Source organism: Pleurodeles waltl, chromosome 10 (genome assembly GCF_031143425.1).
Source record: "Pleurodeles waltl isolate 20211129_DDA chromosome 10, aPleWal1.hap1.20221129, whole genome shotgun sequence".
NCBI classification, from domain to species: domain Eukaryota; kingdom Metazoa; phylum Chordata; class Amphibia; order Caudata; family Salamandridae; genus Pleurodeles; species Pleurodeles waltl.
Window position 1 is genome coordinate 998,047,590 of NC_090449.1, and position 72,089 is coordinate 998,119,678.

The window sequence follows — 72,089 nt, forward strand, 5'->3', positions numbered from 1 at the left end:
ACGTCCCATTGTATCAGGCATCGGTTCAGTGCTAGAACCCCTGTCTGTTTTTTGCGACTTCTTTCCCCAACCTTTAGTGAAAGATTTGAGCACTTTCCTTAAGGACACGACACACGTCCTGAATCTTATTGAAAACATCAACTCTCATACCCAAGTTCAAGCCCTCATCACTTTGGATGTAGAGGCCTTATATACCAACATTCCTCAGGAGGCCACTTTACAAGTGGTGGAGTCAGCTCTCCTTGCTAGTTCATGGTCATCTCCTACTCAGGTCCACTTTGTGATGCAATGCGCGACTCTAGCTATGAAAAGGATTTTTTTTCAATTAGAAGATTCCCTGTTCCATCACATTCAAGGGACATCAATGGGCAGTACGTTTGCACCTAGTTTGGCCTGTTTGTATATGTTTAACTTTGAGAAGTTGTTCATATTACAACCATCCAATCCTTTTCACGACAACATCACACTGTGGCAGAGGTACATAGATGATATTCTGATTATCTGGAAAGGGTCATATGAAAATATAGACAACTTTAGTCACTGGGTCAACACCTTGGACCCATTCTTGAGATTTACTGCCCATTTTTCATCTACACAAATCTCCTTTCTGGACCTTGTGATTAAGATAGATAATGGCAAACTTATCACCAGCACCTTTCACAAAAGTACTGATCGTAACAGTTTACTTCTGTATGATAGCAATCACCCTAAGGCCCTGCGTGACAACTTACCTGTTGGCCAATTCCTTAGGCTACCTCGCAACTGCAGCTCCATCCAAGCTTTTGACATCCTATCCCTTGATCTTAAACAGAAACTCCTTGATCGACACTATCCTAAAAATATCATTAATCCTGCTTACAAAAGAGCTCGGAATAATCACAGAGATGCCCTACTGGCACCTGTACTTAGAGAGCTGGGTAATCATCTGACATGTGTTTCCACGTTCACCCCATTGTCCAACTCTATTTAGAAACTCATTAATAAACGTTGGAACATCCTACAAAGTGGCGGCATTCAGATCCCGAGGCCCCTGTTTGCTTTTAAAAGATCTCCCAATATACGAGATTTAGTTGTCCACACTCGGCCTCGCTTACATCCTGACTCAGTTAAACAAACTACTCTATGGAACTTACCTCCGGTCATTGGGCATTATCCGTGTGGCTCCTGTAATGTCTGTCCTCTCACTAAGCGCATTGACAGAGTGGACCTTGACCATTTCGGTACCTGGCATTTGAACAAACATGCCAACTGTAACACACGCCAATGTATTTACTTGATTTCTTGTCCTTGTGATTTTAAATACATTGGGATGACAACCCGCCCGATTAAACAACGTATCAATAAACACCGGAGCAACATCAGATGCTCCCGCATTCCAACGAAACTGAGCTCACACTTTCTAGAAGCTAAACATGGTCCTGATGACATGTGATGGATTGTGTTACAGGTGCCGAGAAACAATGGTAACGATCCCAACTTCTTATTTAAAATTGAACAACGATGGGTGTTCATACTCAAGACCTATAGTGAAGGTCTAAATGATGAGATTCCTTGGAATTCTTTAACACTCTAGAACTTGTCTACAGTTTTAAAAAACTTTTTTTGTTCACCATCCATTTTTGGCTCTTTGCTATCCTGGGTTCTCAGATGACACATGTTCATTTTTACGACTCAAGACTAAATACCTCAATATCCTCACTCAGTGGGGACAACTATTTTCTGTTTTTTTGTGTATCAGGACCTGGATATGAGCTTGATATCCATTTTTTTAAGTATACATGTACGCCACCCACTTGGTTGAGTGACTACATATGGATTTCATACAGTTGCATTCCAAGTTGATCCTGGCATTGCAGATTTTGTTCATTTTTTACTAAAAACTACCTTTGGTAAGATGGCCGCCATTTTAATACACTCGGTGCCCATGCATGATCCCAATGCCCGTTAACATTTGTTTATACATTTTGTATATATGTACTTGACAACTTTTATTCGCTCAGTTCTTAAATTAAAATTGATTCCAGTATGTCGAGTTTTTATGGGTGTTTGACACAATCCTTGTCATGTATGTGGACGTTTTAGGTCCTTTAAATATGGCGGACGGGCCAGAACAATGGTCCTTCTTTTATTTCTATGATCTGTAGCAACCGTCTGGTTGCTTTCGGATCGAGACGCGTGTAGAAGCATCTCCTCTATCACATAAAAAGAGCCTGAAGACGCCGCTCGAGCGTCTACAGGCACGCAGCACGGGGCAGGTGAACTGCGACCATGGAGATGGTAGAAGTAAGTTCTCTGGAGGCGTGGGGGCTCTGAAGCTCGCCCCCCCTCCCCTCTCTTTTCCATTGGGTTGCCATCTTTTTGCTTCCACTTTATATTAATGGATGAACGCGAGCTGTTTGCAGACTTTGCATACATGGGCTATTTATAGCCTTTTATTTAACCTCATCTTCTTGGCTTTTTCCACCTTGCTACTTTGTGAGTAAGTTCTCCTCTATGTACAGGGACCTTGCACCTGCATCTAATGTTGAAATTGAACCCATATAGGAATTACGTTTTTTTAAGCTATTAGTTCCTATTGACTGATGTTTGATTTCTTATCATTACTAATCTTGTTTCATGAATTTGGTGACCATTTCAATTTGATGTTTTTGGCGCTTCCTCTATGACCTGCTAAGTTTGTACATATTGACGTGCAGTTGTTTGTCACTATGCTGTTTTCATATGTAGTAATACCTCCTTGGTTGAGTCTAGCGCGGTCCTAGAGAGCTCTATCTCGAATATGGGATGGTAAGCCTTTTCGCTTATATTTATTTTTATATGTGGCACTTTGGGGGTGGTTGCTCTGTGATTGCACCATTCTATGTGCTTATTTGCACATTGGCACTAACTTGTACTTGTCTTCCACTTTCATGCAGGGCGACTGATTGACCAACTGACTTTGACAAATTGTCTTCAGTTTGTAAGTGACACTCCAGCACTTCATGATTATATATTTTTTTGAATGGGAGAAGTAGTTTTCTGGGTCCTGACGAAGCGTCACAGGATCATTTTTTGACCAAAAAAAGACGCAAAACATGTTGACCATAAATAGACAGGATTAGGCATACTACCCTTCCTTCTTTATAGAGTATAGCGGGACATTATTCCCGCTAAGACTCTGAATGATTTTAATCTTGGCCTGAACCTTTCCTCTGATTCATTAAAATGATGTTTTAGGCTCAGAGCCAATTTTATCTTATCCTCACTCTCCTTCACTCACACATCTTTCACTATCTTTTTAGTCAGTTTTCATTCCAGACCTCCACCTGGCAAATTGCCTTCGGTTAAGTACCATCCCAATCTGTGGGTGGTCCGCCAGACATTGCAGCACCGGTCTGACGAGGAGATAGCCCAATGATGAAACTTGTCACCCTAGTGGGTGCTTGAGGGCTCTCCTGATATCAATTGTATCTCTGACTCTCTTCGCCCTTGCTTTCCTATACATTAAATAGGTTTGTCGTCTTTTGGAACAGTGAACTTTTCTATATATTAAATATGAAACAGGCTTTGCTTGTGTTGCCCTTAACCCACCTCCTATACAAACTGCCAAAGGGTATATCCTCATGAAGGGGCATCTACTGGGGGGCATAGAGCAGGCATCTCAAGGGTCATTCTTGGGAAGGATGGGTTTTGATTTGACAGGGGTCAAGGCAAGGTAAGAAGTGAATTAAGGAGAAGGGCAATGGGTAGGAGGGGTGGGAGAGGTTTGTGTTTTGGAGGTAGAGGGATCTAGAGTAGGTGAAGTGCATGTGTCCATACATTTGGGTGGTGCATGTGGTTCTGGTGTATGATATATATGTTTGGATGTGTGTTTATTTGCAGGTGTGTTGTATTCCGGTGAGCGTTTGATTTTGGGTGGTGTTGTATTGCATGTAGGTGTTTTTTGTGTGAATGTGTTGGTTTAGATTAGTGTGCTGTTGAGGCAGTCGGTGTGGTTGTGCTGCGTGTGGGTGTGGTGGTAGTTGTGGTGCTTGTGGGTGTGCTGGTGGTTGTGGGTGTGATGGTGGTTTTGGGTGTGGTTCTGGTTGTGAGTGTGGTGGTGATGGTGGTTGTGGTGGTTGTGAGTGTGGTGGTAGTTGTGGGTATGGTGGTGGTTGTCGTGAATGTATGCCTGTGAATGTAGTGTCAATAGTGTGCGTAAGTTGTTTGTGTGTTTCTTTGTGTTTCATTGTGTGGTTGTGTTTATGTGTGTGTGTGTGTGTGTCAGTGTGCTGCATGTCTCTGTTGCAGTGTGTGACTGCATAGAAGTGAGTGTGCTTGGAATTGGGGTGGGAGTGTTGATTTGAGTTGAGAAAGGGACCGGAGTTCTGGTACAAGGTTGGGCTGGTTGGGGAGATGGGGTCATTGAGAAAGCTATTTTTTGCAAGTGATCTCTGCATTACCATAATTAAACTTGTAGTTTCTGAATACCAAAAAAATCGTAAAAATACAAAACTAAATTTACCAATGTGAATCAGGCCGAGATCAGCATATTGAAGACTTTGATACTCCCATTCATGGAGGGAAACCAATGCCTAACTAAACTTGAACTGTACTGTCTGGCAGCACAGATTCAGTGGGTTGCCAGATGGCTTGATGATAGGCCCTCTCACGAATCGGGCCGGGTGGGAGTGGACATAGCTAGGAAGAAATTGTTTGTGTGTCACCTGAAGCTCAAGTGGGGGGTTGTAAGTATCCAATACACTGGTAGCTGCTGCCTTGACATGCTAGGTGGGACAGACAGCAACCCAAACACTGATGCACCAACTATCCCATTGGTAGAATTTATAGATGGTAAGAATTATTGTACAACTAAGGCAGTGACTTGCTGGACTGACATTGGGATATTAACTGTGGAGAACTTATACCATGAGAGATAGCTCATCCCTCAAGCCCCAGCTTTCCAATTCTTGACTTATGGGGTGCTGCCTCACAGCATCACATTCATATTGGGTGCTCAGACTATTGAACCCAAAAGGATGATGGACAGAGTGCTGAAACTTTTTCCACCATTCATCCCCAGTCACAGATCTGGGTGTAATCCATTGATCTTTTGCTAACCATGTGACCCCAGTTTGGACCCAGCCCTATGCAAATCAGTCTTTACCCAGTTCCCAAGGAGAGCAGTCCAGCCTGAACTGCAAGTCCAGGTCCTTCCTGGATGGGAAACAAGCATCCTGGGATCGGGTTCAGGGTATCACCCTTCATCAGCCAGGCTAGCTTGAATCCAGTGGCACAGTGAGCATAGGCCCCACGACTGGACATACCCTTCCCACTTAGGGCAACTTTAGCAACACAAAAGTATGATAAATGGAGTGCTGAAACTTTTCAAACACTCATCCCAGTCACAGAGCTGGGTTTAATCTATTGTTCTTTTGCTCACCATGCCACCCCAGTTTGGACCCAACCATATGCAAATCAGTATGTATCCTGTTCCCCATAGGAACAGTCCAGCCCAAACATCGAGGCCTGGTCCTCCCTGAACCGGAAACAAGCATCCTGGGACCTGTTTCACGGTATCAAACTTCACCAGCCAGGCTAGCTTGAATCCAGTGTCACAAGGAGCACATCTGGGCAAATCCTTCCCACTTAGGGCAACTTTAGCAACACAAAAGGCTGATGGAGGGAATGCTGAAACGTTTCAAGCACTCACTCCCAGTCACAAATCTGGGCTTAATCCATTGTTCTTTTGCTCACTATGCCACCCCAGTTTAGATCCAGCCATAAGCAAATCAGTCTTGACCTTGTTCCCCATGGAAGCAGTGCATCCCGAACTGCCAGGCCAGGCCCTCCATGTATATATACACACACACTAGAAGATGAAGGATCACAAGAAAACAACAGCCAGGGCAAAAATTTCTGGATCCCAAAGGATACAAAAAGTCACAAGTAAATGAAATATCGATGAAAGATGTGACTCAAACAGATGAACTCACCAAGGAACAAAAATATATTTCCACTACAACAAACCGGAAGACTGTATACTTGAGAGTTCTAGCACAAAACCATTGGAATGGCTATGATACACTGATGACATATTTATAACATGGAATGCAGGAAGCACAACATTGGAACAATTTACAGCTTTTATCAACAGTATCCATCCTACCATCAAATTCACCAACAGCAATAATAAACAGTAGCATCTTCTCCCTTTTCTGGATGTGCTACTCACCATTCATGAACCAAAAATTATTACTGATCTGTACCATAAGCCTACAGATGCTCATTTGAATCTACACTGGGCTTCATGTCACCCACGCCACACTAAACTCAGCTTTATCTACAACAATTAAGACACCTGTTAAGGTCATCTGCAGGAGCTTGCTACATTATCTAAAACGTGAAGATATCCTCTACATATCACAGTGCAATAATTTGACAAGTCTTTACATGTTCCCAGCGAAGCACTTATTTGGAATACCAACAGAAAAAAAACAAAAGTGGCAGAATCCTGTTTATGGTTGATTATCACCCATCAGCTCCAAACTATGGAAATATAATGCAAACAATGTTTTCCGAACTATCCCCTTGTGAAAAATTGCCAAAGGTTTTTCCAAAACCGCCAGTCATTGCTTACCACAGAGCTCCCAATTTATGATCGCTTATTTTGAGAGCTGAACTTAGGAAAGCTGTCAGAAATGCAGGAGTTCATTAGTGTGATTCTAAAAGGTGCATCACATGTGAATAGGTTTTACAAACATCATCAGCAACTAGTTCTGTTACAAGAAGGACCTACGGATTAAGACAAGATCTTACATGTCGCTCAACATGCATTATTTAAGTGATTTAGTGCCAGTGCCAAAGAAGTAAAAAACAGGCCGGCGGTAAAAAATTTGGGGCTGTATTTATACTTTTTGGCACACAACTGCGCCAACGCAGTTGTGCGTCAAAAATTTTTACGACGGCTAACGCCATTCCAAAGCACCATGCGGGCGCCTTATTTATGGAATGACGTTAGCCGGCGGAGCTGCCTGGTGTGCGTCAAAAAAATGACTTACACCAGGCAGCGCCGGCGTAGGGGAAAATGGAGCTTGGGCGCCAAAAAATGGGGCAAGTCAGGCCTCAAATTTTCGCCTCAACCCGATTAGCGCCATTTATTTTGACTCCCAACCCCCATTGAAATGACTCCTGTCTTAGCAAAGACAGGAGTCATGCCCCCTTGCCCAATGGTCATGCCCAGGGGACTTGTGTCCCCTGGGCATGGTCATTGGGCATAGTGGCATGTAGGGGGGCACAAATCAGGCCCCCCTATGCCACAAAAAAAAAAAAATATATACTTACCTGAACTTACCTTAAGTTCCCTGGGATGGGTCCCTCCATCCTTGGGCGTCCTCCCGGGGTGGGCAAGGGTGGCAGGGTGTGTCCCTGGGGGCATGGGAGGGCACCTCTGGGCTCCTTCCGAGCCCACAGGTCCCTTAACGCCTGCCCTGACCAGACGTTAAAAAATGACGCTAAAGCGGCTGGACGTCATTTTTTTTTGACCCGCCCACTCCCGGTCGTCATTTTTGCCCGGGAGTGTAAATACGGCGCACATGCCTCTGAGTCATTTTTTAGACGGGAACGCCTACCTTGCATATCATTAACGCAAAGAAGGTGTCCACGCAAAAAAATTACGCAAACTCCAAGATCTTTGGTGATAGACGGGTCTAACGCCAAAGTATAAATATGGAGTTAGTTTTGCGTCGGATTTGCGTAAAAAAAAACGACGCAAATCCAGCGCAAACAGAGTATAAATATGCCCCTTGGAATTATGACCGTGGCGGAAACCGCCAACAAAGACAGACACTTTAACACTCCGACCGCCACGGCGGTACAGACAAACAGCGCAGCGGTCACCGCCAACAAACAGGCGTGAGACAAAGTACCGCCCACAGTATCACAACCTACCAATCCGCCACCTTTTCTGGGGCGGATTCACCGCGGATAGAAACACGGCGGAAACAGGAATTTCAAAGGGAAAACGCTCACCTCTACACACTCCACGAGGAACGACGACACCATGGAGCCGGAATGCCATATTCTTCCTGCACTAGTCTACCTGCTCCTATACGACGATCATCAACGCCGGCGGCGAAGACAACGGTGAGTACTGCACCTACGACATAGGGGAGGCAAAAGACAGGGACACACACACGCAACACCCCCACCCCCACCCCGACCCTCACCCACTACAACACACACACCAATGCAAATCCAAACATTACAGTAAGAACCCCCAACCCCCCCGGAAGAATGCAAAGACAAAAGGAAATGAGTGGAACCATTGTAATATCTCAAAATACAGTAAGAAAATATCTACATATATAAAATATACACCACGATTAGTAGTGCAGGTAATGCACCATTCATTGTCTGTGGACCACTGGGCCCAAAATGCATGGGCGAGGCCCACACTAGATACCTGATCAAAACGGAGAGAACACTGCTGGGGCATCAGATTGAAATACAACAGGCAACTCAGGGGGAAGGGGAGGGGGGCACCTCAGCCGGATGAGTGCACGACGCCAGATCCACGAGGGGCTCAATGCCCATTGATGTATCCTGGGGAGTGCAAAGCCACAGTCTCTCAAGTCTCTACAGTGAGTGGTTTGCCCACTGTACCATCCTGGGGAGTGCAAAGCCACAGTCTCTCAAGTCTCTACAGTGGGTGGGTTGCCCACTGTACCATCCTGGGGTGTGCAAAGCCACAGTCTCTCAAGTCTCTACAGTGGGTGGTTTGCCCACTGTACCATCCTGGGGAGTGCAAAGCCACAGTCTCTCAAGTCTCTACAGTGGGTGGGTTGCCCACTGTACCATCCTGGGGAGTACAAAGCCACAGTCTCTCAAGTGGATAACAGTCTCCACAGGTTCTGGAGGGGGACTGGTGCCCAGAGTGCTTCATCCTGTGAAGGACAGAGGTAGTGGATGCATGTCTCCACTGGTTCTGGAGGGAGACTGGTGCCCAGAGTGCTTCATCCTGTGAAGGACAGAGGTAGTGGATGCATGTCTCCACTGGTTCTGGAGGGGGACTGGTGCCCAGAGTGCATCACTCACCCCGTGACGGTCCCAGTTGCGTCACTGCCCCTGCCGCCCATGGGCTAGCAGGGCTTGAGTTGGCGGTCTTTGCCCTGTTCAGCGGAGCTTGCCATGGTGGTCTTTGCCCTGTTCAGCGGTGCTTGAGTTTGCAGTTCCTGACCTGTTCAGCGGTGCTTGCCCTGTTTAGCGGTGCTTGAGCTTGCAGTTACTGAACTGTTCAGCGGTGCTTGCCCTGTTCAGCGGTCATTGCCATGGTGGTCTTTGCCCTGTTCAGCGGTGCTTGAGTTTGCAGTTCCTGACCTGTTCAGCGGTGCTTGCCCTGTTCAGCGGTGCTTGAGTTTGCAGTTACTGACCTGTTCAGCGGTGCTTGCCCTGTTCAGCGGTCATTGCAATGGCGGTCTTTGCCCTGTTCAGCGGTGCTTGAGTTTGCAGTTCCTGACCTGTTCAGCGGTGCTTGCCCTGTTCAGCGGTGCTTGCCATGGCGGTCTTTGCCCTGTTCAGCGGTGCTTGAGTTTGCAGTTCCTGACCTGTTCAGCGGTGCTTGCCCTGTTAAGCGGTGCTTGCCATGGCGGTCTTTGCCCTGTTCAGCGGTGCTTGAGTTTGCAGTTTCTGACCTGTTCAGCAGTGCTTGCCCTGTTCAGCAGAGCTTGCCCTGTTCAGCGGAGCTTGCCATGGCGGTCCTTCATTGCCCAGCTGGGTTGGGGCTGGCGGTCATTCATTGGGCAGCTGGGCTGTGGCTGCCGGGGCCCTCCTGGGCAGCTGGGCTGTGGCTGGCGGTGGCCTCCTGGGCACTGACTCTGGCAGTGGCCTTCTGGTCATTGACGATCGGGCTGCCCTCCTGGGCACTGACTCTGGTGGTGGCCTCCTGGCCAGTGACGATCGGGCTGCCCTCCTGGGCACTGACTCTGGCGGTGGCCTCCTGGCCAGTGACGATTGGGCTGGCGGTGGCCTCCTGGGCAGCGGGGATGATGGCGGTCTTCTCCGCCGTGCTGCTCCTCCCAGACTTTGGCGATTTCTTCTGCCCCTTCCCCACCTTGGGAGGAGTCACAGCTGAGTCGACACTCCCCCCGGGACCCTTGTGAGCGGCTTTGCTGGCTGGAGTCTTCACCCTCTCCCGCCGGGCACTGTCCAACTTCTGGTGCTTCACAGGGCGGGGGACTGGCTGTGCTGTGGCTCCGTGTCACACTGGCTGCCCTGGTGCCCGGTGCACTCCACATACCTGTAAAAACAGGCACCACTGGTCCCGGAGTTTTTTGGCTGAGGTGCTAGTACAGGACCTATCAATTGGAGGGGGGTCAGTGGGAAAGAGGTCAAGCTTGGTCAGGAAAAGTTTGTTAGGAACACTGGGACGAGTAGCTGGAGGGGGTTTGGGAGTGGAGGAAGAGGTAGTGGTTGTAGGAGGTGTACGTTTGGTGACTTTGGGTGAAGGTGCATGCGCTGGAGCCTGTCGTGAGGTGGATGGCTGTTGGGTGGGTGTGTGCCTGCGTTTGTGTACTTTGGGAGGGGCCGTCACAGACACACTGGGAGAGGACACAGGGGACGTGTAAATGGTAGTGGGGGTGGTGAGTGCACATGAGCGGGTGTATTGGTGGGTGTGCTGGTGCGGGACGTAGAGGCTGTAGTGGTAGTGCATGCAGGTGAGAGTGTAGACGAGACTGGGAGGGAGGGAGGAGGGAGACGACGAGGAGGGGGACACAGTGGAGGCAGTGGATGTTGCTGTGTCTGTATGTGTGTGATGCTTGCGTGAGTGCCTGTGGGATATGTGGTGCTTATGTTTGCCTGAGCTTCCCTAGTGTGGTGAGGTGTGTGCATGCTGGTCTGATGGTGTGCTTGGGATAGGCTGGGGTACAGGGGATTGGGTCTGGGTGGAGGAAGTTGGAGGGGGGAGGCTAGACACAGGGACAATGGCTACCATCAGTGCTGAGGCCAGAGTTTGCAGGGTTCGATGAAGGGCAGCCTGACCAGAATGAATGCCCTCCAGGAATGCATTTGTGTGTTGCAATTCCCTTTCTACACCCTGGATGGCATTCAAATGGTAGACTGCCCAACAGTGAGTGACGTGAGGAGGTCAATGGCCTCCTCACTGAGGGCAGCAGAGGTGACACGGGCAGGGGCTGAGGTGCCTGGGGCGAAGGTGATGCCCACCCTCCTGGGTGAGCTGGCACGGGGCGAAGGCTGAGGGGCTGCTGGGAGGGCGGTGATGGTAGGGGGGGTGGCGGCTGTACCTGTAGAAGTGGGGGGCACAGATTTTGCCGCCACCACAAGGGAGCTCCCATCGGAGGACGAGTCCGTGTCGCTGGTTGCAGATCCTGTGACCACCGTGAAGCTCCCCACGCCCTCCGTCCCACAGGTGTATTCCGAGTCCGTGGTGTGGTCCTCCATGGCCATGTGTAATGCAGCTCCCTCGTGCTCCGGTGCCACTGTACCTCCGCCTGATGATGCTGATGCACACACGAACAGGGACAACACAAAAGGGGACGACGACAGAAGAAAGACAGGTTGAGTGCATGGCTTACCGCTTCAGGTGGCGGACAATACAGACACAGCAGCCCCCTGCACTACGCCGCGCTGTTGGGCTCTACAGATGCAATTCCTGGGACATGGCCTACATGGCTATGGTCGACATCTGTACACATAGATGACAGAGGGGCATGTATACCTGTACTTGTCACTCTACAGAGGTGGGGTGGGGTGCCACATGGCCTGCGTTATGGAGGGGCCTAGCCTACGGAACTCACCCTGGCCTAGGGAAACCCACAGCCCTCCTCCCCCACCCAGACACCTTCACTGCGCGAAAAATCAGGGTAGGCCACCGCCAGGATCCGGAACATCAGGGGGGTCATGGTTCGATGGGCACCCCTCCCACGTTGGGAGGCCATCCCCAGCTGAGCCTCTGCCGTCTTCTTGCTCCAGTGGTGAATGTCCTCCCATCTTTTATGGCAGTGGGTGCTCCGTCTGTGGTGGACCCCCAGGGTCCGGACGTCCTTGGCGATGGCACGCCAAATATCCTTCTTCTGGTGGGCGCTGACCTACATGAAATGTACAGGGGAAGAAGAGAAGTCATTAGCAACTGCACCGTTGAAGTGAGTGGCCCACATCCCTAGCCTTGCCATGTGGCACATGCATTCACAGTCCTTCATGCACGCAGAACTGTGCCCCCTTCCTTCTCACAACCAGCCCTCTCCACACAGGCATAGCCCATACAACGTGCTCCCTGTGTACTTACCTGTTGGTCTGGAGGACCGTAGAGTAGCGTGTACTGGGGGAGGACCCCGTCCATGAGCTTCTCCAACTCCTCTGCAGTGAAGGCAGGGGCCTTTTCCCCAGACGCACGAGCCATTGTCTCTTCCAGACCGAGGTCACAGCAGCACTTGCAGTGTAGGTCCTCTCCTGTTGAAAATCAGGTATCAAGTGATTGAACAGCTAGAAAATGGCAGTCACGTCCGCAGCGGTGCGTAGCATCACCGCCGGCGTACATCGTCATTGGCTCCTGGGAGCCATAAGGTCCAATGTTAACCAATGCAGCATTGCGCCGCGGTCTTCGACCGCCTACCGCCACGGTGTACAACGGCAGCGCAGTTACCTCACATCCCATTGTCCCACTTTAGAGGTCAGGCAGCTGCCATTTCAGGGGCCCACATGGCCTAATTACCAACTGCATCACACAGACCTAGGCCTTGTCGCACAACACAAATACAGGCCAGATTCTGTGTATGAATGGTGTTCTGTGTAGACTGTGGGTACATACCTCTGAGTTGTTTGAATCTGTGGTCGCTGTTGTCCTTCCTAGGCGCCGTCCACTGGGACATGTGAGGAGATGGCGGAATCCTCCGGTGTACCGACCGCTGGTGGACCTGTTGACAATGGAGGAGCGACATTTGATCATCACCTACAGGTTTGACTGTGCCACAATCCAGGAACTGTGTACCCAGTTGGAGCCAGACCTGATGTCAGCAATCCGCCATCCCACAGGGATCCCCCCTCAAGTGCAGGTGCTATCAGTGCTCCATTTCCTTGCAAGTTGGTCATTTCAAACAACAGTGGCCATGGCATCAGGGATGTCCCAGCCTATGTTTTCCAACGTGTTGTCCAGAGTGTTGTCTGCCCTGCTGAAACACATGCGGAGCTACATCGTTTTCCCTCAGGTGGGGGGTTTGCCTTCAGTGAAAGGTGACTTCTATGCCCTTGGACATATCCCCAACATCATAGGTGTCATTGATGGGACCCATGTAGCTCTGCCCCCCCCACAGGAGCGAACAGGTGTACAAGAACCGGAAGAGTTATCATTCCATGAATGTACAGATGGCATGTTTGGCAGACCAGTACATCTCCCAGGTAAATGCTATGTTCCCTGGTTCTGTGCATGACGCCTACATCCTGCGGAATAGCAGCATCCCTTATGTGATGGGTCAACTCCAGAGGCACCGGGTGTGGCTATTAGGGGACTCTGGTTACCCCAACCTGTCATGGCTACTGACCCCAGTGAGGAATCCCAGGACCAGGGCAGAGGAACGCTACAATGAGGCCCATGGGCGTAGTAGAAGGGTGATCGAAAGCACCTTTGGCCTCCTGAAGGCCAGGTTCAGGTGCCTCCATATGACAGGTGGTTCCCTATTCTACTCACCAAGGAAGGTGTGCCAGATCATCGTGGCCTGCAGTATGCTTCACAATTTGGCTTTCCGACGACAGGTGCCTTTTCTGCAGGAGGATGGTCCAGATGACGGTGTTGTGGCAGCTGTGGAGCCTGTGGACAGTGATGAGGAGGAAGCAGAGGAAGAAGACATTGACAACAGGGACTCAGTTATCCAGCAATATTTCCAGTGACACACAGGTGAGAATACATTCCTGCCTACTACAAGTACTTTCACACTTCTACCTCTATCCTGTCTGTCGATTTCAACCAGTATATGGTAACTGAGTTGTACGTTTCCATTACGGTTTCACAGGTGTGGTTTCCAACGTGTGTTATCTGCTTAGATTCCTCATGGACTTGAGATGTGTGACATAGGTATGTTGACATTACATTTGAGAACGCATTTTGTCACTGTCATTGCTAATACACATTTTCAAAATCACAGACTGACTCCAGATTGCTTTGTGCTTCAAGGGTGTTTATTGCAGTGCTAAATATTGGAGAGGGGTTGTAAAATGGTGAGGGGTGATGGTGGAGGAATGTCCATGGCAGAGTCCATTCTATTAGTCTCACAGGTGCATTGCCCATATGGGCATAGGAAGTGGAGCTGGGGCAGTTCAATATGGACAGGGTTACTAAGTGGGACAGTAGGATGACAATCAGGGTGGTCTCATTTCTTGGCGGGGTCATGGCATCGTGCTCTGTCTTGTTCCTGGATCTCAGGGACTGTTTGCGGGGTGGTTCTCTGTCTGCAGGGGGTGGGGTACTGGTGTGGTGGTCCTGTGGCGGTGCCTCCTGTCCACTAGTGTCGGCAGAGGTGGTGGGCAGTTCATCGTCCATGCTAGTGTCAGGGGCCCCTTGGAGTGCCACAGTGTTCCTCCTGGTGTTAAGTATCTCCTTCAGCACCCCTACAATGGTGCCCAGGGCGGTGCTGATGGTTCTGAGTTCCTCCCTGAAGCCCAAATACTGTTCCTCCTGCAGGCGCTGGGTCTCCTAAAACTTGGCCAGGACCGTTGCCATCATCTCCTGGGAGTGGTGGTATGCTCCCATGATGGAGGAGAGGGCCTCGTGGAGAGTGGGTTCCCTAGGCCTGTCCGCCCCCTGTCGCACAGCAGCCCTCCCAGTTCCCCTGTGTTCCTGTGCCTCCGTCCCCTGGACCGTGTGCCCACTACCACTGCCCCCAGGTCCCTGTTTTTGTTGGGGTGGTGGGTTATCCTGGGTTCCCTGTAGTGGTGGACACACAGCTGATTGACGTGTCCTGGGTACGGAGGTATGGGCCCGCTGGGTGAGTGCTGTGCTGGTGTTACCAGAGGGTGGAAGGTCAGTGGTGGCCTGTGACTGGGTGTGGGGAACTGACTGTCCCGAGGCCCACGATGGTCAGGGCTGGTCATCTGGATCCAGTTGGACAGAGCTCCTGTCATCACTGTGGGCCTCTTCTGTGGGTGGGGTGGAGATGTCTGGATCCTCCTGTCTGGTGACGTTGGGTAGTGGTCCTGCAGGGGTGTAAAGGCATGATTATTGCATCTGTGTGTGTCATGGTGTGCAATGGGTGGGTGAGCGTGTACCCCAGTGCTAGCATTCCTGTGTGGGGGTTTGTGTGATGATGGTTGAGGGGGGTGTTATGAGTATGTGCAGTGGGCATGCTTTAGTGATGGGTGTGCATGCTTTGTTGTGTAATGCAGGGCTTGGTGTTGGGATGGGTGGTTTGTGTTATTAGTACATTAGTGAGGAGTTGGAGTGATAGGGGAGGGGGCGAGGGTGGGGGTCTGTGATAGCATGCAGGTAGGGTGGGGGATATGATAGTTAAGATTTGACTTACCAGAGTCCATTCCTCCACCGACTCCTGCGAGGCCCTCAGGATGCAGAATAGTCAAGACCTGCTCCTCCCATGTTGTTAGTTGTGGGGGAGGAGGTGGGGGTCCGCCGCCAGTCCGATGTACCGCGATGTTGTGTCTGGAGACCACAGAACGCACCTTCCCCCGTAGGTCGTTCCACCTCTTCCTGATGTCGTCCCTATTTCTTGGGTGCTGTCCCACTGCGTTGACCCTGTCGACTATTCTTCGCCATAGCTCCATCTTCCTAGCTATGGAGGTGTGCTGCACCTGTGATTAAAATAGCTGTGGCTCTACCCGGCCGATTTCCTCCACCATGACCCTGAGCTCCTCCTCCGAGAACCTGGGGTGTCTTTGCCGTGCCATGGGGTGGTGTAGGTGATGTGTGGGGTGGTGTATGTGGTGATAAGTGTGGTGATATGTAGTGGTGTGTGGTGTTTTGTGAGTGGAAGTAGTGTGGGTGATGGTGTTGAGTGCCTGTGGCTGCTAGTTTGTGGATGGTGGTGTCTCTCTCTGGCCTTCTTTCAAATGTATTTGTCGTAGGGGTTTGTGGGTGATGTGGGTGTGTGTTTTATATAGTATTGAGTGTGTGGGAGTGGTGTGTGTATGTGTATCAGGTGTGTGTCTTTCTAATTGTCCAATGTGGTGGTGTTTTGGAGATGTGTGTGTCTTTTGAGCGCGGTGGTGTGTACCGCCAATAGAATACCGTGGTTGAAAGACCGCCGCGTGGATTCGTGGGTCGTGATAGCATGGGCGTATTTCTGTTGGCGTGACAGTGTCGGTTTTGTTTTCGCCAGTTTATCACTGACCTTTGGTGTGGCGGACTTGTGTGGGTGTCTGAATTTTGTCAGATTTCGGGATGTGGGTCAAAATAGCTGTGGCGGATTTCCACAGCCACGGCGGTGTGTTGGCCGTCTTCTGCACGGCGGTAAGCGGCTTTTACCGCCAATGTTATAATGACCCCCAATATGTAGGCCAAACAGTGAATGACCTCCGTACACGATTCAGGAATCATAAATCAGCAATAATTAACAAGAAACTTGATCAGCCTGTAGCCAATCATTCTAACCTTGTGGACTATTTATTAGCAGATTTGAAGATTTTCCCAGTCGAGCATGTCTTAAAGGACAAACTATCGAACATCAGAGAAAACTTCTTGATGTACCATTTAAAATCACTGCATCCAGATGGACTTAACCTTACTGACAATACCACTTGATTACTGCATATCTGAAGAGTTCTCAGGACTGCATATTTCAAAGGTTTTCTATGAGTGAATTCAGAATCTAACTATAATATTCCTGTAACCTTTGTTTTTTAGTGAATATTTATGTTTTTTTTTTTAAATCGGTTTCCTAACTATAACGTTCCTTGAACCTTTGTTTTTTTTCAGTGAATTTCAATGTTTTTTTTTAACGTAGTCATTTTAATTACTGTATATTAATCCTACCACAGCCTTGCACAACCTTCAACCTCTGCTTCCAGTGAGCAAGAGAACTTTGACAGCTCTAGTCAGTTGGGAGCAGAGCGTTTGTTCTGACTTGGCGGGAGCTGTCAAATCTCCCGCCAAGTCAGCGTAAACAACGATGTCCTGGTGGTGGGCACACCAGGACATAAAAGGAGCTGGCCCTACAGAGTGGCAGTTCACAGGTCCAGTATTGGCACCATGATGGGGGCAGCCCCCCTCCATCGTTTTTATTTAGCCATGGGAGGTGTTGGTCCCCGTGCCGGGAAGCCACAACAGACCCTCTTCATTGTCTTTTTTCATCCCTGGGGTGGAGGCGGTTCACAGGGCTGCAGGGAGACATGCGGGCCCCCCATTAAATTTCTGATTCAGCCTCAGGGAGGTGGTAGTCCCCAGGGCTATGGGGTGGCCATATGGGCCCACATAAATTTGACATTCTGGCCATACCGGCCTCCCCCATTATAACTCATGGTATTTCCCCAGGAAGGTGGCGGTCCCAAGGGTGTGGGGAGGCACATGACCCCCCTGCAAACCTGAATTTTATCACCCTGGGTAGGTGGCAGTCTTCGGGGCTAACACCAGCCCTAGGAGGGGGGCCCTATGTGCCCCATTCCTTCTTGAAGCCCCCAATGCCCCTGGGACATGGCCCACCCGGGGGTAAAATTAAAGAAATGGCGGGAGACTGCCCTTGTTTTAAAAATGCTTTTTAGCCCTGGTGGAATCTATGAGGGACCCCTAAACCAAGGCTAAGGGCTCAGGGTAACCTTACCTTGGCCCTTTTTCATTTTTTTAAAAATCTTTTTTGTGGAACTCGGCTGAAGCTGAGTCCCAAGATGGCTGCCAGCACTTGCTTGTTAAAGTGTTGGCAGGCAATCAGATATCAGCACGTGGACAGTTGGATCCAAGGTGGATCTGTGTCCCTCGATATCTATAATTATTAAACTTTAATCTCTTAAAAACTACTCAACAGATTTACATCATATTACAAAAACACACTTTCTGGGCCAACAGCTGGCTTTTTGACAAATTTGGTGCAATTCAATCCAGCTGTTCGGGCTGTAGCTGTGTTCAGGAAAATGCATGGTGAAAACGCATTTTGGAGCCCCACCTTCTGAGAAAGCCCTGCTGGGTGGATCACCCCAAAACTTTTAAGACAGAAGCTGAACTGACTGAAGCATAAGTTATGGAAATTTCATGAAGATTCGTCAAGTGGCGCTAAAGTTATTGTCAAAACAATAAACTTTCTTCCTATGGAAACTAGGTCCTAACTCTAACTATAACTACCTACTGTTAGGAAATTGTTTGTAGGCAGCACAAATCACCCAGAAGAAAGCAAGTGTTAGAACACATGCAGGCCATCAAGAACAGGGACAGACAATACCCTGTGCCACGTCACTTTGAGCTATTACATAATAGCAATAGGGACCTTATTAGGTTCTACACCATTGACAGGATTGCATGTCAACTAGGGTTGGAGATTGCACACGGAGTCTCAGACAACTTGGATCTAGGTATATTATGGAACTGAACACTGGGATCCTGGATGGACTCAACACAAATGAAAAGACATTCATTTGGGGAATTAGTTGTCTGATATGGTTGGGCCTCTTTATGACCTAATCTGAAGTAGTTATGTTTTGCTGAGTTGGGGTTGGATTTTTGTGTAATTGACTTTTATATAACTCTGCCTCTTCACCATAATGTTTATCATCAGAGTTTGTTTTTAACTACAATCAGCTATGGTTACGATTTATTTTTACATTTACACAAGGTTGAGCTCCCCGTTGGATATTAGTTTGGCCATTTGGACTTTTTGGTTGTGGGTCTCTGGGAGAGGTTCCTGCACAGCTTTTGAGCTCCATTGCATTATTTGTAATTCCTGTGTTATCCATTTGTTTTTTTTATGTGATTTCATGTATCATCATTTATGTATTTTGATAATTTGATCTGTTCAGTTTAATTTATTTTCTGACGTGTAATACAGTGACATTTTGTGACTTTGACACTGGTCCCTCTTTCGACTATAGGTAGTGCATCGCCCACTGGGGAGGAATTGTTTTTATACACAATAAGATTGTGCCTTATTACTCTGGCTTCTTTCCTATTATTTCATTCAGCCCGTTTGGACAAGGCATCATTATTTAACCTTGCTCTTTATCATACTGGATGGGTCGCTTTCCCCTGTCTTAAATAATTGAGACCGGTAGGTACCAGTCTTATGTATGGGGTCTGGCTGTTATATTATTTTACTCCAATTGATTTTGTGCACTAAACATTATGCATTGAGTTTCATTGTTTTGCATCATTGACCAAGTGTTCCTTACATTTAGCTGCCACTTCCTACTAAATTTTCACTGGCTCAATTGCAGGATGTGCATTGTTATTTTGACTATCCTAATCTATTATTGATGTGTGTGCTCGAGATATTTTGCTGCATTTTGCATATTTACACTGCTGTTCTTTTTAGCAATAGTCTGTTGGATTCGTAATTGTTTTGGTTATTTTGTCTATGATGTAAAGTTATAAAGGCATGGAATTTTACAATTATAACAATGCAAATCAGATTATACATGTAATTTGCAGTTAACTTGGTTTCTATGTATTAATTGAGGAACAATGATTCTATTAGTTTTGTCATTGCATTGTAAATGGCCTCACCCGCTACGCATCGTTACCGCCAGGGTTTTTATACATATATATGATTGATTGCTTTCTCCCATTGCCATAACCATGACTATTTTCTTCCAGTTTAGTTGGTAATCTGCATTCTGCACAAATTTAGTATGCTGAATGTGATGTAACATATATGACAGATAAATATGATTAATGTACCTGTTAAAATTTAACTAAGGCAAAAAGCTTTTTTTAATTTATATATCTACATGATCCTCCCAGTGTATTTTTCCGTTAATTCTCCTGTTGCTCAATCCATTTTCTATTCTTTAAAGACCTTTGTCCCACCACATTTACACCATAAACTTGCAAAGTTCACTGCACATGTGGCAGATAACACAGTCTGCACAGAAGATATGAAAAGCATAGATCTCTTTCTGGGCCTTCATAAATTGCATTAGAGAATATACACTGATTCTGTGATGAGGTCAATATGAGAGGATCAATAATCCTGATCAAATACATGACTATTTCATTGCTAGTCTTACAGTGCTCCATTACTATAGTGAGAAATTGGGTTGTTGGACACAATCTCTGTGAGGGTCAACCACTAAAGTCAATAAATTAACCTGTGCTAAAACCTCTGGTAGTTAGCAGAAAAGCAGTCAGACGTAACTTAGAGGCAATGTACAAAGTGTTAATGCAGCACTGAAGCAGTAATGGAGTGAAAACACAACATAAGAAAAAACCCAAACCAAGTTAGAAATATAGAGTAAAATTTAATTCATTATTTGACATGACAATAACAAGATTCCAATTAGTAGAACTGGAGCTAGAGAATCTTAATTGTTTTGTAGAAATCAAGCACTTAGAAGCCAAAAGTACCAACAGCAGTTATCTGTCCATGGTAGACCAGGTCCAAGTCCCAAGTTTAGACTGACAACGATGGAGTGCATGCCGGGTACAGGACTGAATTCAGTTTGCTGACAAAGTATATTGTGGCCTGGGTGTCAAGCTGTGAGGTCCTTCAGTCGACCTGTGCGGGCCTGAGTCAAGGATTCATGGACGAGGCGCTGCAATGCGAAGTCCGGCGTCAAGACACCAGGGGCCAGATGTAGGAAAGGATTTGCAACTCGCAAACGGCAAAAACTGCCGTTTGCGAGTTGCAAATCGCATTTTCCTATGCAGAAATGCATTCTGCGAGTCGGACCGACTCGCAAAATGCATTTCAGAATCGCAAATAGGAAGGGGTGTTCCCTTCCTATTTGCGATTCCTAGTGGTATGCAATACCATTTGCGACCGCATATGCGGTCGCAAATGGTGTTGCAGTTACCATCCACTTCAAGTGGATGGTAACCCACTCGCAAATTGGAAGGGGTCCCCATGGGACCCCTTCCAGTTTGTGACTGGACCCAAAAACATTTTTTCAGGGCAGGGAGTGGTCCAAGGGACCACTCCCTGCCCTGAAAAAATACCGAAACTAAAGGTTTCGTTTTTTTTTTTTAAGTGCAGCTCGTTTTCCTTTAAGGAAAACGGGCTACACTTAAAAAAAAAAAACTGCTTTATTTAAAGCAGTCACGAACACGGAGGTCTGCTGACTACAGCAGGCCTCCATGTTTGCGAGTGCCCATAGTCGGTATGGGGCCGCAATTTGCGACCCACCTCATTAATATTAATGAGGTGGGTCATTGCGACCCCATACCGACTCGCAGACGGTGTCTGAGACACCGTTCTGCATAACATTTTGCGAGTTGCAAATAGCGAGTCGCTACGACTCGCTATTTGCAACTCGCAAAATGCTTCTTTACTACATCTGGCCCCTAGTCATTTTACCCAGGATACAGGCACCAGATCATTGAGACAAAAAAAATGCCAACTTACTAAAAGTGCCATTTTCAGAATTACTTTAGCATGAAAGAGGGTTTTAATTTATGGTTCTGTTGATATTCCTACCTGCTACCATTTGAAAGTTATCACTTATTAAATGTAATAAGGTAATCCGATGTTATCCTATAGGAGGCGTAGCACTTGCAAGAGTGAAAAAAGAATGTAAGAGTTTTTCACTACCAGGGCATGTAAAACTAAAACAAAGATACACTGCACCCTACTCTCTGTGCTGTGTTGGACCTACCTTAGGGGCCACCTACTTGTATTAAAAATGAATGTTTAGGCATGGCAAAAGGTTTGTTTTGTTATGCATTAAATGGCAGTTTAAAACTGCACACACAGGCTGCAATGGCAGGCCTGAAACATGTTTAAAATATTACTTAAGTAGGTGGCACAGGGATTGCTGCAAGCCCACTAGTAGCATTTAATGTACATGGGCTGGGTACATGTGATACTGCTTTAATAGGGAATTTTACCATGTTTGAAGAAGAAAGCGCTAGAGCACAGAGTCCTAAGGCCAAAAAAAACAAGATCAGCAAAATGGGAGGTGAAGGCAAAAAGTTTGGGGAAAGACTACCTGAAGGCTGACAAGTCTAACAATATCATTATGTTGTGTTCAAATATCTTTAATAGTAGTGATTATATAACTACTGAAGTGTTGTCCTCTTTTAAACTAATAACAAAATATGTAAATTATCTATCTAAAACAGTGGTAGTGACCGAATGGCTGTATCATAGGAGTGCATTCATCATGCTCTTCTCTGCTGAGGTAAAGAGTGCCCCTCAGGTACCTACCAGGTACGGTGCCTATCAGAACCTGTGGGGTGGATGCCCATCAGAGTGGAGCACTGGTGCAGGGGCCAGAAAAGCCCTGAAGTGAAGCAAAACAGACCAGAGGGAACAGGCTTACAGCACTTGCATAATAGTGGAAGAAAGTGCAGTGGGTGAGAACAAGAGAGTCTCATCTTGACTCCTTCTGGATTCCCAGGCTACCAGTATCAGAGGAAGGAGGCCCAGTGCACATCACCCCACTGAAGGTGTGAGAAGAGGCCAGCACTAGGATGTTGAGATGGGTGTGCACCATTCTCACAATGGCAGCTGTGTTTGCTTAAAAATTAGAGTGGGACAGGCGGATCATTGGCCTAAAGCATGTAAAAATTATACCTTCAAGTGAATGACAAGCAAGTTACAGGGGCCCAAGAGGTGTTTACTGGAAGCCTGAGCAGCCTTGCATAGGGATGCACAGTGAAGTCTGGCACCTGCTTGCTGCTGAAGGTCAGTAATTGAGGACCATGACCCCCTAGACAGCATTGAACATTTGTGCCACATCGTAACCCTGAATGATATTGAGGAGAGGAGAGATAAAGGGTGGGAACTCCCACCCCCATCCCACCACACCCCGAGAACATGCTTTTGTGTGGGCCTGGTGCTATGCTGAGGTGGAATATACTGCCTGGGGGTTGTCAACTGCCTCTGGAGAGGCCCTGAGAGTGGTAGAAGATGGCTAACTGCATACTATGAACTAGATGTTGAATATAATGCAGCTCTCTTACTATTGGACTCTGCCTGACATAGCCTAGTAAAGTTTGAGTACCACAGTGTACAAAGGAGCATCTTGATTTTAGCTGGTGAGAGATTATACATGAGGAGGGGGACAAGCTTCACCAGATCCCCCAACTCCCTGTTGCACCCCTTGATGAACAGTGGGAACTAGAGTTTGGATGCAGCACTCTGCTTAGAAATCGGAGGCAACAGATGACAACTAAATCAGGACTGGCCTTGATCAGACCCTGGAAAGGGCATGAGAGAGCGCTCACTGGCAGCATAGTCGGCTTGCTTTATAGGAACCAGATGTTCTCCGAAATGGAGGTTGCACACCAATAAGACAAGAACTACAGTGCATCCCAGCTTAAGTAAAAGCTAGTTCTTCATATGTTGATGAGTGGAATTTGGGAGAGCCACTAACTGGAGCCTCCTCACACACGTACTCATGAATGGCCCTTCCTTTGATGCAGCACCTGCAACTTCAGTGGCAGGCTTCAAGTGTGGCACCATGAGTGCAATAAAGCCCTCTCTGTACTGCCCGCATATGTCTTTGAAAAACAAATACCCTACACTTAGGAAAATGATGTTTGAGTCAGCAGTCAAGAAGGTTGAACCCCCCATGAGGACATATGGAGAAGGGGGCATTGCAACAATTAATGACTGAAGACAGAAAGGCTCCTTTTATCCACTCTTTCATGTAGGGCCTTTTTTGACAAGCATAGAGGTAATCCTGAGGGGAGAATTGACAAATGAGGTCAGGGATGTGAAACACAATATAGCTGAGCTGGGTCAGGGAGTAACCACACTTGAAACATTCTGAGACACCAGAGAAGAGGAGCTAGAAGCACTTTGTTGAGAGGTGATCTTGCTCAAAGAAAAGAATATTGACCTCCAACAACACTTGGAAGACTTGGAAAACAGATCACAAAGATCCAGCATCTAAATACATAGGACCCAAGAAATGCTGTGAAAAGTAACTTTGAGTGATACGTGGAACATCTGTTCTGATAGATTTGAAATTTGCTTGGACAGAACACATCAGGTGGGCCTGGCATCTAAGGCACAGGGTGTGGACTCAGACATTCTAACATGTGTTCATTACTATTGACAGAAGGAGGACATCTTGACACTGGCATGAGAAACAGTTGTGGTGGCCAGGGGGGACAAACTAAGGCAAACTAAGGCTCTGCCAGTCATTTTCTTCTGACTCATCACCACCCTCATCCTGTGACTAGCAACCTGAGGGAGAAGGGAGTAAAATATAAATTGGACCATCTTTTCAACTCATTTTTACATGGGAGTGTGATATCCACTAATTCTGCTCTGCCGGTAAGCTGAGAGGCATTCTGGTGCTTGACGAGGCCCAAGAGGAAGAGGCTACAGAGTACACCAATCACTCTCCCACCAGTAGCTCTTCCACACAGGAAATGTGCACCAGGAACATGGACAGGAGCAGACTTGAATAAAAGGACTGAGACCCACAGTGGAGAACATTTAGGAGGAGATATGCAATGTTAACAGAACACTGCAGGTAGAAGTGATTAATCAAGAAGGGAGACACCCTTGCCAAGGAAGCCCACCAAAGAATTTGTGGCTGTGCTTTAACAAGGATTGCAGAACTGTGGGATAGCTGGGAGGTAGGAGGAAATGCACCCTAGTACTGGATTCATCAATGCTAGAGCAGAGTAGGCTATGAATGGCTGAACTATTGCTAATAGGAAGAATGACTTGTAGGAGCATTGGCCACAGCTATGGCCAATTGATAGTTTTACATTTTTCCCAGTTTGTGGGGGGGAGTTATACATTTTTAACACTTTTTGACTTTCAAGAGTCAAATTCTAAGAGAATAGAATGAAGAGCATTTGAAAAAACCTGCAGCATAGGAGAAATGAGGAACAATTAATCTAATGGGGAGAGGTAAAAATTAGAAAAATAAATATTAACCAGAACTAACTGGGACCAGCAGAGCCTTCTACCGCGGCCCTGATAGTGGAACTATCACCTGCTGCGTCCCTGGTGGTGGTACCCTCCTCAGTACTACCGTCTAATGCCCTCCTCTTGCCCTTCTGTGCTGATGTAAGAAATAAAGAAGAAAATAAACAAGATTAGAAGTGCAGTTAATCTCCTAGAAAATATTTTTACAGGCAAAGGTAAACACAGTAACATATTGACATTGTGCTTTTCTAAATCAGATCGCCTAATACCTACATGATCTATTCCCAATTTCCGACACCTTATCTAAGCCCTATTTCAAATTTCCTAAACAACATTTGGAAATACTAATGCAGTACTACTAATAATCTTTGCTTCACCAATCACATTCAGAACCCCCTTTGATGGGCCAATTCAGTCTGTCTCCCTTTTCAATGCATAGATGCGTGCATACATCACTGAAAGATTGCTTGTGACTGGGTGAGTTACATGAAAAGGAAGACAAAGAGAACACTTAATCACTGATATATTATACTTACTAATACTACCACAGTGCCACTATATTAGCAAGAGGAGGACAGAGGAGTCAGCATAACTTCTTAAATAATCAGCCCAAGTGTGCGGCCAGTGCAACAAGCAAAACTAAGTAGCACTGATCACCTGGTTTGCTCAAATTGTATCACATAATATTTGTTATGTTACATGGACTTAATTTACCTCTGAGTGTGAGCAGCATGCTGTTTGAAAAAGCATTATAGGACTCAAACAAAATTACTAATAATTAATTACTACTCACCAAGCACTACAACCTGGATGCCCAGCAGGTTAAGCAGGTCCCTCTCCCAGTCAAGGATAGCAGCCCAGTGGTGTATCAGCTGATGCTGAGTGAGCCAACCCCCACTGCATCAGCGGGTGCAATGACGCACCCACCCCCACAGCAACCAATGCTCCCACAGGCCATACCCACTCCCAGTCCTGCTGCCAGCATGGAGGGGAAGTGGCGCTGCACAAAATAATAAGTGCAACCACCTCCTCCTTGCTTAAAAGGGTGTTGGAGCTGATGCCCGCAGGGTCTGCTGTTCGCTGCTCCCCTGCACTGGTGCCACCTCGCCCCTCATGTCTTGCCATGGTGCTAGGTGGAAAAGTATGAAAAAAAGAGAGGGGAAAAAGAAAGAATGGAAAGGGAGAAATTAAGTTAGGAGAGGTTAAGGGAAAACCAATAAAGGGACAAAAAACTCACAATGTTTAAAAAAGAGGCAAACATGTATAATACACAGCACAAACACACACACTAAGGAAATGAATGTAAAACAGGGAGGAATAATTAAATAAAGTAAGGACGACTAAAATAAAGTAGGGTTTGAAAAGGAGTCCTCTCCACGTGCACAGAATTTGAAAATCAAAATGGCAGCATGTGAGGGTGGCCATGTGGTGCGATTTGCGCTCGCTTTGCAATGCAGAGCATGCAACTCACACCAATCAGCGAGAACCACTGGCCAAGCACAACTCCACCTGCTTCCGCAGAGTTAGGCAGAGTTTGCAGAGAATTTTCTTCACTCTGCTAAGTTCTGCATAGCGAAACTCCGAGAACTCTCTCAGGCCTAGCTTGAGCGTGATAACCAGTTATTACCCAACTTACTACTTTTTGGATGTGGGTGTACTAATTTTACAACAAATTTCAATACAAAGATTTGAAACTAAAAAGGCTGGGAGTAGTTTGTCTATGAAGGAAGTTCTTTAAACATAATTGCACAGGAATAAGTAATGGTCACCTTTAGATAGATGTCAAATTGTTTTCTAAAGAATAAGTTTATGGCATGATGCTGAAAGTAGGCTTTTTTTCCTACCCATCGCTTATTGCTGTTATTTTAAACCTAATATTGTTTTGCTGCATCAATTTGTGTATTTCATGTTTTGTTTTCAAATATACAAAGACAAGAATTCGGAGGGAGTAAAGTTTGAAATTCTCAAGCATTTTTCTAAGTTTGGGGTACAATTTAAAAGTAGAAATTTCATCCAGCTCCAATGTGCATTGCTGCCTTCATTATCAGCAACGGCCCCTCAATGGGAAGGCAGCATTGAGTCTACAGCTTTCTTTTCATTTTTCCGTAACTAATGATAGTTCTCTCTGTTGGTGGATAGTAAGCTTTCTTATCCAGGAAGGAAACCTATATCAAGGAGACCATCTGCTAGAGGCTCATCATCCCTTAAAATGTCAACCCAGACCGGGGTGAGAGAGGTAAATTAAGTAGCTGACATTAAATGAAGTCCTTTCTAGACTTTCAAGGTTGAATCATAAGCTGAGTGAGACGTCATCCTCAACAGGGACCTGCGGCAACCTTAGCTAACTAAAAACTACTCATAGGATTGTGTGTGCTATCTCTTGTGTATAAACATACAGATCTTGAGTTTAAACATCCCTTAAGTTTAAGTTTATACAACACTCTATGAAACAAGGATGTCCACCATAGCTTAGAAGGTTATCCAAGGGGTAGATGTGCCTAGCATTCTCCACCAGATGCTTGGATTCCTTATCAAGTAATATATTGACTTCCCAACAAAAGTGTTCTTCCTACCAAACAACAGATGTGAAGGATGAGGACAAGAACAGTCAGATCCCTTTAGGATTTCTACCAGTTAAGTTAGATTATGACTGGCTTCTTCCCCCCATGTCCAGTGACACAGCAAGAGACATAGGGAGCCTCAGAGGATCTTTATCCTACCAGCCCAGGTTTACACATGACACTCATAGGAGCCTCTTAAGTTATTCTACGAGGCATGATCTCTCTTTTTGTTTACAACTGGACTAGCTTTACATCTGCGGTCTGGGTCTTACACAGTCTATTTGGGGGTTGAAATTACACTTTTGTCAAATGCCAATTCTGATGATTCCCCTTTTTCATCTCATATGTGAGTTTGAAACAATGGCTTATTAGAGGAGGATACTCAATGTCTTCTGAGCAAAGGTGCTATTTTTCCAAGCTTCCTTCAGCCAAATGGATTTATCATCAATGGCTTTTTTGTCAAAACGAAAAACAATGACTTTTGCTTGTCAGTACATCAGAGGGATCACAATGTCTTCATTCTTCCCAGACATTTGAAGATGAAGGGTAGTCAACTGTGTTGGCATGTTCACAAGTTAGGAGATTGGATATTGCATCCACACTTGACAAATGCTGCCCTGATAAGTCCAATACTTCCACCTCATTGGAGGTTCCTGAAATTTCGTTAGCAGAATCACATTTACACATTTACATCCCATTTGGTCTTTCGTCAGGCCCTTGGTGGACCATGAAGGTAATGAGATCTTTGGTATGGTTTATTAAGATCCAAGGTTTATGATTCATGATCTACTTTGGGAAAATGATATTGCTGCTGCAAACTGCCAAGCGGCATCTTTTCATAACAATAGGTCTTCTTCAGAGCCTGGGATTAGTTATAAATGAACCTGCAAATTCTCCTGTTGTTGAGCCTGCAAACAGATTTCCTGAGGTTACAACTGCATTTTTATTGTACAATTTTATTATACAGATCATCTCTGTTGGTAAATGTTCTTGGAAGAAAAAACCTCAAGATCCCATCCCCAGTTTTCCCACATGGATGCTGGGAATGGCAGGGCGATATTGTGAATATCTCCAGATCGGGTTACAGAGACTGACACTGGCAGACTGGGAAGGGCGGCAATATGTGGAACCTTCTCAGTGGTGGTAAGCTTGATGAGCATGGAGCTGACAATGTGCATAAACTATAATTGCTGGCAGGTTCTTTCATAATCAAGTCTTTGGAGAAGGACAGAGCAAGTTTTTGTGTAGATGAACAATCTATTGCCAATATATTATATAACCAAACTGGGAGGTCATGTGTCCAAGACTCTAGAACATTTAATGTAGGAGTTCTGACATTTTTGGATCCAGAACAACTTTTCAGTGACAGTCAAACACTTGTCAAGTAAGGACAATCTAGTGGCATACTCAAATTCCATACATTTCAAGGATTTTACTGTGTGAAAGTTTAATCTGATGTACTATTGAGTGTTGATGGATGGCTGGGATCCTTATCTCAGTGATCTTTTTGCTTCTCACCTGACCAGTCAGCTTTCTCAGTTTTGCAGCTAGAGGCTGGATCTAAAAGCTATATTCATGCATGTGTGTATTCATGATTGTTCAGAGGGTCTCTCAGATGCCTTCCTTCCAATTGTAAGTAATCAAAGAGTGACAACACTGATGATCAAGTGGCAGTAATAAAAAACTGATTGAGAGGTATTTGAATTTCGGTGCCTCTCAAGCCCAAAAACTTCTGTTTAGTGCACAGCTGCTCAGAGAGATGGGTCTAAAATTCAGATTTGTCTCACAAGAGACTCTCTGGAAATGAGCCTGGCTACTCTGCCTTTTTTTATCCTGTCAAAGAATGTTGGATGTGGAGGCTTTAGATTTGCGCAGTAGGTTTACTATTCCAGAGGAAGTACCACTTGCCATTGCTAGGAGACCTAAAATTTCCAACAGGTTTAGATTGTAACCGGTATTCTTGGATAATCTTAAACACTGTGTAATTCACTGCATCAGTGAATATGCGGACAAAATTAGGACATTCAGGCCCAGGGAGTGTCTCAGCTTTTAATTTCCTTTGCCAAGCCATTTGTTGCAACATCGCTGACCCCATTAGCTTGTTGGGTGAAAAAGGTTATGGCCAAAGAACACATTGATGTAGATAGGTTTTCTGTCCATTCAATTCTAGATGGTATGATGATGACTAAGGGCCTGATTTAGAGTTTGGTGGCTGGGTTACTACATCACAAACATGATGGATATTCCGTCTGCTGTATTAGGATTTCCAGTGGATATAATGGAATAGTAATGTGGCAGACAAGATATCCGTCACGTTTGTGACAGAGTTACCCGTCTGCCAAACTCTAAATCAGGTCCTAAATCTTTATTTTCAGCTGTACGTTTGAAAGGCACTTTGACAGAATAGACCTTCAAGTAATAGTATTCTAAAAATATTCAATTGATGGTGTTACATATGATACCCAAGCTTCAAACAAGCATAATCCAAGATAGACTGGGGTCTGATGCAGAGTAGTGGGGTTGTCCATCATGTGAAGAGACATGTCCTCTTGTAATGAGGTTATTACTGTTCTTCCAGTCCTACCCTAGACTATGAAGTGGCCTAACTTTTGCACCTGAAAGTTTCAATTCTATTAAGGATACAAAGGCAAGGATTATTTCCACATTATATTGATAACAGCTGTGTCCATTAACTGATGTATTATATTGGCATACTGAGAGTTTGCTAGCATAATAATTTTGAAATCTCAGGTTACTTGCATTTCTTCTCCCCTCCCTACTCTTGTTTGATGTCAAATTTAGCTTGGTAAATCAGATCATCATGCTTTTATGGTAGGAACTGAAAGTATGCACAACCATCATGGAAATGTATCTGGATTCCTCACAAGAATTAGGTAAGGATGGTGGCTGCAGTTTTCTTTGTGGGACTATGTTTATTATGATTGGTCAGAAGTTAGCTCACTTTTTGCACTTTTACGATGCTAGTTGTAGGTTTTATGTGCAATGAAACTGCTGATTTGAATACAGCAGAATGTTAAAGTACAATCCTCACCTTCATGTCCTTAAGAGAACTGAAAGTTACAGTTTGGAAAGCTAGGGAATTTTACATTCCTTACTAGTGTATCCTAGATGAGCGTCAAGAGTCCTGTTGCATCACTATGACTAAAGCCTGCATTGCTGCACTTATGAAGATTTTGAGGGAAATTATGTATTTCAAAAGAGGAAAGAGGAAGAGAGCATACTAAGTGCTTAATTTGAGCCGGAGGTTGCTGGTGGGGGCCTCAGGTACTCATGTTTGGGACCTAGCACATACTTTTGGCATTAAACATTTACTGAAGAAAAGCACAGAAAGACGGAGGAAGAAAAATATGGCAAACAGTCACAAAGGAAAAAGGCAGGAACTTACAACAGTGAGATGCTGGGACAGGGAGTGTCTGGTAGTGAATTAAAGAAGCATGAGCTGGATTCAGGACTATGCAGCCTTTGTATTTAATGCAGTGACATTTAATTGCACCAGCCAGGGACTTTGAGCAGAGATTAGCACTTCTTGTCTTCCAAATTAGGCCCTGATACTCTGTGATCTGAATATTGCCACAGGTGGAGAATTCTGCTGGATGACAACCACCCTGATGTCCTGGGCAATAAGTACTGCCCTCTATTAAATGAGAGCTCATATCGGTGTGGTCTTGTTAACAACTTAACACTTATTTTTTGCCATCAGACATTTTCCAGAAGCAAAGGAGGGGAAACACACTAAGTGGAAAGAAGAAGGAAGAGAAAGGTAGAGAAACCTTACAGAGGAGGAAAGCAGGAACCTTCAAGAGTTAGATAAATGAGAAGGTGTAGTCTGGCAGTTGATGAAAAAGGCATGAGATGGACTGAACACTATGCAGCCTCAGTATTCGGCGTGCTGACTTTTAATAGCCACAGTCGCATGCATCTGAGAAGAGCTTTATCCACCAGCACTCATTCTTTTACAAATTACCAGTGGTACTAATGCAATCAAGGGTGGGGAAGGCACAGAAGATGAGACAGCCTAAGGTCAAAAGACCTCCGAAAGAGACTGAGACTGGTTGGTGGACTCCAGCCTCTGGGTCTTGCTAAAGAAACCTTTTTTGTGGTGCTTTCTGCAGTGAGCAGATTGGGAGTAAAGTGTGGCAGCACTGTTTTTTGCAAATGATTGGGCCCTAAAGCAGAGCAGTGGTGCAGTCTAGCAAGCAAAGATACATGGGGCCAGATGGAGCAAGTCGGCAATTTGCGACTTGCAAATTGCGAGTCCCTGTGACTCGCAATTTGCAAGTCGCAAATTGCTATGCAGTACGGTGTCTCAGACACCGACTGCGACGCGCAATGGGGTCACAATGACCCACCTCATGAATATTCATGAGGTGGGTCGCAAATTGCGGCCCCATTGCGAGTATAGGCACTCGCTAACATGGAGGCCTGCTGTCGTCGGCAGACCTCCATGTTCGCGACCTGCTTTTCAATAAAGCAGTTTTTTTTTTGAAGTGTAGCCCGTTTTCCTAACAGGAAAACGAGCTGCACTTCATAAAAACCGAAACCTTTAGTTTCGGTTTTTTTTCAGGGCAGGGAGTGGTCCCTTGGACCACTCCCTGCCCTGAAAAAATAATTTGGGGTCCAGTCACAAACTGGAAGGGGTCCCATGGGGACCCCTTCCAATTTGCGAGTGGGTTACCATCCACTTGAAGTGGATGGTAACTGCGAGTCCATTTGCAACCGCGTATGCGGTCGCAAATGGAATTGCATCCCACTGCGAGTCGCAAATAGGAAGGGAACACCCCTTCCTATTTGCGAGTCGGAAATGCATTTTGCGAGTTGGAGCCGACTCGCAAAATGCATTTCTGAATGGCAAAGTGCCTTTTGCGCCTCGCAAACGCCGATTTTCGCCGTTTGCGAGGCGCAAACACTTTGCTTCATCTGGCCCTTGGCCTCTTATGATAGAGACTGCTTGTGTTCATAATGCTTTGCAGAGTTCCATTTGTTTTGCAGAGCTCCCTTCCTTCTGCTGAAAAAACAACTCTTCCGGCTGTGTCTCGCTAGAAGTTTTGAATGGGATTAGACCTTCTGCTCATGAGACAGAAAGGTCCCCAGTAAACGAAGCTGTGAGATGCTTATTTTCCCACTTCGCACAACCCTAATATGAATAAGCAGTCATATATTTGCAATAGAAACGAATACATGTTATAACTAGTTTTAACGAAGAACAGTAAACACTCCAATGGTAGAGTGATTTTCTTGGTAGCTGCTGTTCCCACTTTATTAAAGTAATTCCCATAAAGCTTTTCACCATTAAAGTAGTTGGATGTCTCTAAATTCAATGACAAATCAGTTAAAAAATGTGCAAAAGAAAATGATCAAATGATCACTTTTCTCCTGGGGCCTCAAGGAAGAATGATTCATGGCAGCTCCTGCTCTGACAGATCCATTATTAAAAGTTCATTTAATTATCAATACCATGCTATGCTCGGTTGCAGTAGTCATATTTCATATCGCGCCCACTTGTGGATGAAAATATCAATGAAACACTAACATCTGTTCCGCTGTGCGGATTAAGCTGGTTGTTGATAAACCCAGATGAAGGAAATGCCTTTGACTTGTACAATGATACATTTCATTGCATAGCTCTTCTGCCAGTTTCTATGCGCTGTAAGTAATAGCCATTCCGTTTTCCCTATTTAATGGCTCTCAGCCCACCGACTTAGTAGGAGTGTCGAGATTCGGTAGTGCGATCTTAAGCTATCTCTTTGTGCCTGGTCAAGAGCGCAGCTCATCGAGTAATTTATCCAGCATTTAAAGTAACTAACTCCATTTGATAAAAGTAATTGGCTTGACAGCTTGCGGTACGTTGAATGCACCTTCTTTCCCAGATGGGGGCTCCATAGATGCAAGATAAAAAGACGCGTTAGTAATCATCGGATACATAAACGCCCCTGTCTATTTTGTGCTGGATATTAACTTGTCTCGCTGCTATTTTCATTATAAATGCCGCATGACAAGAAACACAATGATCCCTGAACAACAATAATACCCAAATGCATAAACTAATGTCATTTATTGCCTTATGTTAATGTAAGTTCTTTTCTGTTTGCCTAAGTACATTAACAGCATATTATGATATTATGCAAACACCAACATTAACATATTTTAATGTGCATTCCTTTGGTTTCATAACCCGCTGTACATTACAATTCATTATGAACAGCGATGTCTTTATCATGCGTGCATCCTAAATTGAATTCGATTCCACAATTGGTGGGAAATGTTTAAATAGAAAAAGACATCCAAACAGGCGAAATTGCATTTTTTTCCTGGTTAATGTTGTTCTGAAATGATTTCTTTTCACGTTCTCAATTGGACTAGATCTGTTTTTGTTTCTGCGAGGACCAGCCATTTGCAGTAATTGACTTAATAGTAAAAGTGACAGCTGGGGATGGAATCTTGAGGTTTTTCCCAGAACTATGTAACAACAGAGATGGGCTGTATAATAAAAATGCTATCTACAAACACGTTTTCTGTTCCTATATCTAGCAACCTGCCAAAAATTGTTTGACAATGAAACCTCTTTTTAATATAACTGTATTGGTTTTCCCTGCAGGGCTTCTGTCAAATTCTTAGTTTATAATTAGGAAAATACACCTCTTCTAATTATAAAGCATCCTCTGTAGTACAGCAGATTCTGATAAGAAGGATATCTAAAAGACACGTATAAATATGTAAAGTACTCGCTAGCTTGGTAGCATATAAATCACTCGCATAATACCGGCGAGACACGTTATCTTTTACCCAGGCCCTTCTTTCAAAATGAAGAGCTACTGAGATTTTCCATTTTATCGTACAAATTGAAGACAGCTTGTACAGTGTTAAGTTGTTAAACAGACCGCACTAATATGAGCACTTATTAAAGGGCAGAATTTATTGTCCAGTACATCAGGGTGCTTTTCATCCAGCAGAATACCCCAAAAGTGGCAACACTCAGATCACAGAGTACTTACTTTCTGTCCACACAGGGGGACCTCAATTGTATGGATCATCCAATGTGCTCCATGCAAATGAAATCCCCCCTTTCCGCCAGCTCAGTTTTATAATCTTTGGTATCACAAGCTCAGTGGTGGTGGGCAGAAGACAACATTGCTTGTGCTGGTTTTTCTGACTCCAGTCGCAGAATGTTGTAGCTGGGACTTTATGCACCCTATCATTAGGGACTTGGGTAGACAGAACCCGTGTACTAAAGACTGCCACAAATCAAACAAGGAAATTCCTTTATGTGCGCTATATTACAGATGCAGGCACATGGGTGTTGGAAAGTGTTTTTTTTGGTAAGGGCAGGTAGGTACCTACACTGAGTAACAAGGTCACAATCAGAAATAATGTCTAGTCAAGATCCAAATAAATGAACCCTTGCTGAATTCTTGGTAGCTTGGCCCATGGGCAGTTAGGCTTAACTTAGGAGACAAGTGTGTGAAGCATTTAAGTAAAACAAAAGTCACAGTAAAATTCGAACACTAATTTAAAAAAACAGTAACTATTTGTTTCTTGAAAATGACAACCAAAACAACAAACTACTAATGTAGGCAACAGGAGATAAGAATTTTTAAAGTATTATTAAAAAATAGCACTTTCTAGTGCTTAAAAGTGAAAAGTCCAAATAGCAGATATCTGGCTGCCCTTGTCTGAGTGAAAGTCAAAGTTTGAGGTCAACCCTGATGGAGTCTAAGTGGGATGCACTGAGCGGTAAGCCTAGGTTGAAATTTTATCTTCTGTCTAAGGGACTGATTTAGACTTTGGCGGACAGGGTTACTCAGTCACAAATGTGACAGATATCCTGTTTGCCGTATTATGATCCCAATATAGCCTATGGAGGCCTTTAGATACTGTTTTGGTTCTTTTTCTCTTGACTTCGAGCGAAGTTCCTCAGCAGGCCGGGTTGCTTTAGCGTGAAGCCTCTGTAAAATCCTGGAGGTCTTGATTCTCGTTCTCAATGGCAAAGAGCTCTGGAACATCAGTGGGACAAACCTGAAATTCAGGCTGGATTGTAATTCCAAGGGTGCCAGTTTGACGCTCCACGATGAGTCGGTCACCTTATAGAGCTTTTTTCCAAAAATACCCCAAATTTCTCCAAACTTCTGGATCTTCTTACAGAAGGTCTTTTTGGGGACTTGAAGGGTCCACCCACCAGCCAATGTTCCAGAAGCTGTGAGTCGCTTCTTGGAGAGTTAGGACTCCAATTCTCACAATCCACCTGGTCAAATCCTTAAAATTCCATTGGATGCTGGTCAGCTGGGCTCTCCTTGCAGGAGTTGATGCAGGGGACTCTTGGTAGCTCTTTTTTTACCTGTTGCTTACAGGAATTCCACTCCTGGGTCTTTTGAAGCAAAGCAAGTGTTTCTTTGTGGTGAAGCCCAGAGTGTTCAGCAGGTGCAGTCCTTCAGAGTGCAGTCCTTCTTGGTGCAAACCAGGGATGCAGCACAGCATTCATTTTTCTTCTGATTTCTTCCAGCAGCGATCTGAGTTGCTGGGCAGCTCTCCCACTTTTATCCAGGGTTCTGGCTGGCAAGCAATGGGGCACCTCTGACCAATGGGGAGTAGGGTGCCACCTTCTCAGAATAAGACTTCATTAAAAGTGTGGCACATTTTTCTCTCAGACAGCACTGTTTCTTAAAAATCCATATTGGAGGAAATCTCTCCTGGTGGTTCTGGTCTGGCTAGGTCCGCCCAGTAGGTGTGGCTAACTTTACCCTACACTCCCTCTCCAGCACATCTTCTAATTCAATTAAAGGGGCTTACTTCTGGCTGGGGTTGCAGGAAATGGGGGAGGTCCAGTTTCTGTCCCAACTGTCTTTCGCCTTTTGAAGACCAGTTTGGCTACTCGCCCCCCTTCCTCCTCTGGCATCTGCTGCTGCAGATCTCCTCGCACCAGATGTTTCCTTTGTCTCAGCCCAGGCCACTTCATATCTCATTAAGGCAGCTTAGCTCAACCTGTCAAAAGCTGGCCAATCAGGTAAGGCTACTGCAAAGCTGAGTTTAGGTATCTTTAGGAAAACAGTTATAAAGCTACTTTCATATAAAGGTTATAGTAAATCTAACTTTGACAAGTTGTTGGATTGATTGCAACTATTAATTTGACACATTGAATGACATTTTTAGTTCACTCCTATCAAAAGATAGATTTTATTAATGTTAAATAAAGTCCTCCCTTGTTGGCCTATGGCACTAATGTACTACAATGGGGGAAAATGCAATTGGCAGTTGGGGTGACTCAAATGTAAAAAAAGGTAGTTAAAGACTTTGGAATTACTTTTAATTCCAAAGTCAAATCTGAACACCGTTTTATTTTAAAAGCAGCCTGACATGCAGGGCTTACTTTTAAAATGACACCAGGCATCACAGCAGTACTTACTTAGCTACATTAAATCTACTGGGCCTGTAAATCCACATGCCCTGCCATATACTAGGGACTGATAGGTAGGTTGTCAGTACCAATTGGAATTATACCTAATTACCATATACCTTTTTGCACAGAACACTGGCCCTGGGCCTGGTTAACAGAGCCCAGAGCACAAACAGATTAAGAAAACACCAGTTTCAGTCACAAATGGGGGCAGAAAGTGAGGGGACACATGCGAATAGTTCAGTGTTCTCACAATGGGCAAATGAGGTCTTTGAATAGGCACCATCAATGACACCTAGAAATTGGGTTTCAGTTAGTGGGGCATACCTACTATGTGACCTATAGTGGGGGCATCAAAAGTCTTGGGGACAACTCGGGGATCTTCATACAGAGGGGTGGAGGCTTTACCTCTTGTGGGGATTCAGTCCCCATTCTGCCTGCAGCTAAAGAACAGTGGTTTTAACCAGCAATATGAGTGTTATTTAATACGGTTTTGGGGGTGCACTCACTTTTGACAAATGCCTGCTAGTGCAGTACAAAATTGTTCAGGTGCCCAAGTAAATAACCCTAATGTCTTTTATTGTAGTGCTCACTCCATCCCAAGCACTAATGTAAAGAGTATGGACACATGCTGGAGAGAGAGCCCTCAAGTAAATTATCGAATAGCTTATTTTGAATATCAGACAATTGCATGCTTGCCTTTATCATGCATGCCATTAACCTATGGACATTACAATGCTTTGTCAGATCACTTGACTTTCTTACACAATTGCAGGAGTATTGATATAGATAGATAGCCAGATAGACATAACATAGATAGATAGATAGATAGATAGATAGATAGATAGATAGATAGATAGATAGATAGATAGATAGATAGAGGGCAAGATCAAATTTGGTGAGGAACTAACCTACATTTAAAAGCCTAAAAAAGAAAGTAACATGAGTTATAAAATGTGCATGTTTGAAGTAGGAGGAACCATGTGGACACCTTTCATATTGTGCACCACATGTTCACATGAGAGTTTTACATTCCTATTAAATGAAAGTATTAAAATGAGTTAACGTTACAAATGCTTTATTACATGTAGATTAATGATTGAAGTGTTAAAATGAATATGAATGAATGACACTTATATTTGAATAAATGGGTTTCATTTATGCAAGTTACGAGTGTGCAAAAAAATAAATGCATATTTAAATTTGTTCTAACATATTATGAAAAAAGTTTGCAACTAAATCATTTGCTTTGCATATATGAATTGTAAGGTGCACAATATGTTTATTAATGTATTCAAAGTATTAATGTGTGTCAAGGCTTCTTAAATTGACTAGGCCTGAAAAGAAGGGAAAATCACTTGTTTATTTTGTCCCCTCTGACCTGAATTCTTTTCATAGGCTATTAATGTGAATGTTGAATGTCTTATTGTGTTGTAGGCAAGAAACATATTTTAAGAATGCCATTGTTGCTTCATTTGTTCTAGCTGTCGAACAGGGCAGGAAATGTGTAGTCCTCATGTGAAATTAATTAGTTTAGTTTATTGTGTGCCCTGGAAATCTCAAGAGCGAATAACTAGAGAATGGCATATCTTGTTAGAATCGTGAAATCACCAGATGACAACACACTTTTGCTGGGAAGATTTTGAAAAATTGCAAACTTGGTGGCACCACCGCTAGCCATTGGATGTTGAAACTGACTCCCAGAGGGTGCCCACCTGAAGGAACAATCAAAATGATTTTGGTTATTTTAATTAGTGAGAAGCTTTGAGTTTTCAGTCAGTCTTTGTCGATCTCGAAACTGTCCAGAACTTTGTCCTCTTCTGTTTTAAGTCTGCTGTCACATTCTCTTCTCTAAGTTTCCTGATGAGTTTTCTCATCATAGTCTTAACTGCTCTATTCTGATATGTGGTTCAGTACTAATAAGGCCAACTAATTCTGAACTGCTGATTCTGTTCTATATGCAGCTCGTGTCCTGCACTGTCCTGATGCTGCTGCCAACTGACGCTGAAAGAAAGTGACCAACCTGCCCTATGAATAGATCCTGTCTGCTGTCCCATGAGGAGAGGTATAACTAAATTAGTTTCTCTTGTTTTCTTTAGATAGTTACTTACACCAGCAAATGTTTTGTGAGTTATCTTAGTTTGATGCTTTTCCAAATTATTTTTTACTTCTTTTTATTTTTGCTTTGTCTGCATGTGTTAGTCTGTTCTCCCACATGCAAGTCCCAATTTGTGTTAGTGATAGGAATGGCCCAGCTCTGAAACCTGAAATCTGAAATTGAATGTGAATACTCTATTTTGATTTACTGATGTCACCATCATATCCTTTGAATGTTAACAATCATGTGTATATAGTGTTATCGCTTATCTATGTTATTCTTTTGAAGTGTCTTACTGTATTGATGTTTAGTGGATTGAATGATTCCGACTACTACACTCTTTGACAAGTCAAAAGTTTCAGTCGACTTCAGTAGGTGAGATTGGTGATGGTGTCTCACCTACACACCTGTGGTTGTTGAGCTGGAATCGGGGAGTAAATTCTTTAAGGACCGTTGCACGCCAACAATGGATAGATTATTTTTTGTTACTATAAGGGAGAAACTGCATTCATTACAAATACATCTATGCTACCCTTTGCATTTACAATTTTCTGCGCCGTAATCTTCTCCCTCCCCAAGCCTTAAAAATAAAAATAAAACCCATCCCTGAACCTTAAAATCCACTTACTACCCTGTTCCCTTACCCATCACCTAAAAACCCTTTTAAAGCCTTGCTATCCTGTACTACTAACCGCCACTGAACCCCAAAAACCCTTTGAAACCCTTACCACCCTGAACTCTTGCCCATCCCATAACCGTTAAATACCCCTTTTTTAAATGACATAATAATTATGTCATTTAAATGAAAATCTTACCTGCTTGGTAAAGTACCCCAAAAAAGGACTGTGTGGTACTTATCTTCATGGTAAAGGCATTTATGGTCATGTCCTACAGGATAAATTCCAAAGGGGAATGGCTGTATGCCATTTTTGTTATCATCAGCCTGGTCACAGTGGTATCTTCCAGCAGTTTTAAACACAGTGAATCGTTTTACACAATTCATTATTGTTGTAGACATTCAATGTTGCCTATATGCACACCTTGAGAGTTTCCTGATCATGGTGCAAAGCATAATGGAAGCCTTGTGGATGTGAGGATCAATATAAAATATTACATCTTAATGCAAACAGTTACTGACTTCATTATTGAAGTTACAGAGGTTAATCTAACTGTGCATTTTTGTACCAAAATGACTATTATGGGCTAATTACGTGAAGATTAAACTGGTTCTAAAAAAAGATCAAACCTGCGAATCTCCATTCTTGGTTCTTAAAAGGGATTGGAGGACTGTGCATATTAATATTCTTCCTTTACATTTTAGATTTATGGGATTTTACTCTGAGCAATAATATTGGGTATTAAGCATTTGATATGTATATTAACATTTTAAACATAGATAGATGTATTTTGTTTGGCAAAATTAATAACAATCATTGCCATAATCGGATTAAAACTTTAGCATGCATACACATAAGTAAAAGTTACATCATATGAACAAAAATCAGCGCTAATTGGGGGACACAGCAAGCAAAAGCAGCCCCCAAACATGGTTCAAATGTTCAAGAAATAGACATAAAATCGGCATTCATTTTATGGTCTATCTTTCCTACAGTGAGAACACAGTAAAACATTAAAAACTAATTACATGATTAAATATAAAATATGGTAAGATTAAAACGTATGCTTCTGCTGTGGCATTAACTACAGAATTTCTAATAATAAAATTAAGGGCCAATGCACACATAATTGACTGAAGGGTATCACAAGGGTTCTGAAAATCAAAATTTTAGAAACAATACTCCAGTAAGTTAACCCTAACTTCAACATTCATAAGGTTAATTATTATCCCCAAGGCTTGTACCTTCATTAAAATTGTTTAAAATCTTGCAATTAATTACGTAGATTCTCCCTTTAAACGAGGTCCCAATACCTCATCAAAAGAATGGATGTTAAGGATTCTAAACATTGGCCTTAGCCAAAATTTTCTATGCAGAGAAACCTTTCTAGAAATATACACAATATGAATTAGTGATTCTTTGGGATAATCTCATGAGTGACATGAAAAGTCCACATATCCTTTCAGTTTGTCATATCTGTAACCTTTTAACAGAATCAGGCCAAACTGCGGTCACATCAGTCACATCAACTAATTTTTCTGCTGCTTTGAGAGAGGTGAAGTTAAGTATGTATAGTTGCAATGGGTGGTAAAGTTTGCACACCCAGCTACCAAGGGTTCGTTTTGCTAGTTCATCTAAGTCAGCCACGACAGAAATAACTTTCAACTGGTTGGTTAGTTGGTATGCAAATCGGCCTTGACCCTGTTCCTTATGGGAATGGTCCAGCCCGAACTGCTAGGCCAGGTCCTCCCTGGACCATTAACAAGCATCCTGGGACCAGTTTCATGGTATGACCCCTCATCAGCCAAGCTAGCTTGAATCCGGTGACAGGATGCTTGTTTCCAGTCCAGGGAGAACCTGGCCTGGCAGCTTGGGCTAGACTGTTCCCATGCACAGCAGGGTCAAGACTGATTTGCTTATGGCTGAGTCCAAACTGGGGTGACGTGGTGGGCAAAAAAATACTGATGGATTAAACCCAGATCTGTGAGTGGGGGTGGATGTTTGATTTGTTCCACATTCTCTCCTTCATATTTTCTTTTTGCTTTTGTCACCCTAAGTGGGAAGGGTATGCCCAGACATGAGTCCCATGCTCACTGTGCCACTGGATTCAAGCTAGCCTGGCTGATGAGGGGTGATACCCCAAAACGAGTCCCAGGATGCTTGTTTACGGTCCAGGGAGGACTTGGCCTGGCAGTTTGGGCTGGATTTGTACCATGGGAGAAGGGTCACAACTGATTTGCAGATGGCTAGGTCCACACTCGGGTGGGGTGGTGAGCAAAAAAACTGAAGGATTAAACCCAGATCTCTGAGTGGTGGTGAATGGTTGTAGTTTTCAACACCCAATCCATCATCTCTTCATTTTGCAATTATATTGGGGCAGGCCAAGTGTTTGTATCATTTTTGAAAACTATGTTGAGTGCTCGAAAGACATGGTAGTGTTAATTTTTTTTTAAAGTATCATATTTCTGGAACGAGGCACAGAACTACATAGATTGCCCCACTTTAACTTTCAGTTGGCATTTCCAGAGGCTGCACACTGAAAAGTATCAAGAACAGAAGGTAGGTAGATTGTTCTCTTATTTAGGGCCTGACACTTGGGAATTTCAGAAAATAATTGAAAACGTGATTGTTTTAACCTAGCCAGAAGCATTTCTTCTTATATCAGCTCTCCTTAAAGAGCACCAGAAGTTGTATGACAAAATATCGAGAACAATATCTACTGGCATAACTATTGTATACCAAAATATTATGTTTCTATATTGATGATGTAAATAACAAAAATCCTATTTCAAAAATGTTGGGGAAAAGAATTTAGTCCAAAAGAAAGATAAGATTTTTTTTTTTACTAAATGAAGGGCCTGATTCACAAAGGTAAAGTTACAATTTAGTGTACATGTAGGATGTTTTGCTAGTCACAAGTAAATTTAAATAATAGCATCTTTATGACTGAAGAGTCTCCACAAGCCTGGGGGGAACTGCACATAAACATATAGGCCAATCCTAAGTAAAGAACATAACTCTCTTTCCGTGACCACAGCAAATTCAGGAGTTCAGTACACCTCGATATTTAAAAGGTCCTCTGTATATCTGAATTGATCAATCCTATTTGACTTGAATTGAGAGTTCTTTCAAAGACATACACACTGCCATTTCCTCTATATGATGACTACTGTCAGCGTGATTTGCATTACCACCTAAAGGTGATCTTTATTTTTCTAATTTCCAAAGTAATTAAGACAGATTTAGAAAAAATGTATACAAAAGCAGAGGTGAATGATGACCATGGTCACCAAATTCTCAGCATCAGCATACAGAAAAAACGCGCACAGAGTCATTCCAGCAAAATGCATGAGTCCTAATCCTGATTTCTTTAGGAATGTCAACAGTTAGAACCAACTAGGTACTGACACAACAACTTGAGTGATATCTTCCTGGCGGTTTTACTTGCTGATTCTGAATTCGGTAAATCGAAAGGATTACCTGCTGTTTCAATTTTACCACTTGGTAAAATGGCATGTTTTCCCTCTCTCAGTTGTGCAAAATTCAGAATAAGGGCCTTTTTAACATCCAGGCTAAAAACGAGCATCAGAGTGAAATTAATGCCTGATTTAAAATCGGAAACAGGTGCAACAACCAATTGCGTCCAATTTAAGATTCCCAGTGCAAACTGGAATGAGCGTCATACTGCCTACATATATACAGATTAAAGAGGAAAGATAGTTGTAGGAAAGTGGATTATTAGAAGGTGGGGGTATTCACCTTCAGCTAGTAATTATGCCACAATCACTAATAGGTCCAGTCAACTTTGAGTGAATGAATCCTTTCTCAACACTTGGTAGCTAGAAAAATGAGCAGTCAAGCTTAAACTAGGAGACAGGTATGTGTAAAGCAGTTAGGCCCATATTTATGGGACAATGACAGAGTGCGACGCTGTGCCAAAATTGGCAGGGCAGCACTCTATCATTTTCACAATGCAGGGATGCGACGTGGTGCTAAATTGAGCTGCCAATGCAGGCATCCTTGCACCATCATGCAAGGATGTCTGCGTTAAGGGGTGTGATTGTTTATGTGCGGGAAGTTGTTCCTCCCTGCACATAAACAATTACTAAAGGCGATTTGAACCATCTGTGTGTGCTGCAGAATGCACACACAGAAGTGCTGAAGCATCATTTTCAAATGATTGTTTCTGTGCAGGAAGGGACACCTTCCCGCACGTAAGCAATCGTTTCTGGCATTTTGGTCTTTCTATGAGTGCTACAGAATGCAGCACACATAGAAAACACAAAACATGGGGAGGAATGAAACTATTCCTTCATGTTGCACCTTGCTAATGCCACCCCTGAGGTGGTGTTAGATGTTGGCGCAGCCTCAGGTTTACTAAAACTCGTAAATCTGAGGCAGCGCCAAAATGCAGTGGGTATTGCTGTGTCATGCCCAAAGCAACACCTATTGCACGCCCCTTTCACGCGAAGGGCTGTGTATGAAGGGGTTGTATTTACACAGTACAAAAAGTAGCTTAACGCCAACTTGTGAATACAACGCAGGGCATAGTGCCACCGGAGCGTCACGAAAAGTGACACTCCGAGGCGCTAGGGGCTCATAAATATGCCCCTTAATATCTCCAGAACAACACAATAAATATCCAACAGTAATTAATACAAATAAATTATATCTTTATCTTTGAAATGACTCCAAAAGAACAAAAATCCAATGTAGGGAACAGAAGATATGAATTTTTAAAGACTAACCCTTTGCTGCCAAGCCTTTTCCCCCTCAGGTACTAGGCCTTTTTTTGGCTATTTAGGGTAGTTTGTGCTTGGGTCCTCATAAATGTTTGTGCAAATAAGCTACCCAAGCCAAATTGCGTCTTTTTTTCCCAACATCGTAGGGACTTTAGAGGTACCCAGATTTTGTGGGTTCCACTGGAGGAGGCCAAGAAATTACCCAAAATACAGCTAAAGTTTTTTTTTTTTTTTTTTTTAAGTGGGAAAAAAGCGCTACAGAAGAAAGCATGTGTTTTTTTCCCTGGAAATGGCATCAACAAAGGATTGGTGGTGCTAAAATTACCATCTTCCGAGCTTTCAGGAACAGACAGACTTGAATCACAAAACCACATTTTTCAACACAATTTTAGCATTTTACTGGGACGTACCCGATTTTTACTATTTTTTTGTGCTTTCGGCCTCCTTCCAGTTAGTGACAGAAATGAGTGTAAAACCAATGCTGGATCCTGGACAGCCAAACATTTCTAAAATGAAGACAAAATTCTGAATTCAGCAAGGGATCATTTGTGTAGATCCTTTAAGGTTTTCCTACAGGAAGTAACAGATAAAATAAAAAATATTTAAATTGAGGTAAAAAAAGAGCCATTTCTGTCCACGTTTTCTTCTATAACTTTTTCCAACTATGATAGAGAAAGCAAAATACTGTTACATCTGCTGGACTCTTCTGGTTGTGGGGATATATAGGGCTTGTAGGTTCATCAAGATCCCTAGGTACCCAGAGCCAATAAATGAGCTGCACCTTGCAACGGGCTTTCATTGTATAGCTGGGATACAGTAATTCATTTGGTGAAATATAAAGAGTGGAAAATAGGTATCAAGGAAACCTTTCTATTTCCAAAATGAGCACAATATAAGGTGTTGAGAAACAGTGATATTTGCACATCTCTGAATTCCGTGGGTCCCCATAAAAGCACCTGAATTACAGGGCATTTCTCAAATAGACTTCTTTTTTACACAATGTCTTGCAGTTGGAATGAAAAAATGTAGAGAAATGCAAAGGGCAATAGCACTTGTTCTACTATTCTGTATTCCCCCAAGTCTCCTGGAAAAATGGCACCTCTGTTGTGTTGGTGGGTCTAGTGCCCGCGAAAGGAAACACAACATGGACACATCAAATTTTTACATTGAAATCTGACGAGTTTTTAGCAAAGAGCCTAGCTGTGGATTTTGGTCTCTAGCTCAGCCAGTACAAAGGGAAACCTACCAAACCTGTGCAGTTTTGAAAACTAGACACATAGGGGAATTCAGAATAGGGTAACCTGTGATACTTTCACCAGGTTCTGTTACCCAGAATCCTTTGCAAACCTCAAAATGTGGCAAAAAAACACTTTTTCCTCACATTTCGGTGATAGTAAGTTCTGAAATCTGAGAGGAACCACAAATTTCCTTCCACCCAGCATTTCCCCAAGTCTCCAGATAAAAACGGTACCTCACTTGTGTGGGTAGGCCTAGTGCCTTTGACTGGAAATGCTCCAAAACACAACGTGGAAAGATTAAATTTTCCTTATGAAAACTGACCTGTTTTTGTCAAAGTGCCTAGCTGTGGATTTTGGCCTCTATCTCATCCGGCTCCTAGGAGAACTTAGCAAACCTGGACATTTCTGAAAACTAGATACCTAGGGGAACCCAGGATGGAGTAACTTGTGGCGTTCTCAACAGATACTCTTACACAGAATCATTAGCAAACCTCAAAATTTGGCAAAAAAAACACTTTTTCCTCATATTGTGGTGCAGCAAAGTACTGGAATCTGAGGGGAGCATCAAACTAGCTTCCACCCAGCATCCCCCCACATCTCCCGATAAAAATGGTACCTCACTTGCGTCGGTAGGCCTGGTACCCGCAACAGGAATTGCCCCAAAACACTACGTGGACACATCAACATTATCAATTACAAACTTCCTATTTTTGCAAGGGGGACACCTGCATTTTTGGTCCTGGGTTCATCAGCCATCTAGGGAAACCTACCAAACCCAGACATTTCTGAAAACTAGACACCTAAGGGAGGCCAGGGAGGTGTGACTTGCGTGGATCCCCCATTGTTTCCTTATCCAGAATCGTCAGCAAACCTCAAATTTAGCTAAAATATCACTGCCCCAGCACAAATTTCCTACCACCCAACGTTCCCCTCAGTCCCCCTATAAAAATGATACCTCACTTCTGTAGGTGGGCCAAGTGCCTGTGACAGGGGAGAACCAAAAACATGTTGAAATTGAGGAGGAACCAAAGTGGGTCCAAAAGGGCAATTTTTAGGTTGACAAGTGGGGGAAATGTTTATCTGTATAGATACGACAATACTTGGTGGTAAGACTTTTGTGGATTCCTGCAGATTTCGGGAGGTCCCATCACTAAAATGTGGGGAAAATGTGTGATTTCAAGCAAAGTTGAAGGTTTGCAAGGCACTGTGGCTAAGAAAATAATACGGGCTGCATGTGAAGCACACCACCCTAGACTCACCCAGCTTTTTAGGCCCATATTTATACCTTTTTAGTGCCGCATTTATGCTGCTTTTTTATGCAAAAGTGGCGCAAACTTACAAAATACAATTGTATTTTGTAAGTTTGTGCTTCTTTTTCCTCCAAAAATGACGCAAATGCAATGCTAAATAAGTATAAATATGGGCCTTCGTTTTCAGATGTATCTAGGTCTCATAGATTTTTCTACATGGCAGCGTTCCAAAGTCCAAAAATTGCAGCTGTCACCATTTCAAGTGGGACAATTTTGAGAGTTAGCCAAGCTCTTATGGCCCAAATGTAAAACCAAAACCCAAAATAAAAAATGTCCTCTTGCTTGCCATTAAGATAAGATCTTTTAGTGTGAGGGGGAGAGCTGAAATACTGTTACCCCCTTTAGTTGGAGTGTGGGCATAACAATGCTCATACAGGTTGGAAGGCACCACCCCATTGTTTGTTTATCCTGTAGTGGATCAGGCATAATTGCCCCATGGGAGCAAATGGGCCTTACAAAAATAGGCAGAATTGCCCCCAAGTGGGGCAGAAATGGCCAACAGTAATGTGCCCCCATGGGAAGTGACCCTTGCTCAAGGCGCTGCCCCAGAACAAAACACATACACACCAATCCCTTGTGTCTAAGTGATTTCTGCCCCCATGAGCCTAATAGAAATAGGCCGATCAAATGGCCTAAAATAAATTTGCCCCCAGTGGAGCGACCCTTGCTTAAGGGGTCGCTCCCCATCTGTAAAAAATCAAATAAAAATAAATACCTGGTGTCTAGTGGTTTCTTGGCCTAATAAAAGTATAATTGCCCCCAGGGCAGAGGCCCTTGCCTAAGGGGTTGCTTCCCATCTGTAAAAAGTAAAATAAACAATTCCTGGTGCCAAGAGGTTTCTGGTTTCTTGGGGGCAGATCAGCCTAATTAAAATAGGCTGATCTGCTCCCAGGGGGGCAAAAATGGCCTAAAATAAATTTGCCCCCAGCTCCCCACCTGTAAAACAAAAAGAAAAAAGTAAACAGTCCCTGCCATCTAGAGGTTTCTGCCCCCCTTGGGGGCATGTGGGTCTAAATAATATAGGCAAATTTGCTGCCAAGGGGGGCATAAATGGCCTTATAAAAAAATTGCCTTCTTGGGTGGCGACCCTTGCCCAAGGGGCCGCTCCCATTATACATAAATATAAAAAAAATTAACTCTCTGGTGTCTAGTTGGCATTTCTGCAGCACGATCGCCATGCTATTGTGCTGCTGAAATGCTCAGAGAGACATGAAAGGAAAGGAAATGCCTTTCCTTTCCTTTCATGCCTCTCGGATCTCCCCCAACCCCTGATCAGAAGAATGCAAGCATTTCTCTTCTGATCGCGCTGGAAGCTGAGTTTCCGGCGTGATGGGGGTGATCTCTGGTGAGGTCAAGGCACGATCACGCGCTGACATCATCAGACATCACTGGGGGAGACAGGGTGGAAGGGAAAGCGATTCCCTTTCCACACCTACCCAGGGGAGGGGGTGGGAGGCCCACGGGGGAGTGCTAGCATTACCACCGTGGGCCGGGTCCACGACATAATGGTTACATCCTTGGCACTCGAGCGATGCAGCCGAGGACGTAACCATTACGACCTCTGCACACAAGGAGTTAAACAATAAAATGTGCATTCTAGCACCAAAAGCATAAAGTGCCACTCACAGCTATCTGGTCACAGTGGACCGGGACAAAGTGAAAGTTTTAGGCTGACTGCAGTAGTGTGTGATTTTGATAGGTAGAGTGCTAGGTCCCGGTCAAAAGTTTGCTTTCGGACATAGGGCCTGATTTAGATCCTGGCAGATGAGTTACTCTGTCATAACGGTGATGGATACCCATTCCACCAAAATATAAATCCCATTATATCCTTTGGGATTTATATTTCGGTGGATGGTATATCGGATGTCATGGGCAGTGCAGGGGACATCTTGTCAGCACCCTCGGAATGCACACTGTCTGCCATGGTAGACAGTGCATTCTGAGGGTGCTGTGTGCAACAGCATTGGCTCCCACAGGGAGCCAAGGCTAATGCCCTCACACTTTCCACCGGTAGGCCCAGCAGAAACACCATATTGTAGTTTGGGCGGTCAGACCGCCAAAGTCATAATCAGGCCCTTAGTCTTTGTTGTGGAGTTTTTCTTTTGATGTCAAGCTGTATTCGACAGCAGTGGCCTGCTCCAGCACAGTGCTCTGTGAGCCTATGGAAGTCTTTTTCCTCTGTACCAAAGGCAAGAAGCTCTGGAGCTTCTTTCAGCAATGCAAACCAGTGTGGTCAGGAAAATGTGCGGTTCATCGTCGGTGGCTTGACTCTCGACGTCTAGCTGGTCTCCTCCTGGAGCTTTTTAGCAAAGTTTCCAAACTTTCAGAATTTGTTCCTTGTGGTGTCCTTTGGGGCAAAAAGTGTCCAGTAACACCATCAAGGGGTTCAGAGACTATGAGGGCTAAGAATCGATCTTCCACAATATACCTGCACAGTCCAGGAAAAATCAAGTTGCAACTTGTCAGCTGGGGTGATCCTCTCACTGATAGATGACATCTTCCAGCTCTGTTGTACTAGTAGCTGATCAGGGAGGCCACTCCTCTTCCTGTGAGTCATGCACAAGCCGTTCCTTGTGCAGCCTTGAAAGGACAGCAGGTGCAGTCCTTTTGAGTGTAAGCCTTCTGTGGTGCAGTCTGGGATCATGCAGGGCAGTCCTTCTTATTTTGTCCCAGGCAGTGTTCTGAGGATCACCTCTAGCTCTCCCATATTTATTCTATATTCTGGGCTGGCAAAAGAGGGGGTCACCCCAAACCATGAGTTAAAGTTGCCTCCCTCTGCTATGACCACTTCCTGCAAAGTCTGGCATACCTTTCACCCACAATGCACTTCCTTGACAAAAATAAAAAAAAGAGACATTATCTCCTTGGAGTGTGTGTCTGTTTAAACCAACCCAGAGGTGTGGCTAACATCTAATCTAATAATTAGGGGGACTCCCATCTGGCTGGCGATCAAGGAAGTGGGGGTTGGCCTGCGTCCTGTGACATCTGGACTCCTGCATTTGAAGTCCAGCTTATCTCCCTAGCCTGCTTCCACTCCCTGGCTTCTCCAAGAAGCAACTTTCCTCTCACCAAATGGCTGCATTGACTTAGCCCCAGGCCTCTTCAAACCTACTCAGGGAGCAGTTTGGCTTAGGCTATAAAACACTGACCTATGAGAAGAGTCTGCTAAATGGTTGCTATAGGTAGTTGCAGTATAGTAGGTTCTAAAACTACTTTCCTATAATAATAAATCTGGCCACAGCAGGTTGTTGGATTGATTTTAAACATAATATTGATAATTTGATCGTTATTGCTAGCTAGTTCTCAAGTGAAGATAGACTTTAATTATTTAGATATTAATATGTAGCTATATTTAATATTATATATATAATAATATTTACAATATAATATACATATATGTATTAAACATTATATAGATATGCATATTTAATATTATATTTAATATGCAATATATAGATATATTTCATATGTAGTTATCAAAGTTTAATAAAGCCTTCCCATGTTAGTCTATCGGGTTAGCAGCACTACAATAGGGAAAAATGACTTTGGATGTTTTTTTTTTACCAGGGCATATAAACAGATTTCGTATAGTACCTGCGGGTAGACTGTACGGGTAACTTCTAAGTTATAAAAAGGTGGTTTTTGAATTTGAAAGTACTTTTAATCCCAAAGTTGAATTTGGTCATAGTTTTATCTTAAAACCAGCCTGCAATGTAGCCCTAACTTTGAAATGACACCAGACACCACCGAAGTACACACTTAAGTGCATTAAATCCACAGGGCTCTCTAAACCTCCATGCCCCACCATATACTAGGGACTTACAAGTAGGTTCTCTTAGCCAATTAGAGTTTTACCAACTACCATACATCTTTAGAGGATAGAGCACTGGCCCTGAGCCTTGTTAGCAGAGCCCAGGGCACTTTCAGAGTTGGTAATTACCACCATCAAAAAATGGGGGTCATCAGGACAAAAATGATGACTTTCTTACACAGAACCCTAACTTATACCTTGGTAGTCCTCATCATCTAAGTGGAAAAACCTGGAAAGGCCATCTGCATTAACATGGACAGTCCCAGATCTGTGTTCAACTGTGAAGTCCATCCGCTCTAGCAAAATGGACTACCTCAACAATTTTGGTTCTGTGCCCCCCATCTGCATGAGCCTTGGTCAGTTTTAACATGGAAGTGAGTACCAGACAGGTATTGCCTCAGTTTCTTCAAGGTTCAGGACCCTGACAATGGCTTCTCTCTTACTGGCACTTCATTTTTGCTTTCTGGGGAACTGGGGAGTAGTCATCCACTGATGAAGGCAACTGGTTGATCTTAGCCCTCTTGATTTGCATGTGCCAGTACTGCCCCAATCCCTAGTTCCAAAACATCTGTCTGGGCCACAGACACCTTATTGTAGTCAGGGGCCAGTAGCACTGGTGCTGAACACATAGCCTCCTTCAGAGTGTCAAAGACCTTCTGACACTCTGGGGTGCAAATCACCTTTTTCTGCTGCTTCTTTCCAGTATGTTCTGTCAGAGAATCCACAATTGTCAAACAGTTCTTCACAAACCTCCTGAAGTACCCAGTGAGGCCAAGAAAGTCCCTGACGTGGGCCTGGGTTTTAGGAGCTTCCCAATCCAGAATGGTCTGGATCTTGCGTTGGAAAGATTGTACATGTCCTCTACCCACAAGGTGGTCAAAGTACACTACTGAACCTTGCCCTATCTGGCATTTGCTTGCCTTGATAGTCAGGTCCAAAAGTTGCAGGTCCTGAAGCACTTCCTTCAAGTGGATCAGGTGTTCCTTCCAGGTGGAACTGAATACAGATATGTCATCCAGATAAGCTGCACTGTAAGTTTTCATCACAGATAGGACTCTGTTCACCAACCCTTTGAAGGTGGCAGGAGCATTCCTCAAGGCAAAAGGCATCACCCTAAAGTGAAAGTGGCCCTCTAGGGGGGAAAATTGTTAGAAAGTGAATTATTGGTAAGGGCATGTAAGTCCCTACACTTAGCAATAGGCCAATAATCCCCACTTGTTCCAGTTAGATCTTAATAAACAAATCCCAGCTCAACCTTTGGTAGCTTGGCAATGAGCAACAAGGCTTAACTTAGGAGTCAGGCGCGTAAAGCATTTTAAAATCACAAAACAGTAAGTAAGTAAAACACAAAACACATTAAAAATCCAACATCAATTTATAAAAATAGATTATGTTTTTATCTTTAAAATTATACCAAAATGACTAAGATTGGATAAGGGGAACCTGAGAAATGAATTTTAAAGAATTAATGAGTTCTAGCGCATAGAAACTAAAAGCCCCAATCTGGTCATCTGGTTGCACTAGACCGGGGCAAAGTCAAAGTTTAAGGCCAACGGCCATGGAGCCCTGCTTGGCTACTGCAAGCGGGAGATCTTGGTCAAAAGTTTACCTTTGGAATTAGTCTTTTACTTGAAAGTGAAGAATTCTACCTACGGATTTAGATGATTTTTCAGGATGGAAATCTTCATCCAGGCCACAGCTCAATCTTGATCCAACATCCCTGGAGCCCTCCTTGGATACGCTGTGCAGGAAGTCGGGGTCAACTTTTTACGTTCGGACTTTGTCATTTTTTTCTAGCTTTTTCCTTCTGATGGCGGTTGACCCTCAACAGCAAGTTGATTTCAATGTGAGGTCGTCAGATCACCTTTCCAGGAGCCCCCGGTGAAATCCTAGAAGTCTGGGGCTTTGGAGCTTTCTAGTGGGATGCAACTGCAAGTAAGGCCAGGTCACTGTTGAGGTAAGCCCTCTTTACTCACCAGGGCGGGTCGGTGCCTTTATGGAGCTTTTTTCAAAAAGTTCTCCAAACTTCTGGATCTTCTTCCAGAAGGTCTTAGAACCTCATTTAGGAGTCCACAACTCACCCCAAGGTTCCAGAAGCTCTGAGTTGCTCCTTGAAGGTTAGGACTACAACTCCTAGAATGTACCTAGTTCAAATCCAAAAACTGACCACTAGCCACTGGTCAGCTGGTCAGTTCCTTCAAGTTTTGATGCAGGGGATGGTGGTTAGCTATTTTTCACCTAAAGCAAGCAGGAAGTCCCTTCTTGAAACACTTGAAGACAGGCAAAGTCCTTTTAGTGGTGAAGCCCAAGTGTGCAGTCCTTCAGAGTGCAGTGTCCAGGTGCAGGTGAGGGGTCCAGGAGGGCATTCCTTTTTCTTCTGTCATTGTTCCTTGTAGGGATCTCAGGTGTGGGTGCAGCTCTGCTAAATTTATCCTTGCTCCTGGGGTGAAAAGCGGGGGGGTCAACTGTCCAATCACAGGCAGGCCACCACCCTCTTGAATGAACACTTCCTGGGAAGTGTAGCAAAAATTAATCTCAGGGAGCAACATTCTTTAAAAATCTAAAATGGCGAAAACTGCACTTTGGAGGTTAGGTCTGGCTGAGTCCACTCACTGGTGTGACTAAAAATCCTTAACAGACCACTTTCCTGCCCTCTCCTAATATGGTTGTCTGGGTTTACAGGAAATGGGGGTGGTCCTGAGCTGCTCCAAATATCCTTGACTCCTATGGAGACTAGTTTGGCTGCTCTCTCCCCATCCTGTTTTCCCCATCTCCTGAGACAGATCTCTTCCCCCAGGCACATTCTTTGTCTTCAGCCCAGGCATCTGTCTCTTCTTCACTGCCACCTTCTTTTTCTTTACCAAGCCCTGTGGTTCCCCTTTCCTCACATGCCCACTTTTTCTAGACCAAGGCCAACTCCTCTGCTTCTAGGGTTATGTATGCCAACTGTGCCTCAAGCGGCCTTTCCCTAATGGACAGTTATGGCTCTCCTTTGGTGAATCCTCTTGCCCCTCTAGTCCTAGACATGATCCTGGTCACTGTGTGTGTGGCAAAGTGTTCATCTTTCTCACTCTGAAGCTTAAGGGGTCTTCCTCCTCCTGTTCATCCATCTCTGGAACCTCATCTGTCTCAGTGGTATGATCTTCTAGCTGGGCCCTGCCCAGGCAGTAAGGACCTTTATCAGTACTGCCTCACTGGAATTGGAGGGTGCTGATATTTCCCTATCCCTACAGATGTTCCTAAACTCTGCTACTTGGAGTATGGGCAGATAAGCTAGATCAACCACCATGGTATCCCTTAGTTTTGGGTCACAAAAATGTCTGAAACAATTGGGGTCAGAGTAATTTAGAAGAAATAAAAAATGAATCAATTATTATTAGTCCAAATTAAAAATGAAACACAATTTTTGTACTAGGTCAATATAGAGGACTTTTATTTGTCCAACTTAAACATTAAATGGTGTTGTCAGACACAAGTTCTTTATCCCACCACCATGCCCCAAATGCATGAAAGTGGATTATTAGTAGCCGGGAGTATTTACGTTCAGCTAGTAATATTGCCACAATCACTAATAGTGCCAGTCAAATCTCAATACATTAATCGTTGCTAAACCCTTGATAGCTTGGGAAATGAGCAGTCATGCTTAACCTAGGAGACAGGCATGTGTAAAGCATTTACTATCACTAAAACAGCAAATAAATAAAAGACACAGCACAATAATAATCCATCACCAATTTATAAGAATAGGCAATTTAAAATGGCACCAAAACAACAACAATCCAATGTAGGGGACTAGAGATTTGAATTTTTAAAGATCAAATAAAAAATCTATAATCTAGCCACAAAAAAACATAAAGCACCTCTCACAGCTATCTGGTCGTGAGGTACCAGGACATGTTTTTAGGATGACTGCAATGGAACGTGGGTTGAGTAGGTTGACTACTAGGTCCGTTCCAAAGTTTACCTTCGGACTCAGTGCCTGATTTAGATCTTGGCAGAGGGGGTTACTCCATCACAAATGTGACAGATATCCCTTCTGCTGTAGTATAATTCCATCTTAGCCTATGGAACTTGTAACATGGTAGACAAGATATCCATCACATTTGTAATGCAGTAACCCCTCTGCCAAGATCTATATCAGACCCTTGGGGGTATATTTATGAAAAGTGGTGCTGCACCTAGTGCAGCGTCACTTTTCTATTGCGTTTCTCTAGCACCCTTAGTGACCCCCTAATGCCACCACACATGCGTCATATTTCTTATATGTTGCAAAATGGCGGTAGTTAGAAAACTAGCATCATAATTTTTTTACGCTAGTTTGGCGCTTTGTAGGATTGGCGTAGAAAATGTTGACGCTAATCCGGCAAAGCCCATTGTAAACAATGGTGTGCCTCCTTTTAATACCTGCTCTGAGCAGACGTTAAAAGAGCTGAAAAAAATGACGTAAATAAATCTCAGAGATTTCTTTGCAACATTTTTTTGCCCCCCAACGAGCGAACACCCCCTTTGCATACAATATGCCTGGTGCAGCCATAAGGTAGACCAAAATGGTTACAAAGTGGTGCAATGCATGCATTACGCCACTTTGTAAATGTGGCTCAGCAATTTTGGGCTTGTTGGGCCACAGTAGTGTAAAGAAAGATTACACTAATGTGGCGCAAGAGGCGTCAGGTGCTCTTAAATCTGACCCTTAGTCTTTTTCTTGTAGCCTTTCTCTATATGTTGAGTCCTTGGGGTCCTCGGATCAGAGTTTGAGTCAACGATGGAGGACTGCTGCTGAGTGATTCCTCAGTTAGTTTCTGCAAGACTTTGACCTCGGCATCAATGGAAAAGAGCTTCAGAGCTTTTAGCAGGACAAGCTAGTACGGTCAGGCTGATTCACAGGTCGAAGTCAGAGGCTTGAATCTCAGTGACGAGCCAACCTTTTCCTGGAGCTTTATAGCAAAACTTTGTAGAAACTTTCCAAACTTTCAGAACTTGTTCTTTCTGATTTCCTTTGTGGAGAAGAAGTGTCCAGTAACTACAGCTCAGGGTTCAGAGACTCTGGATTTAGCAGAGTAACCAGAAATCAGCTTAAAACTGCATTTCCAAGCTCATTTCGGTATGTTTTTCAGTGTGAGTTGCATCCTGCACAATTATTCATAATTTCCCTACCCAACAATTACTCGACCTATGCCCACCCCTAACAAAGTATCGCTATCTTGGCTTGCCAATTCAAAAAAATACATGCAAATTATTAGAACCGTGAGTCTTCTCACATACAGCTGGAAAAGAGTATTTTTTAAACACTACTATTTGGCATAATAAACTTATTAAAAATAAATAAATAAATCATTTTTCTAGCATGCTTGAAAGGAGAGAGGATTAGTAGGGTTTTATCAACTTATAAAACTGATGTTTAAGTTACCTTCTTGCAGTCGCAACATTTATTCAAATTTCCTACATCTTTTGGGAGAAAATTCAATACCCTAACTAAAAGATTTTGTTGAGTGAAGTAAGCTTCCTATTTACAACAAAGAATGCTCACAGGACACACGCTGTTTGCATATCCTCAGCTTTGAAAGTGTTCTTCATTAGAAACCAAATATATTATCAATCATTAATAAGAAAAGAAAGGTATTGAACTACAAGGGGAGAAGAATCTAAATGATAATTGGTCAATCAATTTACAGATTTGTAGAATAAAATATGGATTTAAGATTGAAAATCCTCCTAACCTGTGAACATTATCCAATCATTCCTGAGAACTCCTTTGCCTTTGAAGAAAACAAATTCTAACAACCACTTCATTATTTCATGTCTACATGTGGAAAGCGCAGGACAGTACAAAGTCCAATGCTGGTAGGGTGGAATGGCATTGTTAGTGACGTCTGTGCTTACAGTCACCTACAGAACAATGAAAGGATTTCATCAAAGATTATCTTTCAGAACGTTCTCCTCCAATTCAGACAGGTAATAAATGCTTCCACATTAAATTATAGCACACAAGTACCATTTTAGGGCAGAATTGCATTTCCAATATTTTTATTACGTTTCTAATAAAACATTATCAAAGAATGGTATGTAATAGCACTAAAGATAACTGGGTGAGTGCAAGAGGAAAGAACCATCTTCAAACTTTTAGTATCTCAAAATAAATTCCTTAGACAAAGCTAAGGATGTGCAGTGACAAAAAGATGACAAACAATGTCATGTTAAAGGCCAGGAATTAACAAGAAACCAAGTCCATGTGTGCAAAATATTATATAGACCAAAGAATGCTAAATGTCAAGGAAAACCTGGAGTAGCAACAAGCAAAAAAGTGCCCAGTTCTAACTAGAATGAAAACATGACACACAGACTCACTTTGAATCTTAACCAGAGCAAAAGCCAACACTGAATCATCTGTTGCTTTTATGATGTCCATCTATTATCAATTATTGGTCAAAATTACTTCTTGTTTAATATCAGAGTAACTCTTGAACCCAGGATGTTAGGAACATGCAATAATTATCTATACTACAATGCAAACGTCATAATCAAAGTAAATAGTGTAGAGAAATAAATGTAATCTTGTTCTATTTATTATGAAGTTGAGACAGTTTTCAGGTCCAGCTACACATTTAGGGCCTCATTCCGACCCTGGCCGGCGGCGGTAGCCGCTGGCCTGGCGGGGCCTGCCAGAATACCGCTGCGCGGTCACAAGACCGCCGCGGTTATTCTGGGTTTCCCGCTGGGCTGGCGGGCGACCGCCAGAAGGCCGCCCGCCAGCCCAGCGGGAAACACCCTTCCATGAGGATGCCGGCTCCGAATGGAGCCGGCGGAGTGGAAGGGGTGCGACGGGTGCAGTTGCACCCGTCGCGATTTTCAGTGTCTGCATGGCAGACACTGAAAATCTTGGTGGGGCCCTGTTACGGGGGCCCCTGCAGTGCCCATGCAGGGCCCCCTCGAAACTCCATACCGCCATTCTCTTCCTGGTGGCCAAAACCGCCAGGAACAGGATGGCGGTATGGGGCTCGGAATCCCCATGGCGGCGCAGCAAGCTGCGCCGCCATGGAGGATTCCCCAGGGCAGCGGGAAACCGGCGGTGCACCGCCGGTTTTCCGTTTCTGACCGCGGCTGTACCGCCGCGGTCAGAATGCCCATGGGAGTACCGCCAGCCTGTTGGCGGTGCTCCCGCGGTCGTTGGCCCTGGCGGTTTTTACCGCCAGGGTCAGAATGACCCCCTTAATATTCAATCCCTTCTCACCACAATAAAGATACACCCCCAGGTAGTGTCTCCAGCCCTTTTACAATCATAAAGGGCTGTCCAATACTTCCTTAATGTATTGACTCTTCTTTAGGTGGGAGGACATCTATAAAATTATAGAACATTTATGTTAAGTCGCAATTAATGAAACAGCTTTGTCTGTGAGAGTACCATTTCAATTGTAGCTGTTTGCATTTTTTTATTTTCATAAACATTTCAAAAACAGGGCCTATTTGTTTCATGGTAGTTAATTTCCTCACCTTTCAAAATAGTCTTTGCCTCATTTTTTGCAATTCAATTTGTCTTGTTTGTGAGTGATTCATATATGATGCATTAGTTTGAAAAATAATGAAAACATTCCTGCAATATTGCACCATAATGTATTTCAGTATTACAATAACTTTCCATAACGAATTCTAAAAGTCGGAAAGTGACAAAAGGTTGGATGTGTTAGATATCAGAAAGAAAGTTTTATAGGAGACAAAATAAAATGATTATTAATGAAAATAAATCACATACGTTTAAGTTATCTACTGATACCTACCTTTATATCTGTATAGATCTTCTCGGAATTGACTAATAGATTTGTTGAAAATTACATACAGGATACAGCAACCCTTACATAAATTCTAAAGGAAGAGCAAGTCATGGAGAGTTCTGTGACCAGGCAGAGAAATAAGTCCGAAGATTAGGGAGCTCTAAATATAATACATGGTTACACCATCACTTGTCCCACAAACAATTTAAATCTTTGGTGTCTTGTTTTTTTATATGAATGAGATAGCATAGTTGCATACATAAAGAATAAAGGAAGGCTCTTTAACCTGAAGCAGCCAAAAGACATTTGCTAATTGTTTAAAATGTATATTGGTATGAGTTTAATGCAAGGACGTTTAAAAATATGCTTTAGCTCAGAATAGGTTCAATGGCACAATATCAATGCACACAATATTGATATAGAAAAATATCAGAAATTAGCAAAAATATCACCTTCCTATTCTCAACTAACAGAACCACAAATATGAGAACACAAATATCACTGTTAAAAATATCGATCTTTACTAATATCGAAAACAAAGATATCAGAACCAAAAGTATTGTTACCCTTAAATAAAGGTATAAATAGTCAAAAATATCACCTCACACAGTATTGACTACATTATTATTGGCAAAATATTTTTCATTATTATTAATAAACATAAAAATAACTGGTCTTAACTTTCACAACTGATCAACATCCTTTGGATCTTTAGCGTGAAGTATCTTTTCCTTCAGAGGTTCACATCTCCTCTGGATCCTTCGCACAGCATCTGAAACTATATCTTCAAATAATTAGATGGGATTTCTTTCCTCTAATATCTGTTGACTCCTCAGGGACATGACTTCTTTATGTATCCTGGTTATATAGCTAGAACAACAAAAGATTCAATTGGTTATTGGTTATAATAGCTGCTCTCGTGCTCAATCCGAGTTTGCCAGTAACCGAACCGCCACGCCGATGCCGGTCTTGTGACCGCCGGCAGAGTGGCGGTGCAGACCACCAAATAACGAGTAAGGCAGTGAACCCAAGGCAATACAGACAACTCACCACCAGCCCCGCCACCGCCATCGACAGCATCCGCCAGCGGAAGACAAGTTCAGACAGGAGGCAGCCAAGGTCCCGCCCTTCATATCCTGAATAACCACTCCGCCAGGATATCCGGTGGGGCCTTACCACCATGAAAAACCTGGCAGAAACAGAAAGTATAAATCGAAACACCGACCTCCAGGCACAGAGACGCCGCCTTGGTCGTCATGGCAAATGAACTGCTAGTCTTGCCAGCGTTGTATCTCGCCATACACCTTTAGGACCACAGGTGACATTCATAAGTATACCTAGCACAGAGGGGAGGGAAATGGCAGTGATACACTCCCACACAGAACACACATACCGCACACCCAGAGGGAAGGCCACACACATGCACACACAACATATGTCAATGCCAGATACCCAATACACACACCAAGCCATGCAGATACGTGCCAAGCATACAGCACAATGTACAACACCACCAACACACCCCATAACCACACAACAACAACTACCCCACAAACACCTCAACAATGGCATAGATGGGCTCGTTGTGCAACTCCACACATACACACACACCATGAACTCCATGTAGCAATCACACACAATCAATAGCTGTGAACACACATCCAAACAATCATACAGGTGACAAAAATGTACATAAATCAAAAGATATACACAGTTCCACTAAAGGGATAAGTTCCACAGGTTCCTGGAAATCAAAATATTTTGGAGCAAGAGCCCTCACTCACCATTTGGTGACATGCTTCATCATTGGGCTATGCTCCTCGTCAGGCCGTCACTGCAGTGCCTGATTGGCCCCACGGAGGGGCTCTTTGCCGGAGATCTTTTATTGATGGTGATTAACCAGTCAATGTGTATAGGATTGGTATGAAGGGAAATATAGATAAAAATGACTAGCAGTAGAACGTAGTTTATTGAGATATCTAACCTCTGTCATGATTAAAAACAGAATTCTGGGGAGGGAATTAGATAAGGTCTGAACTCCCCATACAACAAAAACAAAAGTTATTGGTAGTTCACTAAGGGGGTCATTTCGACCTTGGGGGTCTTTTGACAAGACCGCTGAGGGACCGGCGTGCTGAAGACCGCCAGTGGTGGTGGTTTTCCGCTTGCCGTATTATGACTGCTGGCAGCCCTCCGTCCTTTTCCAGACGGAGAGCCGCCAGCAGCCATACTGGCGGGCGGCGGGGAAGTGGAGGTTGCTCCACCTCCACCGTGGCGTTCTGTGATTCGGCGTGGTGGTGTTCTGTTGACGGTGTGATGGCGGCGGAGCAGCCCCCATGGATCCCGTCCCCTCCCGGAGGATCACCGGACCAGGTAAGTTGATCGTCCGTTAGGGGATGGGGGTGGGGAGTGTTGTGTGTTGTGTGCGTGCATGGGGGTGTGCGTGTGTGTATGTAGAGGGGGTGTGTGAGTGCGTGTATGCATGCGGGGGTGTTGTGTGTATGGAAATGAGTGCATGTCTGTCTGTATGTGTGTCTGTATGGATGTATGCGTGTATGTCTGAATGTGGGTGTGTGCGTATGACTGTGTGTGGCTGTTGGCATATATGTTGGTGTGTGTGCGGGTATGTGTGTTGGTGGTGCCTGCGTGCGTGTCGGGTGTCAATGTGTAATGTAATGTTGGGGGTAGGGGTGGGGAGGGGGGTCCTGCCACCTTTGGGGGTGCCAGGGGTGGTGGGGGGTGTAGGGGAAGGACTCAGGGTGGGGAGTGGGGGAGACCCCTATCAGTGCCAGGGAAGGAATTCCCTGGCACTGATAGTGCTCACCGCCATGGATTTCATGGCGGTTCCAAACCCCATGAAATCCATGGCGGTCAGCCGGGTCATGATACCGCCGGCGGTATTGTGACGACCGCCGGGCTGGAGACCCAGGTCTCCAGCCCAGCGGTCATCTCCACCCTGGCGGTCAGATCGGAGAACTGGCGGATGACCGCCATGGTCATAATTCCCAAAATTTTACTGCCAGCCTATTGGCGGTAAGACCGCCGCTTCTCCGCCGACCGCCAGGGTTGTAATGAGGGCCTAAATCTCTTATATTCGGAGTATAGTGAAAGTAGGTACAGGGTCCCCTGAACTACTTTTAAATCATAGTCAACATGTTTTTCGCTTGTTAGTCTATATGATCTTGTGCGATTCTTGAGGACCATACACCTGCCTAATCCTCAATTTTTTTAAAGCCATACTCGGCAAAATCACATACAAACAGGAACCCTCCTCATATTAGTGGATGGGCCCCATTGGGTAAAGCACCAAGTTTGCGTGGTCCAATGCAGTATTGGGAGTATCCACGTATTAGCGGATTACCTACACCAGCTCAATGCTCCCGGAACAGTGAAATGTACAACCAACAATCAAGGAAATACACAGTTGCAGCACTAAACACACAGACGCACACAACGCCCCATACAAACATAAAAGGAAGCAGACACACACATCACAACATGCCCATGGCCCAAAACATCTACCAAGCGCATGTAACAACACAGACACAATCCACAAACAGACCTCACACACCTTTGCACACGGATATCACACTACCATGCAGAAGGAAACCAGGACAAGCATCTTATCTTGCCAACCAAAGCAATGTGGCCAGTTGTATTCAAACAATGAACTATGTACAAAAAGTGCCAATGGCAAGTCCAATGTCCACTTCAGCAGGCCACATTTGGCATTAATATGGGCACAACTTGACTCCTGATTGAAGCTATGCCTCCACTTCATAGGGGCAGCAATGGGACAGGCAGGCACCTCAGGGGCGTGGGGGTGGTGGGTGATGCTTGGATGTGGAAGGGGCACATTTTGGTTTGGGCTTCGGAGGGGTGACCTTGGAACAGGGATGGGTGTTTTTTTTGCTGGGTGGAGGAGCAGGGGAAACACCAGAGGGGGGACCCAAGGAATGGGAGGTGGAAGGGCCTGAGAGGGGCAGGGGGACACGCTGTTTATGGGGAAGACGGGGTGGGAGAGGAGTAGGGAGGAGGTCAAGGGTGGCAAGGAAAACTCTCTTAGGTACATGGGGTGGTCACATGACTGAGGGTTAGGAGTAGAGGAAGAGGGAGTGTTCGTCTGACGTGTCTGTGTGCTGTACGTGGATGCTGGTGTGTGCAGTGTCTAGATGTGTGTGGTGGCTGAATGTTAGGTGGGCGAGTGGTTACGTATGCATTTCTTGGGAGGGGCAGAGATGCAGGGAGAGGGAATGTGTGATGTGTGAATAAATGTAGTTGTGTGTGCAAATGAGGTGTATGTGCTGCATGTGGCAGAGACAGTAGTCGTGGTGAGTGTGGATGTGGTGTGTGGGGTGTGTGACTGTGAGTCTGCTGTTGTGGTGATTGAGGGGATGACAGGAATGACAGCAGGACCAGTGTGTGATGATGCTGTGCTGGCAGGTATGAGTGGAGATGTGACTGTACGGGAGGAGGAGTGTCTGTTGTTGTGTCTGCAGATGTGTGTTGTGTGTGTGCATGCCTGTGGGAACATTTGTGATGCCCATCTCTGTCTTTGCACACATTGGCCCTCATTACAACCCTGGCGGTTGATGTTAAATCGTCGGTAATACCGCCAACAGGCTGGCGGTAAAAAAAATGGAATCACAAATGGAAATCGCCAAAATAGACAGCCACTTTAAGACTCCGACAGCCACGGTGTAGAAACAAACACCGCGGCGGTAACCTCCAACAAACAGACAGATGACAAGTTTCCGCCCACTGTATTATAACAGGGCTATCCACCACCTTTTCCGGGGCGGTACCACTGACATCAAAAGCACGGCGGAAACAGTGCTCTGAAGGGAAACGACTCACCTCTCAGCACTCAAGGAAGAACCAGGACACCATGGAACCCGAGTTACAGGTCCTGCCAATGTTGCTTTACCTCCTCTTGTATCAAGAGCAGCAAAGACGCCAGCGACGACCACAGTGAGTACTGCACCTAGCACACAGGGGAGGGGGAGAGGGAAAAGAGAGTGAAAGACACACGCAACACGCAAAACCCCTACCCTCACCCACAACACCATCCACACAAATACTTGCAGCAACATTACATATACACCCGGTCACCTCTGGAAGAACGCAAGGATAAAAGGAAATGATTGTAACAAGTGTAATCATTGAAACATCAGATAGGCCAAATTGAAAATCAGTATATACAAATATATACACCAACTACACAAGTCCGGATATGAATTAAAACATTTTCCGTGGATCAGTGTCCCAAAATGCATGGGCGAAGCCCACACAAGATACCTGACTCGAAATGGAGAGAACACTGCAGGGGCATCAGATGGAAAATAAACAGGCACCTCAGGGGGAGAGGGAGGGGTCACCTCAGCCAGATGAACGGATGATGCCACTGCTCCACGAGGGGGCTCCATGCCCACTGATTGGTCCTGGGGAGTGCAAAGCCACAGTCTTTCAAGTCTCTCAAGTGGGTGGTTTGCCCACTGCATTATCCTGGGAAGTGCAAACCCACAGTCTCTCAAGTCTCTCCAGTGGGTGGTTTGCCCACTGCATTTTCCTGGGGAGTGCAAACCCACAGTCTCTCAAGTCTCTCCAGTGAGTGGTTTGTCCACTGCTTTATCCTGGGGAGTGCAAAGCCACAGTCTCTCAAGTCTCTTAAGTGGGTGGTTTGCCCACTGCATTATCCTGGGGAGTGCATAGCCACAGTCTCTCAAGTCTCTCCAGTGGGTGGTTTGCCCACTGCTTTATCCTGGGGAGTGCAAAGCCACAGTCTCAGAAAGCCTCTCCAGTGGGTGGTTTGCCCACTGCTTTATCCTGGGGAGTGCAAAGCCACAGTCTCTCCAGTGGGTGGTTTGCCCACTGATTGGTCCTGGTGAGTGCAGAGCCACAGTCTCACAAATCTCTCCAGTGGGTGGTTTGCCCACTGCTTTATCCTGGGAAGTGCAAAGCCACAGTCTCTCAAGTCTCTCCAGTGGGTGGTTTGCCCACTGCATTATCCTGTGGAGTGCAAAGCCACAGTCTCACAAGTCTCTCCAGTGGGTGGTTTGCCCACTGCTTTATCCTGGGGAGGGCAAAGCCACAGTGTCTCAAGTCTCTCTAGTTGGTGGTTTGCCCACTACTTTATCCTGGGGAGTGCAAAGCCACAGTCTCTCAAGTGGATGTGATCCTCCACTGGTTCTGGAAGGTGCTTAGTGCCCAGAGTGCTTCATCCTGCCAAGGACTGAGGTAGTAGATGTGATTCTCCACTGGTTCTGGAGGGGGCATTGTGCCTAGAGTGCTTTGCATGCAGTGTGGCAGGTCCCATTACCTCACCTCGGTGTGTGTGCCATGAGATTGCCTGGGAACAGGTAGCATGAAACTCCATGGAGGCAGAGACACACTCCACCCTGCTGCGACTTCACCTGCCACATGCAGGTACAAACAGTGCAGGGTCCAGGACGTCTCCTGCAGCCTCGGACGGCTGCCCACTGGGGATGATAGCCATGTCAGCTGTGGTGGCACTGTCTGAGCACGTCACGGGGCTGGTGGCGGTGGTGGCGGCGGTGTCTGTGGCAGAGGTGCTGGCAGTGGTGCATGTGTCTGCACCTGTGGAGGGACACAGCAGGACATCTCCTGCAGCCTTGGATGGCTGCCTACTGGGGATGATGCTGGGGACTGTTGCTGAGGCAGCAGACGTGCAGGTGGTGGTGCAGGTGGCGGTGCAGGTGGCGGTGTCCACCACCGTACACGTTGATGTTCTTGTGTTTTGCTTTGCTTTTGCCACCAGAAGTGCGCCAGGTATGCCCAGACGTGGGTCCCGGGCTCACTATGCCACTGGATTCAAGCTAGCCTGGCTGATGAAGGGTAAAACCCTGAAACCGGTCCCAGGATGCTTGTTTCCGGTCCAGGGAGGACCTGGCCTGGCAGTTCGGGCTGGACTGTTCCCATGAGGAACAAGGTCAAGACTGATTTACATATGGCTGGGTCTAAACTGGGGTGGCATGGTGAGCAAAAGAACGATGGATTAAACCCTGATCTGTTTGTATTCCGTCCATCATTTGTGTTTTGCTTTGACAGAAGGGGTGACTCTGGTCCTTCAGCCGAAGCCTCCGTGCCCTGTCCTTACCTGCTCTTCGCCTTGTGTCCCTTCCCCACCTTTTATGTCGCTGCTGGTCCCTTGGCACTGTCCCCTTTTGGCTTGGAGCAGCCCTTGCTTGGTGGTTGGTGCGGCTTCTCCCTCCAGCATGTGGGCATATTCTTCACCTTGGCATGTGGCGGAATGTCCTGCTCCTTGGCCTCACTAGGTGGCACACTGGCAGCCCTGATGGATGCCGGCCGCGTTGTGACTGGACTGGCTGAGACCACTGTCCTGGATGATTTGGTGGCTGAGGTGCTGGGCTGGGACCTGGACAGCCTGGTCCTAGGGGAAGGACGGTGGTCGGGAGGTGTAGGGAAGAGGTCAATGTTAGCCAGGAAGAGTTTCTTAGACCCACTAGGATGGGAAGATGGAGGGGGCTTGGGAGTAGAGGAAGAGGTAGTGGTTGTAGGAGGAGTACGTCTGCTGAATTTGGGTGAAGGTGCATGGGCCGGAGGCTGTTGTGAGGTGGATGGCTGTTGGGTGGGTGTTTGCCTGTGTTTGTGTACTTTGGGAGGAGGGCTCACAGACACACTGGGAGAGGATACAGGGTATGTGTGCATGGTAGTGGGGGTGGTGAGTGTATGTGAGCGGTGTGTAGAATGGGCGTGCTGGTGATGGAGGTAGTGCCTGAGGATGTAGTGCATGCAGGTGTGAGTGGAGACGAGACTGGGAGGGAGGAGGAGGACATGGAGGGGGAGGACACAGTGGAGGCAGTGGATGTTGGTGTGTCTGCATGGGGATGGTGCCTGTGGGATGTGTGGTGCTTATGTTTGCCATGTCCACTCTTTTGATGAGTGCGCATGCTGGTCTGATGGTGTGCTTGGGATAGGCTGAGGTACAGGGGATTGGGTCTGGGTAGAGGAAGTTGGAGGGGGAAGACTAGGCACAGGGACAATGGCTGCCATCAGTGCTGAGGCCAAAGCCTGAAATGCTCTCTGTTGGGCCGCCACGCCAGAATGAATGCCCTCCAGGTATGCATTTGTTTGCTGCAAATGCCTCTCAAGACCCTGGATGGCATTTAAAATGATTCATTGCCCAACAGTGAGGGATCTCAGGAGGTCAATAGCCTTCTCACTGAGGGCAGCAGGGCTGACTGGGGCAAGGCCTGAGGTGCCTGGGGCAAAAGAGATGCCCACCCTCCTGGGTGAGCGGCCACAGGAAACTCGATGAGGGGCTTCTGGGAAGGTGGTGCTGGTAGGGGGGGTGGCAGCTGTACTTGTTGATGAGGTGGGCACAGAGGTGCCCGCCACCGCAAGGGAGCTTCCATCAGAGGAGGAGTCGCTGTTGCTGGTGTCTCCTCCTGTCCCCGTCGTGGAGCTCCCCTCGCCCTCTGTCCCACTGGTGCCTTCGGACTCCGTTACTTCACCCTCCAGGGCCATGTGGGATGCAGCTCCCCCCTGCTCCGGTGCCACTCCTCCGCCAGATGATGCTAATGCACACAACAACAGGGTGATAAAACAAAAAGGGGGGGAAAGACAGAGGAGACACATGGTCAATGCCTGCAACACCACTACCGTTGGCGGACACAAAACACAGGGAGCAGCCCTATGCACTAAGCCATGCAGTAAAAGGGCAGGGGGAAAGCACATGCCCATGGGGGACTCTGTCTAGACCCATTGCATGCACAGCTGGAACCCATAGGAGTCTGACTAGGTGTAGAGGGCAAATACCACCTTTGGGGTTGGACTGGGAATAAGGCTGCAAATCAATGGATCTACCTTTACCTGTCTGCCCTGGCCTAGGGGAACCCACAGCCCACCTCCCCCACCCACACACCTCATCAAGCGTGCAGAGTCAGCTGAATGAGAGTGTACTCACCCCCTTGTGGCTGCTGTGATGCCCTCTAGCGCCCATCCAACTCAGGATCTGCCACCGCCAGGATCTGGTACATCAGGGGGGTCATGGTGTGACAGGCACCCCTTCCACGTTGGGAAGCCATCCCCAGCTGGGCCTCCCTGTCTTCTTGCTCCAGCGGCGCAGGTCCTCCCATCTTTTCCGGCAGTGGGTGCTCTGTCTATGGTAGACCCCCACGGTCCACACTTCCTTGGCAATGGCATGCCAAATACCCTTCTTCTGGTGGGCGCTGATCTAGAGGAATAGTGAAGTAAAAATGTATGTTACTCCCCCCTACGTTTCTTCTCACACATTGGCCACAAACCGCCCACACTGGCCCAGAAAAACATGTACACACCATCCTCACATGCTGCCTGTCCCCCCCGTCTCTTCCATCCACGACACTCCATACAATCATGTGCCATCCACCATGCACACACTTTACTCACCTGTTTGTCTGGAAGACCGTAGATGTGCGTGTACTGGGGGAGGACCCCATCCACCAGTTTCTCCAACTCCTCCGCAGTGAAGGCAGGGGCCCTTTCCCCAGACACTGTAGCCATTGTCGCTTCCAGACGCAGGTCACAGCAGCACTTGCAGTGTAGGTCCTCTCCTGTGGAAGGTCAGGTATCAAGTGAGGGAACAGATTGAAAATGGCGGTCACGCCCACAGCGGTGCGTACCGTCACCGCCGGCGTACATCGTCATTGGCTCCTGAAACCCATAGGGCCCAATGATAACCAATGCTGAATTGCGAAGCGGTCTTCAACCGCCTACCGCGACGCTGCACAACGCCAGTGCAGTTACCTCATTTCCCCTTGTCCCACCTTACAGGTCAGGCAGTCACCATTTCAGGGGGCCACAAGGCAGCCCAACTAACTGTGTCACACCTATTTAGGGCAGGAATACGGACAGACAAAGGCACATAGAGAAAATTTTACGATTGTGCTAAACAGCCTTTTGAAACCCATGTGGTGTATGTCCCACTGCTCACCGTTCTCCTCCATAGGGCACGTCCGCTGGGGCAGGTAATGAGATGGCAGCATCCTCCGATGTACAGACCCATGGTGGACCTGTCGACAATGGAAGACAGACACATCATTATCACTTACAGACTTGATCGTGCAACAATCCAGGAACTGTGTGTCCAATTGGAGCCAGACCTGATTTCAGCTATCCACCATCTCACAGGAATCCCCTTAGTGCTCCATTTCCTGGCAAGTGGGTCTTTTCAAACAACAGTAACCATGGCATCAGGGATGTCACAGCCAATGTTCTCCAGAGTGTTATCTGCCCTGCTGAAACACATGTGCAGCTACAGCGTTTTCCCTCAGGTGGAGGATCTGCCCACAGTGAAAGGTGACTTTTATGCCCTGGGACATATCCCCAACATCATTGGTGCCATTGATGGGACACATGTGGCATTTGTCCCCCCCGCAGGAATGAACAGGTGTACAGAAACCGGAAAAGCTACCATTCAATGAATGTGCAGATGGTGTGTTTGGCAGACCAGTACATCTCCCATGTGAATGCCAAGTATCCAGGCTCTGTGCATGACACTTACATTTTGAGGAATAGCAGCATCCCTTATGTGATGGGGCAACTCCAGAGGCACTGTGTGTGGCTAATGGGTGAGCCCAAGGTCCCCACACAGTTTCATTTGTGGTCTGGGTATGGGAGATTCGGTAATGTTTGGAGGATGTCTAACAGTTGTCCCTCGATATTTGCAGGTGACTCTGGTTACCCCAACCTCTCATGGCTACTGACCCCAGTGAGGAGTCCCAGGACAAGGGCAGAGGAATGCTACAATGAGGCACATGGGTAAACTAGGATGATAATAGAGTGCACCTCCATCTGACAGGTGGATCCCTATACTACTCACCGAAGAAGGTGTGCCAGATCATCGTGGCCTGCTGTATGTTGCACAACCTGGCTTTGCGACGCCAGGTGCCTTTTCTGCAGGAGGATGGGCCTGATGGTGGTCTTGTGGCAGCTGTGGAGCCTGTGGACAGTGAAGAAGAGGAGGCAGAAGAAGAAGATGTAGACAACCGTAACAACATCATCATGCAATACTTCCAGTGAGACACAGGTAAGAGGATGGCACTGCTTCCGACATCTCATACTATTGTAGGACCTAGCATACATCTGCCTTTTTACCTCTGTGTATGGACCCTGACTTGTCACTTTGGCTTTCCATTTAACAGATCTTGGTCCCACTATGTACCCTCTGCTATGTTTACTGCTGGCCAACAACTGTGTAACATTGGTATGTGAACAAGTACATTGACATTGCTATATTTTCAGAGAGGTTGCAATTACACATTTGTGAAAGCACAGACTGACTCCAGATTGATTTGTGATTCAAGGGTGTTTATTTCTGTGCTAATAAGTTGAGGGGTTTGTGAAATGGGCTGGGGTGATGGTGGAGGAATGTCCATGGTAGAGTCCAGTCTCTTGGTCTCACAGGTGCATTGTCCAATGGGGCATAGGAAGGGAAGCAATGGCAGTTTAAGGTGGACAGGGTGACAAAGTGGGACAGAAGGGTGGCATTCAGGAGGGTCTAATTTCCTGGCGGGGTCTTGGCAATGTTCTCTGTCTTGTTCCTGGATCACAGGGACCATTTGCGGGGTGGTTCTCCTTCTGCAAGGGGTGGGGTGCTGGGGGCCTGTTGTGTGTGGTGCTGTTTATTGTGCTGTGTGATGTGTTGTGTTGGTGTGTGTTGTTTGAGGTGGGTGGATGTTGTATGAGTGATGGTGTTGTGTGCCTGTGGATGCTGGTTTTGTTTTTGCTATTCTCTCTCTCTCTGCTTTTTAAAAAAAAAGTTGTTGTAAGGGCTTGTGGGTAATGTGGGTATGTGTTTTATAGTGTTGTGAGTGTGTGGGTGTGGTGTGTGTATGTGTATCAGGTCTGTGTATTTGGAATTGTCCAATGTGGTTGTGTTTTGTAAATGTGTGTGTATTTTGAGCTCGGCGGTGTGTACCGCCAATGGATTACCGCGCTTGTAAGACCGCCACGTTGATTCGTGGGTCGTGATAGTGTGGGCGTATTCTTGTTGGCGTGACGGTGTAGGTTTTGGTATCGGCAGTTTATCACTGACCTTTGGTATGGCGGACTTGTGTGGGTGCCTTTATTGTGGCGGATTCCGAGATGTGGGTTGTAATACCTGTAGCGGAATTCCGCTGCTGCAACGGTATGTTGGCAGCCTTCAGCATGGCGGAAAGCGGGATTTAGCGCTAGGGTTGTAATGAGGGCCCTTGTCTGTTGTACTGGGTGTATGTGTGTGTGTTGGTGTGCCATGGACTGGTGTAGGGAGTGGGCTTGTGGATTGGGAACAGGTAGCTGGAGGGGGGATGAAAGAGGAAGGGGCACTGGCTGCCGTCAACAAGGAGGCAAGAGCCTGAAACGATTTCTGGAGGCCAGACAAGGCAGTGGGAATGCCTTCCAGGAACGCATTGGTCTGCTGCATCGGGGATGCCAGTCCCAGGATGGTATTCACGATCGCTTTCTGCTCCACAGAGATGGACCTCAGGAAGTCAATAGCCTCCTCATTGAGGGCAGCAGGGCTGACTGGGGCAGGGGCAGAGAGCTCACTGCTAAATTCACAGGAAGTGGGAAAAAATCCTACTGCGATACCCATACCTCCATCAGAACGGACTATCTTTCCAAACTCTATGTGAACAACTCTGGTTCGAATAATTGTGAGGAGCCCCTAATGTCATCTGATGTGTTTGATTAGCATATAAGAAAAAAAGATTGAGATGTACTTAAGGAAAAAAAAGATCTTTCACAGTGATAGGCCTCAATAAGGTTACCGTAAAAGTAATGCAGAGCAATTCTGAGGGCTGCAGTAAACCTCTTACCTCTCTTTTCTCCTATTGCAACACTGTGGGGCGAGTTCCAGATTCATGGACAGGAAGAATAGTTGTTGCCTTGCATAAAAAAGTGCTTGCTTCTCTCCCAGTAATTATCGACAAATCACCCTACTAAATAAAGTAGGAAAGATTTTTGCCTTGAGCTTTCTGGCCATCTTACAGAATGGGCATACTCAGTGGGCGTTATTCTGTTTTTTCAGGCTAGTTTTAGACCCACTCACTCAAGGACTGATAATATTGCAATAATTCAAATTGTTATAGACAAATCTGTGGTGTTTAAATTGCAATTTTATATGCTCTGCATTCATTGATTTCTCTACAGCATTTGAGTGGGTCGATAGACCCAGCCTTCATAGAAACTTGTTAGTCTGGGAGCGCAAGTGTAGGAAAGTACCATCTTCCTTGGCATGTTACCCCCATATTTACCTGTATGTCAGTATGTTATTGCCTGTCTCAATGGGATCCTGCTGGTCAGGACCCCAGTGCTAATAATTTATGGCCTAATGTGTATGCCTGTGTAGTGCCTAACTGTGTCACTGAGGCTCTGCTAACCAGAACCTCAGTGCTTATGTTCTCGCTGCTTATAAATGTGTCACTGTAGGCCAGTGACTTCATTTACCAATTTCAATTGGCATACTTGACCCCCTTTATAAGTCCCTAGTAGATGGTACCTAGGTACCGAGGGCATTGGGGTTCCAGGAGATCCATATGGGCTGCAGCATTTCTTTTGCCACCCATAGGGAGCTCAGACAAACCA